At 44.0% G+C, this 72,089-nt stretch overlaps 1 long non-coding RNA gene and 2 other non-coding genes across 3 annotated transcripts; 1 reads left to right on the top strand and 2 right to left on the bottom strand.

Annotated features, from left to right (window-relative positions):
- Positions 1–21,160: 21,160 nt before the first annotated feature.
- LOC115384920 (uncharacterized) lies at positions 21,161–36,058 on the top strand. The gene is made up of 4 exons (XR_003931000.1): positions 21,161–21,199; positions 21,284–21,299; positions 33,743–34,014; positions 36,005–36,058. It is a non-coding gene; the product is annotated as an uncharacterized LOC115384920 (long non-coding RNA).
- Positions 36,059–41,256: 5,198 nt separating this feature from the next.
- trnap-cgg (transfer RNA proline (anticodon CGG)) lies at positions 41,257–41,328 on the bottom strand. Its single transcript has one exon. It is a non-coding gene; the product is annotated as a tRNA-Pro (tRNA).
- A 1,900-nt stretch (positions 41,329–43,228) lies between these two features.
- On the bottom strand, positions 43,229–43,301 carry trnak-uuu (transfer RNA lysine (anticodon UUU)). Its single transcript has one exon. It is a non-coding gene; the product is annotated as a tRNA-Lys (tRNA).
- Positions 43,302–72,089: the final 28,788 nt, after the last annotated feature.

The raw sequence follows: 72,089 nt of genomic DNA, 5'->3' as shown, positions 1-72,089 counted from the left end.
GCACTATGGTCTCACATTTCTGATGTTTCAGAGCATTTTTTCTCAGTGAACTTAAAGAGCCTTGATGAGCTTTCAGTCATACAGAACAATTCCCATCCTGGAAAACCAGACTCAAAGAGCTTCAAGTCCTCTTTCCATCAATGAAAGCAGGATTTTAGTGGAAAGCTTCACTCATGTTTCAGTGTGTCAAACAGAAGAGTGTTGAGAGAAGTGAGCGGAGATCCCTCCTCACCCTGTTCTTCCAGATGCAGTTCACTCATCCTGCATCAGAGCTACTAGATCCAGGAGCCTCTTCTTCTGGAGGAACTTTTGATTTAGTTCTCAGTCCAAACAAAGTGAGACATTTCAGCTGAGAAGCAGTTGAACAAAGGTAAATCCTTCAGCAGATCCTTTGCAGGTGATGATCAGCAGCTCTTTGGCTTTTACTCTACAGCTGTCTTGTAGTTTTCTTCTCTGGAAGGTTTTTCTTCCAAAAAGCAGCTGATCAACATGTTGAGGAGACAAAACTCTGCTCTGAAGGCACAGTGTCTCCTGGTGCTGAATCCAGGCTCAGAGGGTCCACTGGGACCAGGTTTAGCCAGGAGGGAGCCTCCAGCAGCCTCCCTCCAGGACCAGAGATGCTGAGCTGATAGACTTGGCAGCCTCAGTGTGGGCCAGCTCTCTGGAGGTCTGGACAGTCCGGCTGGGTCCACAGTGAAGGAGGACCAGAGATCCTCAAGGGCCGGAGACTTTTAGAAAGCAGGACATCATCTGACATGACAGAGAAGACAATGTTTTAATCTTTCAGAGGGAAATCTCTGGTTTGTTCACTCCTCACACTGATCAGCTGATTGTTCATGAACTCATTCACTGCTCTCTAACACTGAATCACACACTTCCCACAGAAGGGAAACACACACCTGGTCCAGGGTTTGAACCTGAGACGCCGTCACCAGGTCAGGCTGATCAGCAGCAGAGTGAAGAGCTGGTTCTCAAGCTGTGGCTCTGGGCCCTTCTGCAGGTCATTAAAACAAATGTCAGTATTTTAATCATAAAGCAGCAGCTGATCTGTTCTTCATGAACAACAGTATTTCTAGCAGCAATCCTGAAGCAGAATGTGATCTTAGTGTCTGGTCCCACAGCTCTCAGCCTCGTGTTGGACACTCTGGAAAGTTGATCTCTCTCCTCATCACTGAGGAACGGCAGCTTCTTGAAGCTGGTGTCTGAGGCAGAGGCTCTCTGCAGGACATATGGCTGCTGGAGCTCCTGGGACATGGTCTGCTTCATCTCTCTGACTGAACCGGAGTCTTCCTCTGAGATCATGCAGCGCTCCAATCACTGAGCTGTGAGAGGAGCAGTCATAGACACTGTGGCTGCTCTTCCTCACATGATGGTCGTGGCTCTTTCCACTGGTCCAGGAGTTGAACCGAGTCTTCAGCTGCTGATGTCTTCTTCACATCGTCTGTCTGGAGGGATTTTATCTGGCGGTCCAGAGGATGTAGCAGCTGGAGAAAGCCGTCATTCTGGACCACACTGTGAGCTCTCATATCTTTACAGATGGAATCTGAAACGGCGTCTGTTCTCCTCAGCGCTCTTTCTGAGGCTCTGCTCAGTGTTTGTGGAGAGAAACTGGTTAAAGCTGGCGTGACGTCGGAGCCAGCATGGGGGTGGAGTCCCTGCTGCTGCTTCAGTTTGTTGTTTCCCGAGTATTTGAACTCCCACTGGCTCTGTTTGCTGACGGCTGAGTTTTGTCTGTGAAGCGTCTTTCCTTCCAAATCCCAAATATTTCCTCACCGCCGCTTTCTCTCACATCCTCCTCATTGGTGTGGACTTGGGGTTGGAGCAGGGCCCCCAGACTGCAGCTGCTGCTCAGAGCCTTGTAGCAGAGCAGCACACTGCTCCACCGGGTCGCCACATGGTAGAGAGCTGCTGGTTCTTCAGCTTCTCTTTGAGGACACTGCTGGCTGTGGTCCTGATGCCATGTGCTTCACTCTCCCAGGAGGCGTGTGACCATCAGGAGCTTCAGACCGGCTGCTGAGGCCAGGTGGACCGTGTGTGTGAAGCAGCAGGTGTGTGTTGAGCTGCTCTGGATAATATAGATATGTGTATGAAAAAACACACTAACAGCTCAGCACTGTGTGTGTGTGGCTGGTTGGAAGCAGTGAAGGATAGGCAGATGAAGCAAAAACACCAAACCAGAAGTTAAAGGAAGATCATAATTTACTGAAACAATAAAGTAAACAGAAACCGAAATCCATCTGCTTTAGAGGGTTTAAAATAAAGTATGAGGGGCCCACTCCAAGACACACACACACACACCTGCCGGCTTACTGTCCTCAGTTGCAGGCCTGGGCGATGCTTGGGAGCGGTGAGGCCAGAAACTTACAGGCCACTTCGCTCTCAGAGCACAACAAAAAAAAGAAAGAGTACCTGGTCTGTAGCTCCAGTGTTGTGAATCCAGAGCCAGTGAATCCAGAAGTGTCCTGATGATGATGATGATGATGAAGATGATGGTGATGATCAGCAGAAGCGTCCAGGGAGCCCAGTCGGCCGTCCTGTGCCTCAGCGCCTTCCTTAGGGTCGTGGTCTTCACCTCCAGGCCGGATCGTGAAGCGTCTGCAGAGTTTGCCTGTGCAGCAAACTCTCCTCTGCCTCCGCTGTGCCAGCGAAGGCTACGGCGCTGATGGCCCAAACAGGATTGTAACCGGCCAGACCGGGTGGCTCCGGACTACCGCCGGTCCACAAAGCAGGACTCCGTGTCCCCTGACGACCGCTGGGCGAGCGATCTCAGGAAAAACCACTTCATTAGTCCGACGGCAGCGTCTCCTCTCCGTGGCTTCTGCCGTCAAGCATACGCATAGGACACACCTCCTCCTCCAGATTCAATCAAGCTAATATACACCAGGGCGCCAATAAGAAAACACAGACACAGAGCTTCCTGTGTGTCGCCCTTCAAAACAAAACAAAAATAAAATACAAGTCATACATGTCATTCCTCATCTCTGTCAGTCAGATGGTAAACATTTACTCAAACAAACATAAATTTCACTTCTTTGCAAAACTCATTCCATAATTCAATAATCTTCATATATTCTCTCACACTTGTCTGGGTTACACACATTTCTCAACATTCTTCATCATATTTCTGCAGTTTAAACATGAGCAGTAGTTTTCCAGCCCTTCCTGGTTGTTTCTCATGCAGCATGTGTTCCTGTGAGACTCCATGAGAGAAAGGCTGTTATTGGGGACCGAGCCCTCCGGGCATGGTGACCCAGGTCTCTGTTGCTCTTCGTTCGTTTATTGTCGTTCTATATTATACTAACGCCCAAATAAATGCCAGTTTGACCCCCTAAACATGCACGAAAACTCACCAAAATTAGCACGCACATCATGAGCGGCGACATTCTGGGCGACGGAGGCTCCCCCTGTATGTCGGAGCCAGCTGCTCTCATCACGCCGTGCAGGGAGCCAGGAAGAAATGTGGTGGCAGCCAGGTTTAACAGGCACCAGGCAAAGGCTCGTTCTGTCATCCAACGGGCCTTTGGCGTCATGAAAACACGGTGGCGCTCTGTATTTTTAAGGCACTTGAAGTGAACCGCGTGTTTGCAGTGAAGATCATTGCATGCTGTGACATTTTGCACATTTTCCTGAAAAATGGAGCCGATCTTGAGCCGATGGAAGAGGATCTGGAAGCACAGGATGGAGATGGTCCTCCTCAGGCAGACATGCAGTGTGGAGACCGGCTGCTGCTCTCTGCACCGACAGACGCTCCTCCTGCTCCTCATGACTGCTATTGAAGAAAAAAGTGTCAGTGTGAGTAGTTCCAGTGTTTCTGAATGCTATGAACCACTGTTTTGTTAAATGTGTTCCAAATGTTACATGAATGGTTGATACATGTCTTGTTGTGCTTTACAGAAGGGAGACAGTTTGCTGCAGATATTGTTAGTTACTGTAACTATTAGTTGTAATTGTTCCTAAAAAAGAGAAGTGAATCCATTCCATCCTCATCAGACACTTGTCTTCACGACTTTGTAGCTCTGAGGAACTGAAACTCTTCCACTGCATGATATGGACCTTTAATGAAAATCTCTCAAGTTTCCTAATTTGTATAAACATCAACACTCATAACTCTCTTTCTGCAAGATATTTATTCAACTCCTTTATTTTTTTTTTTCACATTTTTTCAACGATTTTCTCTCAGAGGCTCAACAGTCTCTCCTCCCTGGCCTCGTCTCTCCTCGCCCTCTCCCCAGCCCTCCTCTCCTCCCTCCCCAGCAGCTCCAGAATGGGGTCCGGGTCCCTCCTCTGCCTTTTAGAAGGCCCTGGCTCTGCATCGCCCTCTTCAGTGGACTCTGGCTCTGTGGGCACTGAATCAGGGGGGCTGATGCTGAGGCTGGAGGGTTCTCCCCCCAGGCTGAGGCATTAGGCAAGGAGGCGCAATGGATGGCCTGCTGCCTAATGCCTCATCCATGAGGGAGAACCACTCCCACCATGCTGCTGTGGCCTCCCCCGATTCAGAGCCCCTCCCTGATGGGGGTGTCCGGAGCTCCTGCACACATTTCAACAGTTTGTATGATATACTCTCTTCTACAGACAGGAGGAACTGATCTTATATCTGAGCTTTCCCTGTGTGGAATGACAGTTGAAAGCAATGAATACCTTATAGGTTTTTTCCAGGTTCTCCCATTTCTGGGCTGCTGGGGCAGGACCCACCACCCAGCCCAGCCCCTCTCCTTCAGGACAGCACTGAGACATGAAATAAACATATTGTAATGTGTGAACTGAAAACAAATGTATTTCTCAGTGCCGTTAACAACATTCATATATGGTCATTTAGTAAAAGGATGAAGAATAATTTCTCTTTTGTTCTGACATAACTCACTCCATCCTGCAGCAGCAGCAGATCTCCTGCCTGAGAACAGATCGTCCCTCTGTGTCCTCAGTTTGATCAGCTGTTCCACATCCTCGTCGGTCCCTGAAGAGATCACCTTACATGTATTCACATTTAATATTTATTTACTGCTTATGCGTCACTCTTACACTGGAGTGTTAAATAAGCACCACAATCATCAGAATAACTTGACACAGGAAGTGTCGGTGCAGTGGCAGAGAGCTGGGCCAGGTTTGGTCCAGGAGCTTCAGCTCATCAGTCAGAGGCCAGCTCCTGCTTTACCTCCAGCTGGGACTTCTCTACTGCTCAATGGAATAGCAACATTTGATAAAGCAGCATGAAATTAGCCAGCATAATATTAATATTCTAATATAGTACAAAATATGCTCACTATACTTGGACTTGTGGAGCCATCCGCTAAATTTAGGGTCAGCTGACCACTTTGGATTAAAGTTTGATGTTTAACATCGCGGCTTGCAGAAGGCTGCTCTAACGACGTGCTAACATCCGTGCTAACTCTCACCTCCCTTGGCCTGGGGGTGAACGAGCGGCCTCATCGTCTCCTCCTGTGCTCCTCCGACTTCAGAAAAATCGCTAGCTGATTTCGGAGACAGCATGCCGTTACATAAATTGTCAGTCAGATGGGAATTTACTCACATTTATAGCTGTTCTGCCGTCGCTGAGGCTCTTCCCTGCGTCCCTCTTCCATATGTTGTTGTGCGATGTGACGTCACGACTGCAGTGCATTATGGGATATATTGCTTCGTCGAGTGACCATCGGCTGTCCACTAGATTTCACAGTGAATTGTGGGATACATTGAGTGCACTTTGTGGGGAACATCGATGCTCACTCGGCATTCGGACGCCCCTACTAAATGGCGTATTCCTTATATAGTGCACTATGTAGGGAGCAGGGGGTGACTTCGGACACAGCCATTGTTCCATCCCTGTGCAGTACAGGTGCATTATGGGACATTGTTTTTGTACAAGTGCATTATGGGACATTTTTCCATTCCTGTGCAGGGACATTGTTTTTTCATTGCTGTGCGGTACAGGTGCATTATGGGACATTGTTTTTTCATTGCTGTACAGTACAGGTGCATTATGGGACATTGTTTTTTCATTGCTGTACAGTACAGGTGCATTATGGGACATTGTTTTTTCATTGTTGTGCGGTACAGGTGCATTATGGGACATTGTTTTTTCATTGCTGTACAGTACAGGTGCATTATGGGACATTGTTTTTGCATTATGAGGATTAGATTCATTTGAGGGTTGAAAATGTTCCAAATATCCTCTGGTGGAGATTTATGTTTTGATGATTTTCTGTGTTGTTACAAATTCACAAATTGTACGATTAATTGTGATTAACTATGGTGAGAGTTGTGATTAATTAGTTAAAAAAAAATGTAATTGATTGACAGCACTAATATATCCACATATTTACAGAGGGAAATGAACATCCTGCTTTGGCCTGCTTATGGCTCAGGCTGGAGTCTTTCACATCTTGGCTTAACGTGCCAACCTTCACACAGTGAGGCCATCTCCTGCCATCAGCTGTTCCCACATGTCAACACACCGCTGACGTCACACCACCCGGAAGCAGAACTCCATCGGTTAAATACAGTTTCCCTCTTTCATATAAATAGATAAATACAGGTATACCGTATTGGCCCGAATATAAGACGATATTTTTTTCCAGGAATGGTATTGTCAAAAATGGGGTCGTGTTATAATTGAGGACAAGATGCCGCCAAAGTCCCGGTGAGCTGTACTGCCTCTGCCTCATGCAGTGGCTCCACCACCCGTTAGGGGGAGCTAGTGAGCTGGACGGAGTGTCAGCCTGCAGCAGTGAGAGAAGAAGACTGAGCAGTGTGGCTGCTGGGGGTTTTTCTAAGCTTCATTTCAAACAGCGCATCGAAAATATCTGCTGTAAGTACTCGAGTATACTTAGTTGATGTTCAGGATGGAGGGGAAACTGATACTCCTGTGTTTGTCAGTTTGTTTTGAAGTTTCAACGCAGATGCTAATTCCGTTAGCATGTTAATGGCGTTTCCATTAATAGTTAGCATTGAGCTAGCGGTTTTGATTTTAAATACTGACTGGTTTAGTTTTCAGACAGTGATGTATGTTGTGATACATCTTGTGTATTTGTTCACTTCTGTGTATATCTGGTTTGTTTTAGTTTTACAGCCTTCAGGAGAAAGTAATAAAAGCTCAGAGCAGCTGAAACCTGCTGCTTTCTCTCTGAAGAACTGTTCTCTACAGGCCAGACTGAACCCAACAATCAGGAGGGCTGAATTATTAATGTTCATGAAGCTGAACAGAACTTGAATTTGATGGTTATAAAGTTATTTACATCATTATCTTTGAGGTTCTTAATTGTAGCTTATTGTTGCTTTTTTAAAAAAGAGAATATATTTTTATTTAATACTGCAGTAATATTATTTTTAATCTTAAATCACTTGAAATATTATCTCTGTTGTGAGTTTTTTACTTTAAATAATTGTACAATAAAAAGTTCTCTCATGAGTAACCTCATTGTCTTTAACATATTTTTATTTTCACAAAATGATATTTGAAAAATAGGGGTCGTGTTATATTCAGAGTCATCTTATATTCGGGCCGATACGGTAATTTTAAAGGGGCTGTATCATGCAAAATTCACTTTTTGTATGTTTTAACCTTGTTATATAGCTATGTTCTCACCAAAAACACCCCAAAGCGTTTTGTTCCTTGGTGCCTGCGTGTTTGAGCTTTCCTGGTGTTTGTGCTGCTCAGAGAGGCAGCCCCTCCCGCACCCGTGAAAACGCTCTGTTTCCCACATTCACGTCACACGGTGGAGACGGCTCCCCTGAGCCCCCCCCCCCCCCCCCCCCCCCCGCAGGCCCTCGGCAATCAGCGTTGCTGCTTTTTCTAACTCTGATTACAGAGATAAACTTTAACCATCGTCTGAAAGCAACAGTCAAGCAAAAGCAAGAGTCTGAAGGGTCTGGAGGGTCTGGAGGGTCTGAAGGGTCTGGAGGGTCTGGAGGGTCTGAAGGGTCTGGAGGGTCTGGAGGGTCTGGAGGGTCTGCGCTTGGTGAGTTTCTCACAGGAAAAGACGTTTTCGGGTGTCTTTGTGTAGAGAAGCGAGAGCTAAAGAGCTAAAGCTAGCTAGCGTATGTGTTTTGAAGCGCTGATTGGTTGAAGTAGCTGTCAGTCAAAGTCCACAGGGGGAGAGGCGGGATTTTCAGTCAAACGGAGCGTTTTCTCTTCCGGGTTTCAGAATTAGCCCCAGAAAATCCTTTATTTCACACAAAATGACTTTAACTTAGCACCAAAAATAAACTATTACCATGTTAGAGCCATTTCTAGGGTTTGGACTAGCTAAAAAAGCAGGATACAGCCCCTTTAATTCTACTACATTTATTCACAGATTTAAAATATAACGCACAAATGATAATCTATTTACAAATTGTGTGTGTGTGTGTGTGTGTGTGTGTGTGTGTGTGTGTGTGTGCGCGCGCGTGTGCGTGTGTGTGCGTGTGCGTGCGTGCGTGTGTGTCCCTCCTCAACACTACCTGTGTTTCATGTGGTAGTCCATGTAGCATTCTGTCCTGCCTGCAGGGGGCCACAGCAGGACCCGCACCAGAGTTTGGTCTCACTTCTTTGACCCTCCAGCACAGGTTGACACACGACCTCTGGTTGATTCAGGGACGTCAAAAATTGAAGTATACATAATTTCAGAAGAAAAGATGTTATTTTTTTCTCTCGTGTGTGTGTGTGTGTGTGTGTGTATATATATATATATATATATATATATATATATATATATATATATATATAGAGAGAGAGAGAGAGAGAGAGAGAGAGAGAGAGAGAGAGAGAGGGCTGTCACTTTAATGCATTAATTAGATTAATTACACTGCAAATTATCACATTAAAAAATTATTCTAAGATTAATTATCGCACACTTGAGTGGCAATTGTGTGAATGAATTGTCTTATTTAGAGGAATGTTATACTTGTAGTATTCATTTTGAATTTAGTTTCCTTCAGTGGCTTTTTGAGGCTCAGCCTTATTTTATTTCAGAATTTTTTTTAATCTATATTTTCACTGCATTTTTGAACAGAGCACCAGACCGAGTTGGTTTGCTGGGATGTCCTTAAACTTTTTCTTCTTTTGAATTTCATTAGTGAAACACACTGAAAGTGTTACTTGAGTTGCCTGATTGGTCTTAGAATTTATTTTGGACGAGACGTCCTGACTGAGCTTCATTCATCATCAATAAAAATGTGCATTTCAAATCTTCTCTTCTCAGTGTTTTCATGTGATGAGTCACGCACTAGAATCTGTAACGTCCTAGAATTCTAATTCTTCACTTGGGGACTGAAAGCAGATATGAGATTAAAATGTGATTAATTACATTATTTAATTACAAATCCTGTAATTAGATTAATTTTTTTGATTGCATGACAGCACTAATATATATATATATATATATATATATATATATATATATATATATATATATATATATATATATATATATACACATACACACCATGCTGAGTAAGAAGTGATTTCCTGAGAAACGGACTTGTATAATCAGATCTGTTAGGAGGCTGCTGTCATAAGTCAGGGTGGGGTTGTGTTTCCATGACAGAATTAGAGATATATAATTAGAGATATTCTCTCAGTTTAAAGCAGTCTGACTTAAATGAAGGGAAAAAAAAAGGTTTCGGTGTTGACGCATCTTCTGCAGGCTGAAAACTAATGCTCACAACAAACAGGATTTCACAAGCTGTGGTTCTGCCCTCAGCTTCCTTCCTGTCTTCACCTGTTAAGAGAACCAGTCACACCTTCATGTGGTCAGCACTGTGAAACTCACAGTTTAACAAATGCAGGTAAAAACATGTTCCTGTCAGTTTCATTTGACTGCATCTCACGTCTTCAAATTCAAAGTTAAATTCAGTTTTGTGATCAAATGTCTCCATCAGGTTTATTTCTCGAGCTCATTTAAAAACAGTCTGGCCTGTGGCCAGAATGCTTTATAGCACCATAAAACAAGACCAAACAAAGCAAAACAGACAAATAGAACAAGACCTCAACCAGATCTGATTATACAAGTCTGTTTCTCAGGAAATCCCTTCTTGCTCAATACGGCTAAAAAACTTTCTCAACCTGGTCAAACATCCAGAGTTAAAACTCCAACAAACATAAAAGTCCAAAAATAGACCTGTTAAAAAAAAAAAAAAAATCCTTATCTCAGATTATTGTTCAGTCTCTTTCACCCGGACATGTCCTCTTTCTACGTCCTGTCCGGGGCGTCCAGGCGGGTTTTTAAATTCAAGGAAATGTCCGGGGTTCAATGTTTCTCAGCACGTGAACGTAAACTGACCAGCGCTTTGCACACAGGACTATGACGGATGCATGGTACATGTGTCACATTCTGCTGCTGGTGAATAACTCCTGGTTCACACAGGACGCCAAGCGCTTGGCTGTTCACACAGGAAGCCATTTCTGCTGCGCTCTGCGCGCCGGTCAGACATCGACTGAGCCCGGCAGTGATCGGCTGTTTCCGCCTTCTTTCAGTTTTCCACATTTACGAATGCTTTAAACATGGGTAAATCAATATTTAAATGAAATATTGGCAGCATGTGCACGCATCCCAATAATGTTTTAGATTAGGGTCAAATCCAAATGAACTGTGGAGTCCGTTTACTCCATTGTTTGTGTCGCCTTCTCAAGGCTGTTGTCTCTATCGTAGTAAAGTGTATAAACGGACCAATTTCTTTGGGTTTGAGGGCGACTATTCGTTTTTTAAACACTAAACGTTTTATTTTGTCATTATTTTGCCCAGTGCGTGCGATTGTGGAGAGGAGGAGAGTCCTGGCTCTCTACCTGTTGCTGCACAGGCTCCGACTGTGGCTTCATCCAAGCAATAAAAGAAGGAAGCAGCACGGTGTTTTCCATCATCTTGTTGGTGAACTGCGCCTGGACAGCGGCCACCTTCTAAATGACCTGACGGGACTTTTGGTAACCTGTGGAGAGCCTGCCTCTCCCACCCCCTCCTGTGTCTCATCTCTCTCTCTCTCTCTCTCTCTCTCTCTCTCTCTCTCTCTCTCTCTCCCTCTGTGTGTTTATCTGAAAAGGAAAACCGAAAAGCAACATAATTTGTTATTTTACTTCATTTTAATTTGAAAATTGACCGGATTTTTAAACAAAAGAAACAAATTAACCAAGCAAACAATATGGGAGAATGTAACTATGACTGTGTGACTGACAGACTAACTTACTGACATACGAACACTGACGGTGACTGACTCTGAGAACGACCAGATGTTCAGTGTTTTATTGTTGTGTTCAATGTTTTTGCTGATTTTAATGGTTTTTCTTTCTTTCTTTTCTTAGTTTATCTTGATTGGACACATCGCGGCCACTGATTGTCTTTTTCCTTCCTGGTTGATCGGCCTGGACCAGGACTGATTGTTTGGCATGAAGGTATTTCCAGCTGTCACTGTCCCATCGTGCTGGTTTCTTTAAATTGTGCATCATGACTGAGAGCTGCTTGGTGTTTTTGTGACAGTGGATCAGTTGGAAATGGTCGTTGAAACATCGGTAACTGAGGACATATAAAATAAAAATGACGATGCACTTGGAGGAACTGATCTTATTGATGTTTATGGAGAACATTAATATTGACGTGTGATGCAAATGAAAAGTGGTTTTACTTTCTCTGGCTTTACTGTCTCTGGTAGTGAGTTAGATTTTTATTAAAATTCTAATTTATTTTGTGTCTGGTTTTGTTTAAATTGAAATTGAACAACAGGAGGGATTGATGTGGAATAATGCTTTGTTTTCAAAGTTCTCAGGAACTCAGTGTGAAGCCGCTCTGTTTGTCTGAAGTCACTTGGAAACAGCGTCTGCTAGTCTGGTGAGATCCAGCTATATGACCTGGCATGGCCGGAAGTCCTGCCAGAGTCAAAGATCATTTTGTGAAAAAAAAAATGCTGAAGACAGTAAGGTCACTCATTAAACAACTTTTTATTATACAATTATTATAAACTCAAAAACTCACCACTGAGATAACATTTCACGAGATATAAAATGAAACAATATTGCTACAGTATTGAATAAAAAACTATATTCTGTCTCTCAAAATAAGAAACAAACAAGAAGCCTCAAGGGGTCCAAACTGCATAAATGATGGAAATAACTTTCCAGGTCCTTCAGCTGAATCAGGCTCTGGTGGTGGACATTCTGTCTTTCAGAGACGTATTCACTCACCCTTCTATCAGTCTCTCTGAAGCGTCGCTCTCAGGACCACGGAAAGCTTTTCTCATAGCGTTAGCATCTGTAGTGTTTTTTCTGTGCTCTCCAATAAGAACGAGGCACTCTGCTCCACCAGATCTCCTGGCAGCTTGGCAGTAGTTTGATGACTCTGCTGCGTTGATCACCATCAGTTTAAAGTTGGCATCATAACTTGGCCTCTGTTGTTGAAACAATGGAGGAGCAGAGCTACAAGCTGCAGCCAGAAGAGGAGGAAACTGGTCCAGAGTGTCAGACCGACCTCACTGGCGTCCTGATCACTGGCATGCAGGATGCTGGAGTTCACATTCATGTAGAACGTGTGATAGGATGTGTGCGCCAGCGATAAAGAATCCTTGGTGGACCTCTACCTACAGGCTATCCACTGACCAAGGATGTCAATCATAAAACTCTAATGGACAAAACTGCACCTGTGCTGTGCACTGACAAACATCATGACACCGCTGTGCCCTTTGAACTGTAAATGTTTCTGTGCGTACCAATATATGTTGGTATGGATTTTGTCACAACCACTTCAGTAGATGTAAAATGTTTCAACAAGCTGAGTAGACATCCAAACACACCTCCAAAATTTTATTTAAAAACAAGCAAAAGGCCAGATAACTTCAAAATAGCACCTACAGATCAGTGACCACCACAACTGAGTCACACCAGACTTCAGCAACACCTCTCGCAGGTGTGAAGCAACACAGGAGGTGTCATGTCATGAGCTGCTTTTAGCCACTCTTTCACCCACTACCTCTGCATTCTGGACAGAAACATTTACCCTCTGGGGTTTCCTTGATGTTCATTCAGCCGAAATGGAACCGCTGCATCTCGCAGTTTCCGTTGTCACAGCGTGCAGAGGGTTTGGCGAGTCGACCAGGTAACGAACGAAGTAATGTCGAAGTAGCTGATGTCAGGCCATTTCTCCTCATTCCGGGTAAATTCTGTGCTTGCGCTCAAGTATGGATCAACATCCATCAACAACACTTCCCCTTGCACTTTCCGCAGTACAGAATCCTGTTTTGTTTTCGCTCAAAAGTCCGCAGTAATCCGCCACTGCCTCGATGTGTTTACAACTCTGCCACAACAGCAGCTCAGGAGAAATGAAGTGGAATGTTTAGCTTGTCAACATGGCGCCTATTCCCTCCCACCTTTACCAAAGCCACATCATGTACATACCTAAGTGATATGGAGGACTTCAGATCCTCTGGCTGTGTATGTGCTTGGTGTCATGTGAAAGGACATTTTATTAGCTTTCAGTTGGTTCCACCTGTTGTGCCATAACAATAATAGCTGTGTTTTTTAAGAAAAATAGAACCACATGTGCTAGTTTTTAAGCGATTTCACCAATACGTCAACATTACAACTTCATGGCTCCTGTGGCAGCAGAACCACGGTCCCAGCAACATGGAACTGGTAGATTTAGTCATTTTAGAGCTTGGAGGACGGGAATCAGGCCGTACTGAATAAAAATCTGAGATAAGGATTTTTTTTTTTAACAGGTCTAGTCCAACAAACTGATGCAAATGACAACAAATAGATGTAAAGCCTCCAGAAAGTGATGGAGGAAAAAGTAAATGTTTCCCATGTGAGTCTGTGACAACAAGACTCTTTAGCGTCTGGTGAAAGACCTGCAGACAGGATGTGGGTGAATGTGGAAGCTCCACCTCCAGCTCCAGCTCGTGGCTGATAAATGCTGGGGACAGTTGGTGGTGAGACTCAGAGAGACTCAGAGAGACTCAGAGAGACGTGGTCTGGCTGGACATGGAGCTGAAGCTGCTGCTGCTGCTGCTGTGGAGCTCAGGTAGGACTCTGCTGCTCTCTGCTGCTTCTCTCTCTGCTGGAATTCTCCTCCATCAGGGAGTTTTACTGCTCCACACTAGAAGGAAGACATCAGTGGTCTTGAAAGTCCAAACCTCCAGGCAGTGGTTCCAGTACGACAGTATCAGGGAACAGGATCTCATCTGGAGAGCTTTGCTGTTCAGGAAGGATTCTGCTTTGCTGAGGACTGAAGACTTGTGGATGTTTTGGATTCAGCATGTTTGATGGGAGGTTTCCAGCAGATCTTCTTGTTGATTTTCACCCTCAGAAACTTGATTTCTGGAGCTCTGTCTGCTTCTACACCTTCTGTCAGAACTTTAGAGTCTCTATATTCCCCTCATCACTTCCGCACTACAGAATTTACTGAGAGTTTGTTTGAATCAAAGCTCTTCTTGAATGTGTTCAGTTCTGAGTTGGTTTCCTCTGAGAGCTGCTCTAAATTCTCCCTGGACAGAAAATATCTGTGTCCTCAGAAAACTAGATAAACTACAGTATTATACAGGTTTTACCTCCTTCATGACAGCTTTTCTCAGTGGCTTTGGAGCATTTCTCTCAGGACTGTTTCCTGCTGCTCAGCAGTCAGTTCAGCCTCCTCAACATTCAGTCATTTGTTCTCATCACAGCAGCAGTTTCTCTTCCTTCTGACAAGTGTCCACTGCTTGTGGACAGTCCTCAGCTGCTTTCATTGTATTTTCTGAGCTGAAGAGCTCCGGTTCCACACGCTGTGGCTGGACTGCCATGTTTACTGCAGGCAGCTTGAAGCAGGCATGAAGCCCAGGGCAGTATGGGTAATGGAGTCTGCAGGGTGAAGCAGTGAAGGTGGCTGGGCCCTGTGAAGGCTGATGTGCTCTGATAAGCAGCAGGAAAACCTGCTTTTGAGGAATGAACTGTCCGTTTGGAGCAAGAAACACGTTTCTGCAGGTTTTCTACTCGGTTTAACTTTTTCTACTCGTTGTTTTGAGAAATGCATTAACTGCTGTGCAAAGTTAAAAAGTGATGTGAGGAATGAACCAGAGTGACTGAGAACAACTGTCATGTCTGGAATAAAGAGTTTTGGTCCCAATACTGACCCCTGGTGGACACCACAAGCAATGTCCAAGCATGAAGACTGAAAATCTCCCGTTGTGACAAACTGTCGTCTGTTGCTTCAGTAACTTTTCCTCCAGTGTGAAGCCACGCCCCCGACAGCAGAACTCCAGTTTATTGATGAATATCTCATGATTTATTGAGTCCAATGCTTTTTTAAGATCAGTGAACTCTCGGGTGACCAGATCCCAGTTTACCACATGTGGGACAGAGACGATATCTGAGTGGGACGATGTGGGACACCAAGATGTCGTGGTTGTCTTCAGTAATTCATTAAAAAAAAACCTAACTGTATTCTGCCCAAGTATATGATATGTATATGATTTAATGCAACTTTCCCAGGTTCATGTAAGATCACAACAAAACCTTCGCTCAACTCCAAACACCACAACATTAAAGTGTTTGTTCTGAACAATAATGAACCACATATTCCAGTACAAGATGAGGCTCCTGAAGAAGCTCCATTCACCTCCAGGCTCAACTAATCAAACCCAACAATCTGAACAAAACAATGCTGCAAGGAGCTCACCTCACTCCTGCAGTTCAGAACAGCAGACTGATTAGAGCTCTACCAAATGCTTTTTAAATGATGTATCAACCTGTTATTTACTGTGCAGCGCCACATTGTGGTAACCTTGCATAGCAGATGGGCCTGCCTGATTCAGTTCCTAAATCCTGCAGATCCCATCTTGTAGCGCTCCATAGACCAATGGTTTCACTCTGTTAAAATGTTGCCGGCCCAATCAGGGGAAAGAGGCGGGAGCAATGGGAGGAGCGGAAGTGACGAGAAGACATGACGACAGCGGGAAGCGCATGAAAGTTTGAAAACAATGGCAGCATGCGAAGCGATCTCCGTGGACACGGCAATATCTGCAGTTTTATAAGAAAGCGACTCAGTTTCTTCTTTGAAAGAGGAGCACAGAACATCACTTCAAGTCTTTTTGTCAGGAAACGATGTCCTCTGCTTCTCAGCAGCACAGAGCTCCGTCACACCGAGGCTTGATGTGGATTGGTCTGTGGTGAGTGTGTCGCGTGTCAATCAGAACGGTCGTTCAATCTGCTTCTTCTTTGGTTCGAACGGTCGTCCATTCGCCAGCTACGGATTGTTTTGAAGGTCCAGCTTCTGAAATCAAATCGGAAGAGCGGCTACCCAGATGGACTTGTGAAATATTTCCTGGCGGAAAGATGGAACAGTCCGTCTGGCGTGTCAGGTTAACATTGCAGTACTGCAGGCACAAAAAGATATAAAACACAAACACCACACTGGGGCTGCACGATTTTGACAAAAAACCTAATTGCGATTTTTCTGACCAATAATGTGATTGCAAATTGATTTGCGATTTTCACATTTTATTCTTTCAAATGCAGAAAAGAGCCAAAATTATGGCTGAAAAAAAATCTTGTTACTTTTACATGGTCTTGCTCAAGTTGACACTTAAAATAACCTAATGTAAACTAAACTGACAAAGCTTCAGGCAGCGGCAGCGAGACGCCACCCTGCTGTCTGCATCATGTTTGAAAAAAAAAAAAAAGAGTGCGTCGTTTTAGTGAAATAACAAAATAATCAAAACCCAATGCTGTCGAAATTGGAATTCAATACTGGTCTTGCTTGCATGGTTCACAGAAAATTACTTAGACAACAGTTTTCAACGTGAAATAAATGTAAATTAACAAAAAAAAAATAGAACAGCAAATAGGCACCACTGTGAAACCAACTTCAACGAAAAAAAAAAAAAAAAAAAAAGAACTCGCCAGCCTCTACAGATAAAGGGTAAAAAAATGAATCCTTATTGCTGTAATATTGTTAGATCACAATCAGTTTAGTAATCCTACTCGGGGTCATCTTCCCTCACATTCTTGGGCTGTGCTTCATGTTTTCATGGAGAAAGACAAGCACATCGACATGCGCTGGATGAAGGCTGAGCTGTCGGGTGATCGGGTGAGAGACGGAATAACCTACGACTTGTCGACATTTCTGTAATGTGTAGCGGTGAGTCTTCAGGTGTTGGTACAAATTAGACGTGTTTCCTCTGGATCTGGCTGCTGCACGGCGACACAATCTAGGACATTTGGCTCCACGTCATTTTTTTCAAACCCAAAGTCAGTCCAAACAACTCAACGATTCTTTTTTAATACCAGCTGCTCCGCTCCCTCTTCTGTTGTCATCTCAGCCATTTTCACACCGTGAACGAGTCGCACTGAAAACTTTTTGCTCCTCTCGACACCGCAGAGCACACTGCAGGGTTTGTTGTTAGCAACCTGACGCTAGTTAGCTGCAGCAGTGCAGTGCAGACATACTTGCTTCCTGTTGTCATTTCTGATTGGCCGGTGGCCCGGAACAAGAGACTCGAACGTTTTGATTGGCGGATGGGTCTGTCACTCAAATGCCTCGGAAAAACCTCAGCCCTGTGCGGTTTGGTTACCGCAGGAGTTAAAACCTCAATTTCGATGAGGTGTCGGTTAATCGTGCAGCCCTACACCACACTATTAAAGAGTTTGTTCTGATAGAACAATATTCAGATAAGACTTCCTGCAGCTCACTGCCAGTGTTCTGACCTGTATGAACAGAGTGTTGTACATCCTGTCAGACGCTCGTTAGTTCAGCTGCTGTCACTTTATCTGTTCCAGTTGTTTGGGTTTCAGCAGGAACGTATTCATGGAATGGGAACTGCTCTTTTGAGCCACACGTTTTTTGTGAGTCTCGGACTGTTGGTGTCGTCTCTCATCTTAATCACCTCCATGTGAAACGCAAAAATTGCTCTGATGAACATCACAGAAAACTGTGGTGCAGTGGCTCTGCACTGGTCTGACCAGGAGGACTGAATGGTTTCCCACTCTTTGTTGGAGCTGCATCATCTTTTTCCTCCATGTCTGCTGCTGCAGCCGAAGTGACGCTGTTGTTGTTTGTGGCGGGGCGGGGTCAGGCGGCGGGGTCGGGCGGCGGGGTCGGGCGGCGGGGTCGGGCGGTGGGGCGGGGTCGATCAGCGGGGCGGGGGCGGGCAGCAGGGCGGGGTTGGGCAGTGGGGCGGAGGCAGGTGGCGGGCGCTCCCCCGTGTCGGGCTTGATTGACAGATGACCCCAGAGCTAGCCCCGCCCCCTGAGGACGGCTCTGTCCCGACCACAGACCACAGCTGTTTGATCAGCGTCACATTATAGCCTCAGTGAGACTGCGTTTCAAAAAATCAAGTGCCGCTGTCAATGAGGGACATTATCTCAATATGCGGGACATGTGAAAAGTATTGTTTGTTTGTTTATTTTGTATCGAGCAGAATTTCATTGGAAGTGCTCAGCAGTAAACAAAAATTCATTACAATCCAAATCAACACAATACAAGAACAAAGCACATTTATATCAGCTGGAAAGGGAGTGGGATGAAGTAAAACTTATTGTCTCCCACCCCTCCTCACTTAAACTCTTTAAAGTTATTACAGCCTTCATTATAACAGTTATATTCTCAGTACAGTTAATAACACACTTCCTTTTTGATAAACTAAAATCATTCTCCTTAGTGTATTTTTCAAAAGTCATTTTTTTAGGTTGCTTTTTAAATAATTTCCTATTTGGACATTCCTTGAGGTGTCTTCCCAGTTTGTTCCACAATTTTACCCCTTGAACTGAAGGACAGAATCTTTTCCATTTATTATTTCCTCATCTAACTTTAAAAGTATGTGTATGTGGTAAATTATGCCCTACTCCTACTCTTTTAGAAAATAAAAGTTGTATATTTTTTGGAATATTGTCCTTACTTGCCCTTGATACAATTAGTATTTAAGTATTTAAAATGTGGGATTGTCTGGCACAAAGCGGGACATCTGGTCACCCTAATTCTGGAACTGCTTCATTCTCTGTGTGTGTGGAGCTGCTGGTTCTCTCCATGGACTCTGTTCATGCAGTGATGTGGATCTCTGTGATCTGGATCCATGGTGACTTCCACACAGCAGCTTGTGTTTGTCAGTAGATTCATCCAGTGAAAACTTTTTCTGGTGTTCTGGAAAACTGGGAGTAAAGAAACGGGCCTGTTTTATTGATCTGGTGTCTCCAGTTCTGTCCAGTGGAATGACTCCAGTTTTCATCTCTTCTTGGAATTTACCAGTTAGCAGAGACAGACAGCTGATCGTCATGTCGATACCATCCCAGTCCTGAGAAAAACCCCAAACCAGCACAAAACTAACCTGCTGTGACTCCAAAACCAGCCTGAGAGCTGAACCACGTCTTGGTTTCAGACGTATTCCCAGATTGAGTTTCTCTGGTCCCGTTTACACAACAAATAGTTCTGGAGTTTCTGTTTTGGAAAAGTTTTGCATTCATGAATAAAACACTAGTCTAGTTGTGTTTTGGGGTTTCTGTTTCCATGACAACGATGCTCAGAGTCTCTGAAAACAGCAGTTTTTGGAAATGGCTTCCAGGGTGGAAGTTGTTGAAAACACTGGGCTGTGTCTCCTGGTAGAGGACAGGAAAGGAGACAGCGTCTCCTGGTGGACTGGGGAAACTCTGCTGCTGCACATGCACAGCACGGCCGGGTGGACAGGGCTTCTGCTCTGCTCAGGAGACGGACGACAACAACAAACACAAACAACAACGATGAGTTTAGTCTTGAAAAGTGGTGAAAACGGAGCCTCAGTGTCAATTCCAAACTGAAATGTGGAGTTTTCTGTCCCACACTTTAAGACTTCAGGTCAGACTCACTTTGTTAGATTTGCTTTTAGAAATAATCTAATTCTCGACCTTTGACCTCTGCTGGTCCAGTCTGGATGCTCCTGACCTGAGCTGGACTCTTCATACTTTCAGCTCATCTTCAGATCAAACATATTTCACTGGAATGTTGACTCTGAACTCAAGCTGCATGATGGGAAGTGAGAATCACTGAAACCTGATGAGTCCTGAACTCTGTCTCTGTCTCCCCTCAGGAGTCCATCTGGAAGACAGAAACCGTCCAGCTGGTAAAGACAGTCCTCAGAGATGAAGACAGAAAGAGAACCTTTGTTCTTGCTGACTTTGTGCTCTTTGCTCAGAGGCTGATGGTGAGGTCAGGTTGGTGGGAGGAAGCTCTGGCTGTTCAGGTGGACTGGAGCTGAAACTCCTCGGAGAATGGAGTCCAGTGGAGGACCTCTTCTGGAACCTGAAGTTCTCAACTGCAGTCTGTGAACGTCTGGACTGTGGCTCTGCTGTTTCCATCAATACAACATCTGAGTCATCAGGCAGATCTGTGTGGAGGGTCAACCCTCGATGTTCAGAGCCTCTGTCAGATTTGAAGAATTGCTTCTGGCCCTCTGATTCTTCCTCTTCCATTAATCTCAGGTGCTCAGGTAAGACCAGTGAGGTTTCATTAACTGCATGTTCTCCACATGGTGAGTTCAGACAGAAAGCTTCTAACATGACATCAGGATGGATCAGTCAGGAAAGATTCAAGGCTTTTATTTTCCATCTGTTCACATGAACCAGCAGCTCAGACACAGGCTTTCATGTTTCTGTGGAGTCAAGTTAAAAAACAGATTCATTTATCAAAAGTAGAATTAAATAAAGACTCAGCAGGAGTGAAATAAAGAATAGACACAAAACAACAAGAGGACCAGATGAAAGTGTGTGTGTGTGTGTGTGTGTGTGTGTGTGTGTGTGTGTGTGTGTTTGTGTGTGATGTTTCCATCCCAGTTGTCCTCAGTTTCACTGTCAGGAAAAAACTGTTGTGAAAACATGTTTTGTGTTGTGATCCTGTCTTCTGTCCTGTGAGAGTGTAGCTACAGTGTTTCTGGTTGTAGGTACAATGTTTCTTGAGGCTGTAGCTGCAGTGACCTCCTGTCCTGTGTTCAGATGGGGTGCGGCTGCTGAATGGATCCAGTCATTGTTCAGGCAGACTGCAGGTGAAGACTAACCCGTCTGACCAGACCTGGTCCTCAGTGTGTGAAGCAGACCTGGACCTGCAGGATGCACAGGTGGTGTGTCGGGAGCTGGGCTGCGGGGCTCCTTCGGTCCTGCAGGGGGCGCTCTATGGAGACGTGCATACTCCCAGGTGGAGCCCAGAGTTCCAGTGTGGAGGCCATGAGTCTGCTCTGCTGGACTGTAGAAGCTCAGGCTCAGCTAGAAGCAGCTGCTCACCTGGTAAAGCTGCTGGACTCACCTGCTCAGGTAGAAGAGGAGCTGCAGCTTCCACTGCTCTTCTCTTCACTCTCACTCCATCCTCTCTCTCTTCTCTCTCTGCTCTGGGTTCAGGGGGCGATGAGGTCAGGTTGGTGGGAGGAGCCAGTCGCTGTGCAGGAAGTCTGGAGCTGAAAGTTCTTGGTGAACAGAGACCTGTGATGGACAATGGCTTCACCCTGGAGACAGCAGCTCTCATCTGTGAACATCTGAACTGTGGCTCTGCTGTTTCTGTACAACCAACTGATGTGTCATATCAATCTATGTGGATAATCAACTCAGACTGTGTTCAATCTGGATCTGATCTGTGGAGCTGTGTGGTATCATGGATCTCCTATCGCACCCTGAAACTCACCTGCTCAGGTATGTTTTGCTGACTTCAAAAAATGAATCTTTCCTTCCTGGTTTAACAGCAGATTAATTTCCTGCTGCTTCTCTGCTGCTTCAGTTTGTTCCTCAAACCAGAGATCAGCTGATTGGTCTCCAACAAAATCATGTTGTCAGAAAAAAAACTCAAATCCACAAAGATCTGAGGATGAAAATACCTCAACTGCTGGAGCTGAGCCGAGTTTCTACTGTTTCCTGAGTTTCTATCAATAACTCTGAGTTTCTATTGTCTTGTATGAGTTTCTACTCTTTCCTCTCAGTTTTGAATGTTTACTTCGAGCTTCTGCTGTTTCCTGTGAGGATCTATTGATTTCTCTGAGCTTCTATTTTTCCCCTGAGCTTTTCCTGATTCATCTGAGGTTCTACTGTTTCCCCTGGCTGACGTTCTGTTCTGTGTTCAGCAGGGTTTGGAGGGTTACGTTAAAAATGTAATCCGGTACAGTTACAAGTTACCTGTATAAAATGTAGTCAGTAACTTCCTCTAACTACTGAAACAGTGAAGACAAACAATGACTACAAAGGCAGAGCAAAAGTATAAAAAATATAAAAATAAATTAACTAACATTATGAGGACAAGTAAGAAAGAATATTATAATAAATTATTGGAGAGAAATAGAAACAATATTAAAGGCATGTGGAATGTTCTAAATGGCATTGTGAGAAGTAGATCTCAAACTATAAATTACCCAGAGTACTATATTGAAAATAACAAGACCATTAACAATATGGAGGATGTGGTGAATGGTTTTAACAGATTCTTTGTAAATGTGGGACCAGATTTAGCAGCAAAAATAAAGAAACCGGTGACGACAGAAAAGGGGGATATAGAAGACTACTACGGTATTAGGGGAGTTGGGTTGAGTTGGATATCGAGTTACTTAAGAAACAGGCAACAGTTTGTACAGATGGGGAATCATAAATCAAAACTGATGAATATTACATGTGGGGTACCGCAGGGGTCAGTATTAGGACCAAAATTATTCATAATGTATATTAATGACATATGTAGTGTATCTAAATTATTGAAATTTATTCTGTTTGCGGACGACACAAATATCTTTTGTTCCGGTGAGAATTTGCAGCAGATTTTGGAGACCATCACAACAGAAATGAATAAATTAAAACTATGGTTTGATAAAAATAAATTATCATTAAATCTAAGTAAAACAAAGATCATGCTGTTTGGGAGACACAGAATGGATTGTAATGTAGAACTTATAATTGATGATAACAAAATAGAGAGAGTAAGTGAAATTCAATTTCTTGGCGTGATTCTGGACAACAAAATCTGCTGGAAACCTCATGTGAGCTACATACGAGCAAAACTGGCAATATGCACATCAATCCTGTGGAAAACTAAACATATCCTGGACATTAAGTCACTGCACACCTTATATTGCGCACTTTTTTTGCCATATCTGTGTTATTGTGTTGAGGTCTGGGGAAACAGCTACAGAACCACTCTACAGCCGATATGCACCATACAGAAAAGAGCAATAAGGATAATAAACAATGCAGGATACACAGACCACACAAACCCACTATTCATAAAATCACACTTGTTGAAATTCATGGATCTGGTCGAATTCAAAACAGCACAAATAATGTTCAAAGCAAGAAATAATTTACTGCCAAAAAATATACAGGGGATGTTTGCGGAAAGGGAGGGTGGTTATAATCTAAGAGGAGACCTGAATTATAAAAAACCAAAAGTTCGAAGTACACTGAAAAGTATGTGCATGTCAAGCTGTGGAGTGGCTCTGTGGAACAGTCTGGACCCAGAAATAAAACAAAGTAGCAACATAAATCTGTTTAAAAAAAGGTACAAAAAAATATTTCTTAATAAGTATATGGAGGAGGAAGTCTGGAACTCTGGATGATGAGAACAAATGGTGTTGAGTATTATACATATAGTGGAAATTGATATATTGCTGTTATACTGTAGTTATATTATAATTATTCTGTTATATAGTATATATTTATGGGGATAACTATATGGTATGTGTGGGTATATATTATGTATTTATAGGGATATCTGCACGGTATATGTATAGATATATTATGTGATGTCCTATGATGTATGATTTTAAAACTAGTTAATAGTTAAAAAGGGGTAGGAATCTCTAAAAAGTGTTTACTTCTTCCTACTCCTTTTTTCGAACGATGCTGTTATGTTGTTTTTTTGTTTTGTTTGTTTTTGTTTGTTTTTTTTTCTTTTTTCTTTGATTCGCATTAACTTTCCTTTTTATCTTTTTTCTTTTTATACATGTTCGAAAAATAAATAATTCATTCATTCATTCATTCATTCATTCATTCATTCATTCAAAGTTACGTATCAGAGTAGTTTACATTAGTTTTAGACCAGTAAACAGAAATAAAGACAAGGACAAACACAGTGTGTCATCCACTCAGTGTTCTGACAACTCTCACTCTCCACAAACACAGAATCCTCTGAGTAATGTGATTACCTGCTGAGCTCTGAGCTCAGCCTCAGTTGCTCCCAGCAGCGGTTGTTGCTGTGGTCAGTGTGGACAAGCGTCCAGGAAGCAGTCCCTGAAGGAGGAGCTGTGCTCCATACAGGTGAACTGTCCAGGAGCTGATCAGCTGGAAGCAGCTGCTCTTCATACAGTCACTGCTGGGCTGCTTTGGTTTGCTGCGCCCCCTGGTGGCCACAAGGAAGAACAGTCAGTTCAAATGCAGTCCGGACCAACAGTCCACTCTTCATCAGTGTTGGGCAGGGTAGGTTTTTTTTTTTTTTGAACAATCAAGCACCACATCCTCATCAAACAGTGTGTACATTGTACAACAACACCCCACCAAAACAACAACCAGCACATTTTCAACTTGTACACCGAGCACAGGTCAGTCCTGCATTGTAAACTGGGATGTCAAATGGGCAAGTTACTTTTAAAAAGTCAGTAGTTATAGTGTTTTTTTTTTCAAACATGTTTTTATTATTTTTTTGTTATTTTAACAGAAAATACAAAAAACAGACAAAACAGCAAAAACAAAACAAAACAAACAAAACAAAAAAACGCGCACACACAGCGAGGCACCTCATTTCTAATAACCGGATGAAATAACAGTGATGACATTAGAAACTATAATGGAAGGACGTTGCTCATTTAGAACAGAAAAACCAATCAAAGAAAATCAGCAGTCATCCATCCAGCCATCAACAGATATGTTATTTTTCTCAAGAAATTTATAGAAAAGACTCCATATTTCCTGAAACTTGTCAAGTCTGTTCTTTGCTGTGTAGCTTATTTTTTCCAAAGTAAGATAGAAAGTCAGTCCCTTCAGCCACTGTGAAGCTGGACAAACAGTCTCTGATTTCCATGACAAAGCGATGCACCTTTTAGCCTCTAGTAAACATATACTGAGCAAAGATTTCACTTTTTTAGAAACTACAACTTCTTTTGGATAAATATTAATTCAACAGACACATTTTCAGGGTTGGGAGGGTTACTTTTAAATTGTAATCCAGTACAATTACAAGTTACTTGTCAAAAAATGTAATCAGTAACTTACTCTAATTACTTCAATTAAAAAGTAACGTACCAGATTACTTTTAGTTACTTTTAGATTACTTCACCAGCAAACATAAGAGATAAAGACAAATACAATGTGTCATCCTCACAGTGTATTGACAACTCTCCACAGAAAACACTAAATGCTCTGAGTGTTCTGAACTCTGCTGAACTCTGTGTTCAGCCCCAATTAATACCAACAACATGACCTTTAACCTCTAAACCTACTGAGAATCTGACTTCCTTTCTTTCTGACTCAGGATCAGAACCATCAGTTCAGGCTGTGTTCCTCTAGTAGCTCTACAGTCCAGCAGCACCAGGAGCCACATTGACAGTGTTAACACACATTTATATTCTATCCTCAGTCTGCTGTGTAGCTGTACTGCTGCAGTGAGGAGCAGGGTTTGTGTTCAGGTCGGCCATGCAAAGTAGTTTTTCAAGAGTTCAGAGTTGATTCATTCCTCAGTGACAGAAGGAAACATGCAGTCTCCAGTAAATCCTCCATCCAGGCTGAAGATATTATTGCCTCCATCAGATTCTTCTGAGTTCAGCCTGGTGAGGCTGAGGTTCTCAGCAGCAGGTTACTGACAGGTTAGCAGGTTCCTGACAGGTTAGCAGGTTACTGACAGGTTAGCAGGTTACTGACAGGTTAGCAGGCTAACAACACTTTAGCTTCACTGTGAGTTCAGGTGTGTTTCATACCTGTAGATGTGTCTTCAGGTTTGATGAGTTCCTGGATGTTGAGAGCATTTTCATGGCTGGGAGGCAGAATTTAATTTCTAAAGAGAAGTTCTGGCCTCATCTGACTTCGATACAAAATGTCTCCGTTTCCAGCCAAAGAATGAGTTTCTCTTTCTGGAGCAGCCATGACTCCAGCAGCAGGGGGTAAAATCCACGGCATCGCGGGATGTTTCATTCACGGTTAAACGTAGAAGAGCGCGTTAAAGGTAGTAGAGCGGGAGGTTGCTCCAAGACAGCGGTCGATGCGGCGTCTATCATTTATATATCTACGATGTTTATTGTTTATAGATCTACAATATGGCGGTTTGTGCCGTAAAGTGCTGTAAAGTCTCACAATGTCTGTATACGGCGCGGACGTCTGGTGTTGCTGGTATTTTCCGTCTGATTTTCAAAAGTAATCCCGCTCAGTAATCCGTGTTTTTATCAGAAGTAACTGTAACGAGATTACATATTTGTTGCGCCGACTGTAACGGATTACAGTTACAATTTTTTTGTATCCTGATTACGTAACGCCGTTACATGTAATCCGTTACTCCCCAACCCTGCACGTTTTAGGAAATAGAGGAATTTTCCTGCCTATAATTTCACTCACAAGATTTCACACGTTTCCCCAGAAAGATAAAACATGCTGACACTCCCACATGCAGTGAAAAAGTGTGCCTTTCTGATCCCCACATTTCACACAGAAATCGGGTATGCAGGGGTTAAATCGGTGTAGTTTAACAGGTGTAATGTATAACCTGCTCAACCATTTAAATTGTAACAATTTTGAATTTGTATTAATAGATTGGGTCTGAGCTAATAAGTAAGCTTGAGACCATTCTTCCCCCGTTACTCCTTCAGATAAATCCTGTCTCCATGCTTGAAGAGATTGAGTAGATGATTCTTTGGATTTGCTTACAAAGGTCCGATACAGAACTGAAACCTGGGCTTTAGAGCAGGGGTATGCAACTAAAATTCACAGAGGTCCGGTCAGGGATATTTTGTTAAAGCAAAGGTCTGGAACATCATAATGTCTAACTGAATTAGTGTGATATATGCTGATGTAACCTAGTAGTTCTATGAGCGTCTGCATGTCATCAATAGCTGACTATCAAATCAAATGAATTCATGCACTCCTTGACAACCTCCCATCACTAAATGGTTTTTTGTGGTGCCCCAAAATCCAAGCAACTCTGAGGGAACATTCATTTGCACATTGCTGGGCGGGCAGTGACTGTCAGGACTCTGGTGGACTGATCATACTGGGCTCCAGGCCCGCCGACAGCGGGGGACAAACGGGTCTGTTGTGCCGGGCCCAGGGTTGGGGGGGCCCAGAATTAAAGGCGGGGGTGGGGGGGGTGGGGGGGGGGGGGGGGGGGGCATCCAGCACCCCACTCACGGATCCCGACGCAGCATGCAGGCACCGCGCCTCCCCAACCCATAGGCTGGTCCATGCTTCACATGTACGCGTTTCCGCGTCCGCTTCGGAGTGTCCGCTTTGGAGTGTCTGCTTTGGAGTGTCCGCGCACCACCGATGCGCACGCGCTTTCTCCCATATTTCTCCCAGACTACATTTTGAGCTCAGCTGTGCACAACGTTCAATGCAGGAACACTGATCCACGCAGCCTCGAAGCTTTTCCGACACTACAGACTGTTTATCTGCGCCTTTATTACAGATTATTTAGAGAAAATTAAGCACTTACATTGTCAGTACATTATCATTAAGTATTAAAGTTTATTTAGCTTTTTTTTTTCCTGTTTCTGAATCGTGGGGGCGGCGCCGGAGCGATTAGTTACTTTTTCACTTCTGTCTGCAGACCTTCTCCTCCCTCCAGACAGAGTCTCTCTCTCTCTTTCCACCAGTTTTTCACTCTTTCGGTGTCTTTAAGTGGAGCCATCAGGCTGGAGCTCCGTCTGCTTTCACTTTTACCGTCATGTTTGGTTTGCTGTAACGCTCTGGCGCATGCGTACACCGCCACGAGCTGCGCGCAACGCGGTCTCAAAATCTGACTGCTGTGCGGACGTCCGTGGATCGCTCCGTGGGACCCTAGCGGACAGGAATTCATGACGATTTTTACGTCACGCGGACCAACGGATGGCGTCTGGGTCCGGATCCGGACCGCGGTCCGCCAGTTAGTGACTCCTGCTTTAGAGTGTAACCCCCTCAAAGCACAGTCTTCAAGAGTAGTTAAAGTTGGGAGTGTCAGATTGTTTTTCTGCCTGGAAAGAATGAAACTTCTAAGCTGCAGGTATTTAAATAATGTTTTATAGGAATATTGTATTTTGCTTTCAAGTGTTCAAAAGACATAAGGGTTTCGTTTTCATCATATAAGTCTGACATCTTTGCGATGCCCTGAGTGGCCCAAATTTTAAATCCCAAGTCTGCTCTGCCAGGAACAAAATCATCATTGCCATAGATTGAGGAGAACTGGGAAAGTTCAGCAACCTCTCCCAAATATGCCAGAGAAGTATGCCAAACTGACAACGCGCTTCTGAGAAATGGCTTTTTAGTGTTTTTAAGAAGTTTACGTTTATTAGCCGAATACATATAAAGGTTTGGAGGAATATTTAGGAGATGTGTTTCCATTAGAACCCAAGCTGGCAGATGATTCCTGTCAAAATAGAAAATTGAGGCTCGTATTTGAGCCGCCCAGTAGTACCACTGAAGATGTGGCAGATTCAAACCCAGTAGTTATAGTTACTAGTTACTTCTTCAATAAAGTAACCAAGTTATAATATTTTGAAAATAACTAATTACTTGGTAAAATAACTTTTGCATTACTTCAGAAAACAAATGTGTTTAAAGGTGCATTAAGGAGTTTGCATGTTTCATGCGAAACAGCGGCCCCTTCAGGCCTTGGGCGTAACTGCAGCTCAGTGAAACGCTGGTGCCTGTGGCTTGCGTCCATGTACGTGCACGGAAGAGGAGAAAAAACCTGCATTAGCAGCCTTGGCATGCAGAAGAGGTGATTGATTCACAAGAATGGCTTCAACTGAAGTAACTTTTGGTCAGCCTCCTTCCTCACTCTGTTAGCAGCGCTGCAGTAGCCTTTAAGGTTCTTCTGCCTGGTGGGTCTGTGCTGGAGCTGTGGCAGTGACAGAAGTCGGTATTTTCTTACTTTCTGGAAGATCCATCTTCAGTACTGCTCAGTTGTTGCTCGATAAGCATCTGGCAGAGTAATGGCGGACAAAACGAAAGCTAAGGAAGTCAGGCCAGCGGGAGGCGCATTACGTCACATCTTCTCAAATTCTCCCCAAGAAATACAAATTGCCGGACCGGCACTGCAACTATTCAAGTGACAAGTTAGCGCTGTTAGCGGTACTTGCAATGAATATGTCAGGGACATTCTACACATCACTGAATATTTGTGACATATTCATGGTGGAAAATAAATATTTTTATTGTTTTAAACTCTCTAATGCACCTTTAAATGTGTCAAAGAATCTGGGTCCCCACTTACTGGAACTGTAAGGTGCATGTTCAGTTATTTATTATAAAACTAAACATATGATTAATGAAATAAATGAATACTTGACCCAAAAAGTGACAAACAGGAAATGCTACATTAATCTGGTGTTGTGCTGAACTGTCAGACTGTTTTGCCAAATGATCTTAGAGGTTTGAAAAGGTCATTTCTGTTTGAAGAAATCAACCAAACCAGTGAAGACAAAATAACAGTTACTCCCATCACGGCTCGCTATATAGCTATAGTATCTTCTCTTTATATATCTATGGCCTCCACTCTTTATATATCTATGGCCTCTACTCTTTATATATCTATGATCTCTACTCTTATGTATCTATGGCTAGGGGTGGGCTAATCTGGGTCCCCCTCATAAGACATGTGGTTTTGTAGACCAAATACTCTCCTGATACAGAAACAATCAAGTAAAGTTGTCTCAGTTTGGCATTTCGGTTGGTTCTTTTCATTTGTTTAGGATATTGTCAAAAAGGGCCCTTTTCGCATACCCAGTCCATTATGCAATCCAACAATATATTTAGTTTTGACTTAAAAATTGATTGGTTGGGTTTTTTGGAGTGCTGATTCCATTTATATGTTAAAGTGAGTTGAAAGTCAAGGTCATATGATATTAGTCAAGGTAATGCAGCACCAACCCCAGTTTTTGGGGAAGGTCAAGATTTTGGTGCTTAGATTGACAAATAACAGACGCTGCAAGCATATCTACTCAATAAAATGACTCCAGACATAACACAACAGTGCCTAAGGAATGTATATAGTAGTATGTTTAATGTTTATAACTGTTCAACTTTTCTGTTTTGATCATTTCAGATATGAAACACTGCTTTGTTCAAATATGCTTTCTTTGCAGAATCATGTCAACAATGTTGAATACTAGAACTTCTGACCCAAAGATAAGTTGCCCAGGCAGCACAGTGGATAAGTGGTTAGTGCTCTTGCTTCACAGCAAGAGGGTCATGGGTTCAATCCCCAGACTGTGCGGGCCTCTCTGTGTGGAGTTAGCATGTTCCTCCCTGTGTCTGGATGGGTTTCCTCGACCATCAACCGATAACATGTATGATGACTGATGATGTACGATGACATCAGAGGAAAGAGAGATGTCCATCAGAAGCATCTAGAACAGGGGTCGGCAACCTTTTTGTCATGGAGTGCCAGTTTAAAATTTTCTCATCAATGTCAAATAAAACGCAAGTTAACACAAAATACAAAAAGATTTCCAACATACCTGGAAATGTATTCCTTTCAGATAAAGCAGATACTGTTGAGACTGAGTTTGAAATGAAAAAAGGATGCTTGAAACCTCTAAGTCTCAGCACAGATTCTTTTATTTGATTGAGGATGATCAGACAGCGAAGAAGGTCTCATGCTAGCAATAAAATCAAAATACGAGGCTCTCGGTCCATCAGCCCTGCGAGAATAGATCTCAGTCTGAACCCTAGGCTGAATGGCCCTGATTGTTGGTAGAGCGACACCTTTATCCTCGGTTTCCGCGTAATTAAGGGTGGCACATGGGACTTCTCGTCTCCAGGAGTTAACAATCATGCTTAAGGTTTGCGATCCTGCATACAGTCACAACAGTCTCTTCCTGCTAGCTTGGGGCCTTTTACAACAGTTCAGCTTATCTGAGCAGGCCACATACGACCGGTACAATAGACTGACACCTGGTTACCTCCTGTGGCTTCTGACCTGGCGTCAGCTCCTTATCCTGGCTGGTTCACACCTAAAGTCCCTTGGGCTGTGGCATTTACATTATCACAAAGAGATCAAAGGTTTAGTAATGGTGACCCCTCACCTACACAGTTGCAAGGCACAAAAGGCAGTCACAAGGCAGAGTAATAGAATCACAGTGTAACCATTTAAAATGAGATAAAAATATACAACAATACAAACATATCTTTAAAGATATTTTTTTCTGTTACTCCAAAAAGTGCTTTCATAAACTTTGTGTTTTGTGCTCTGCATGCTCATGTTTCGAATTAACTGGTGCCCGTGTTAACTTGTGACCAATAGATGACTGAGACTTGAAGTCGATCGAGCGAACGTCGGTTTTCTACAGTTACAGTGAATGTATAAGTTCAAAGTATTTTATGAGTCTTACTTTAACAGCTGCTGTTATCAGCATGTGTTTACACAGAAGTCCGCCGTAACTCGTTAACACGGGAACCAGTTAATCCATAACACCGGCGGAGCGATCACTCGTTTTTTGCTATGGAGCTCTTTAAACAACTCACTGTAGTGCGATTTGCTTCCATTTCTTCTCTCCAGTGTTTTTTCTCTCGGGGTTTTTATTAAAAAAATGTTTTTCTGCTTGTTTTTGACAGTCCTGTTTCCCGTTTACTGCGCACGTTGTCACGTCACTACGTACTGGGGCGCGCATGCGGAACAAATAATCCCCCGTTTTTTTCGCTCCGCTGTCAGGCAGCTTTTATATGAGACACGGAGCGGGTTATCGATCGGTCTACACCACCTCGTACAATCGGCTCCGAAATACAATCCGCTCAGAGTGAAGCAGATCCACTTGGACGTCTACATGACACATCCGCTCTGCCTTATAAGCCATTATATGGGTGGCATGTAAATGTGCCCAGTGTGGCACGCGTGCCAAGGGTTGCCGACCCCTGATCTAGAAATTGAGCATGATATTGTGATGAGAGTTGGAGACATCGCTTTCTATGAGGACAATTGTTGTGCCTGTACACTGCCACTTGTTCACAAACGGTACCAAAGAATTGGTCCAAGCAACACAAAAGGAAACATGAGCGAGAAGAAAGTTTTTCCAGGTGCAGAGTAAAAGTAGAAGGTAGAAAGGCAGGAGGACATGGTCCGTAAAAGAGCTTGCTACACTGAAGCCATCAGAGATGCATCCATGGAGATTGCAACAGATGATCCCGAGAATACTCCATCAGTAGTTGTGGGCATGTCCATCAAAAAAGTCTCAATCAGATCAAAGGCCTCGGCCACTGTAACTAGCTCAGAAGCTACTCCCTCTGATTTCCCCATGGTTCCAATCAGAACTGGGAGAAAGATGTTCAAAGAATCATTTATGAGATGCTCTGTCCAGTGTTTGGCCCAGTGCAAGGTCACAACTGATGATCTGAAGAAGATATTTGTGTCACTTGCCAATACTTGACACATCTGTTGGCGGCATCAGTCAGACCCCCCCAAAAAAGAAAAATATATCAAATCTTGAGAACCACTGGTACTACAGACTTCCAAATAGGCTCAAAGTGTTCAGAAGGTAAAGGTTTATATTCAGCTTTCATAGTAACTATAGGTCTAACTTGTCTAGTTTTTGTGTTATTTCAAGAAAACTGTTTTTTATGCGAATTTAGTCACATCATTTCAAATATGGTCAAAGAACCAACTGAAATACAATATCTTGGCCAAAACACCAGCCGTATTCTGAATCAGTGGACCATTTCGCCTATGAAACCACATGTCTTCTAGAGATTTTGTGAATAAAGTTCATATTGGCCCACATCTACTATGGCCTCTACTCTTTATATATCTATGACCTCTACTCTTTATTTATCTATGACCTCTACTCTTTATATATGTATGATCTCTACTCTTTATATATCCTTGGCCTGTACTCTTTATATATCTATGGCCTCTACTTTATATATGTATGGCCTCTACTCTTTATATATCTATGTCCTCTACTCCTTATATATCTATGGCTTCTACTCTTTATATATATCTATGATCTCTACTCTTTATACATCTATGGTCTACCATTTAATCTATGGCCTCTACTCTTTATATATCTATGGTAGTGTCATGGTTTGTGCTGTAAAGTCTGGACAGCTCACATGTCTGGAATATTCAATCTGATTTTACAGTGTAATCCTGATCAGTAATCCATGGTTTTAACAGATATACCTGTAATGAGATTACAAATGTTTAATGTACAGTAAAGGATTACAGTTACACTGCTTTTGTATCCTATTTTTGCAACTGTGTCACATATCCTGCGTTCCTCCCCAACCCTGGTGTTCAGACGGGGTGCGGCTGCTGAATGGATCCAGTCGCTGTTCAGGCAGACTGCAGGTGAAGACTAACCCGTCTGACCAGACCTGGTCCTCAGTGTGTGAAGCAGACCTGGACCTGCAGGATGCACAGGTGGTGTGTCGGGAGCTGGGCTGCGGGACTCCTTCAGTCCTGCAGGGGGCGCTCTATGGAGACGTGCAGACTCCCAGGTGGAGCCCAGAGTTCCAGTGTGGAGGCCATGAGTCTGCTCTGCTGGACTGTAGAAGCTCAGGCTCAGCTAGAAGCAGCTGCTCACCTGGTAAAGCTGCTGGACTCACCTGCTCAGGTAGAAGAGGAGCTGCAGCTTCCACTGCTCTTCTTTTCACTCTCACTCCATCCTCTCTCTCTTCTCTCTCTGCTCTGGGTTCAGGGGATGAGTTCAGGTTGGTGGGAGGAGCCAGTCGCTGTGCAGGAAGACCGGAGCTGAAAGTTCTTGGTGAACAGAGACCTGTGGTGGGCGTTGGCTTCTCCATGAAGACAGCAGCTCTCATCTGTGAACATCTGAACTGTGGCTCTGCTGTTTCTGTACAACCAACTGATGTGTCAATTCAATCTATGTGGATAATCAACTCAGACTGTGTTCAATCTGGATCTGATCTGTGGAGCTGTGTGGCATCACGGAGATCCTCTCTCACCCTGAAACTCACCTGCTCAGGTATGTTTTGCTGACTTTAAAAATGTATCTTTCCTTCCTGGTTTAACAGCAGATTAATTTCCTGCTGCTTCTCTGCTGCTTCAGTTTGTTCCTCAAACCAGAGATCATCTGATTGGTCTCCAACAAAATCATGTTGTCAGAAATAAACCTCAAATCCACAAAGATCTGAGGATGAAAATACCTCAACTGCTGGAGCTGAGCTGAGTTTCTACTGTTTCCTGAGTTTCTATCAATTCCTCTGAGTTTCTATCATCTTGTATGAGTTTCTACTCTTTCCTCTCAGTTTTGAATGTTTACTTCGAGCTTTTACTGTTTCCTCTGAGGTTCTATTGATTCCTCTGAGGTTTTATTTTTCCCCTGAGCTTTTCCTGATTAATCTGAGGTTCTACTGTTTCCCCTGGTTGACGTTCTGTTCTGTGTTCAGCAGGGTTTGGAGGGTTACATTAAAAATGTAATCCGGTACAGTTACAAGTTACCTGTATAAAATGTAGTCAGTAACTTCCTCTAAGTGAAGACAAAGTTATGTAGCAGAGTAATTTACATTAGTTTTAGACCAGTAAACAGAAATAAAGACAAGGACAAACACAGTGTGTCATCCACTCAGTGTTCTGGCAACTCTCACTCTCCACAAACACTCAATACTCTGAGTAATGTGATTACCTGCTGAGCTCTGTGCTCAGCCTCAGTTGCTCCCAGCAGCGGTTGTTGCTGTGGTCAGTGTGGACAAGCGTCCAGGAAGCAGTCCCTGAAGGAGGAGCTGTGCTCCATACAGGTGAACTGTCCAGGAGCTGGATCAGCTGGAAGCAGCTGATCTTCATACATTCACTGCTGGGCTGCTTTGGTTTGCTGCGCCCCCTGGTGGCCACGAGGAAGAACAGTCAGTTCTAATGCAGTCCGGACCAGGAGTCCACTCTTCATCAGTGTTGGGAGGGTTAGTTTTAAAAAGTAGTTATAGTTACTAGTAACTCCTTCAAGAAAGTAACTAAGTTATGATATTTTTAATTCCCAGGCAAAATCACTCTTGTGTTACTTTTACAAGATAAAATCGTTTAAATCCTTCACAGAATCTGGATCCCTCTGAATGGAACTTTAAGATGCATGTTCAGTTATTTATTATAAAACTGAACATCTGCTTCATGAAATAAATGGACACTTGACAGACTAAACTACAAACAGGAAGAACTCCATTAATCTAAATGATTCAGATGTTGTTGTGTGATAATTTGAGACACCATCAAATCTGATTTGTCTCTGTAGATCGCATTTCCACAGCTACTGACATGGATATTTGTCAGTAGAGGTCTGAACTTCCATTGAGTTTAAAAGCCTTTGAATGATCAGGGCTCTCTGTGGCTGTAGCTCTGTCATGTCACGTGACGCACTTTGGACCAATCAGGTTCCTTCTTTCTCTAAACATACTCCACTGGACTGTGGACGAGGAAGAACCAGGTGAAAATGTGAATTATAGGAACAGAAACACAGAATTTCATTGTCAGTAATGGTAACGGTGTAACGCTGGGAAAAGTCAGTAATTAGATTACTTTTGACTTAAAATAGCAACGTCACTGCTCTTCTATGGTATATCTCTGGTAGTGTCAGGGTATGTGCTGTAAAGTCTGGACAGCTCTGCAGATCAGAAGTTCTGGAGTTTGGAGACCAGCAATTATCGCTCAGTGGTCTTTGGAGAAAGCAGCTGTTGTTTGTTCACATCTTCACTGCGGCTCTGCCGTGTCTGCAGATTGGACACGTTCAGTCAACTCCACACTTACAGTGGTGATCAGAGATGACTGCTTTCAGTCTGGGTCTGATTTCATGAAGTGTTCAGTTTTCTCTGAATATCACTCCAGCAGTAATCTCTCCTGCTCAGGTAAGTTCATCAGTGGTGTGTTCCTCACTCACCACAGTCAGAGTTAAAGTTCTGTCAATGACCTGTGTGTGTGTGTGTGTGTGTGTGTGTGTGTGTGTGTGTGTGTGTGTGTGTGTGTTCCAGACCTGCTGCTCCATCCAGTCCTCTCCGTGTCCTCCTCCTCCTCCATGCTCGGGGTCTCTGAGGCCCAGCAGCAGGGGCTCCAGGTGATCTGGGGCTCCACCTTCACCATCAGCTGCTCCATCCAGCCACAGTACCCAGGAGGCTCCTTCCAGCTCACCTTCACCTCCTCCAACACCTCCTACAACTCCACCCAGCCGGCCGTCAATCACTCTGCACACTTCCTGTTTCCTGCCGCAGAGCCCGCCCACCGGGGAAACTACAGCTGTGTTTATCACCTCCATGTTTTTGGACACAACTTCTCCTCAGAGAGCCGCCTGCTGTCTCTGTCTGTGTTCGGTAAGAAGAAGCTGACTCCTCCTTTACTCCACCCTTCAGAGAACATGTGTGGGTTTTCCCCCCTTTAGAGGTCCAGCAGGAGGTCCCACTGGGAGGAGGCCCCGAGGGGGTCCAGGACTCTCTGCTTTGGTCTGGGAGAGACTTGGAGTCCAGCCAGCAGAGCTGGAGGAAGATGGAAGGGACAGACATGTCTGGAGGGGTTTGGTCTCTGTAGCACCACCCAGACCTGATCCAGACCAAGAGGGAGCCCAGATGGAGGACTCTGATGGTCTCACTCCCAGCAGTCCTCAGACAGACGCTGATTGTTCTCTGTGTGTTCAGATCCAACAGCTGTGATCGTCAGATGGGTGGTGGTGCCGCTGTCTCTGCTGCTGCTGCAGGGGGCGCTGTGGCTGTACTGTAAGGTACTGTTCTCCTCTCTGCTGATGCTCTGGAGCTCTGGGTGGAGCCAGACTCTCCTCACTCCTGTGTTGTCATGTCTCTGCAGGCCAGCAGGGGGCAGACCGGCAGACCGGGCGGACGCTGAGCGGAGTGCAGTGGAGGGATGAAGTCGGTCCTCTGAACCTTCCTGCTGTGAAGACAAGAAGTTTTTATGAGCTTTTTCCAGAAATGATGAATCTGATCATGTTCCTACAGACAGTGGAACAAGGTTCCTTTTCCTTCTGAGGACTGTCGTGAATAAGCGGAGCATTCTTTTGCCGAATACTGGACCACAGTGGATGTCTTTTTAATCTCCCCTTTTTCCCCTTTGTACTCCTTTTTCATTTATTTTTTAAGTCATATCATGTGTGCTCATTGAATCATATATTATCATCTGCTCCCTCTCAGGAAGATATAACTGAGGAGATATTTTTGTGATTGTAATCCAACTTATTAGCTTTTGCAAAAAGTTAGCTTTTTCAGCACCAAGGTGAGGCAGGATGTGGTTTCAGCAGGAGTTGAACCGTATGTAACCTCACCAGTTTGTATTTCATCCTGAGTGGTTGATCTGGACCTGAAGAACTCACTTGCATATTTCATGTGCACATTTTTTTTTCTTCTCACTTCTCTTGTCTTCCTCTTTTTTTTTTTTTTTTTTTTTTTAGAACTGAGGCTGTGGTTGGTCTCCTTGGTAACGAAACAGCATCAGAGGACATGTCCATGGGACCGGAACATATGAGTAGACCCTGTTTTCTGGTGGGTGGCGCTCTCGCTCTTGCTCAGAGCCCCCCCTCCAGAACTCTTGGGTTATATGCTGTCAATTTTTTCTGAATTGAAAGAGAAAAGATCTTTGAAAGTTTTCTGAAATCTGAAGAGAGTAGACCTCCGAGGTCGATGTCATCCAGACACCAAATTTAGACTAAAAACAGATTATTATGAGTGGCAACGTCTAAAAAATTGCTCACGTAAATTCACCATATTCAAATATTCAAATAATACATGTCTGAAGTTTGAGACAGTAAGAACCAATCCAAAATCAGTTCTCTATGATTTCTTCATTTTTTTGCTGTTTTGCCTTTTTATCAATTTTGAATTATAACCTGTAATCCTTTGAGTGAATAAAAATCCTGTGAAAATTTAAACACTCTGGTGAAGTGAAGTTATTTCTCTTAGTGAGACCAAAAAAGGCTCTTGGAATGAAGTTTGTTCTTCAGAAGTGAGAGACGTTTCTTCATCCCTGAGAGGTGAGCCTTGGACTGCAGAGAACAGAGGGGACCCTGAACAGGACTGTCATTAATCAGTGAACCCAGGTCTCCTGCATGGGAGGCAGGAATTCCACCAGTTCTGATTGCAGTAATGTTGACAGAAGGTCAGCTTGGTTGACACACACGAGTTAATTCAGGAAGCAGATTGTATAAAATGTGTTCCTACAGAGACTCTTGTTCAGATAAACGGCTCTAAACCGTTCCTCCTCCATTCTCTCTGGCCACCATGTCTCTTTCTGTCTACTGCTGCTTGTTGGTTCTGCTCTCAGCTGTGAAAAGCTGGACGTCGTTTCTTTTGGACATTTGAAGACATTGGTCAGTGAGACGAGTCAGAGACACACTGCACCCTTCACACACTTCCTGCTCAGTGATCAGAGCTCAGGCAGGTCTTCAGTGATCGATGTGACGCTGCAGGAGGAACCTGGAGTCACTTCACTGCTCTCTGACTGAGTGTTGTGAGGGAGCTGCAGGCTTCTCTCTGACTGTTAGAAGGACAGAAAAGACTTGATTCAGTGGCTGTGATCAGAACCATTTCAGCCCAAATGATCAATGAACACAGTCAGACTGAGTGATGAGGGTGTGTGTGTTACTCTGTGGTTCTGCTGTGACTCTGCAGGGTTTAACTGACTGTAAATGAAATCATCGGAGCTCTGAAGTCTGACTCCAGATGATACAGATGTGTTTTCACTGCATTCCCATTCCTCTCTTCCTCAAAGAGGCTTTTTAAATCCCTCCTCTGTTCCCTGTTCACACCTTCAGAGCTGCAGACACCGTCACACTGACTCAGACCTTTCCAGGTGAGGAACTCTTCACATCCCAGAGAGACAGAAAGCAGCAGCTCCTGTGTCTCCGTCCCCTGAGAGACAGTCTCTCCTGTCCAACCCCCTCTGCAGGCTTTCCTCTGCCTCTGGAGCAGCAGCTGTCAGCCAGAGAGCAGATAAACCCCTACAGATAAATGATCTCGTTTTCGAGGGGATCCTCAGATTCATAACAACATAAGGAGCAGAGAAGCAAAACAAAATAAAAGATAGCAAAATTACATGTACATGTGAAAAAATAAAGTGTATACACATCAATAATAAGAACAAAACAAACAAAACCAAATAAAAAATAAAAAAACAATAAGAGACATTAAACAAAAACAAAACAGCACACGCACACACACACACACACACACACACACACACACACACACACACACACACACACACACACACAAACCAGCTCTGAATGCTCACCTCTCTCCACCCATCACAGTCAGCACAACATAGCCAAACATAGTCAAACACAACATCACAACAAAAATTTAAATCAACAGAAATGGACGTACAGAGCAAAGTAATTACAACAAAATAACAAAATCACATGGCCAAGTTTGTTTATGGTCGTACAAAGCAAAGTATTTACAACACAACTTAAAGATCAATACAAGTCATTTCTGGCCATTCGAGCAAACTAGAAACAATGGGAAGTATTTTGAAGATGTGTTAATAGAGCACTATGGAATGAAGTCAATGAAGTTACAGAACGGATAGATACTGAGCTGATTCACTTCTGTCAGAACCAGCAGAACATGAGCAGGAAGCAGGGGATGTAGATCAGTGGTAGAGCGTCTGCGTTGCATTTAGGAGGTCCTGTGTTCAATCCCCAGCATCTCCAGGTTCTGAGTCTTACATCCGGGTTCCTCAATTAGTGGACTGCTGTGGACCCAGGGCAAATGAATGGAAAAAGAACAAAAATCTTTCTTAAACGGTCCGTGTTCTGTGTGAGAACCGTTCTGCACCGCCTTGCTCTGAAGCACGCTCCCCCACTCCCACAGGGCGCTGAAGCCTGGACCCATGCTTGATTGTAAAAAACAAATGTGGACCTTCAAGATTTGTTTTTGAGGACCCCTGTCTTACATCAATATCATCAAGCTCATGAACAGAGGCTGAGTGTCTCTTGGTGGTTGTGAGATAAAATCCATCTCAAAACAAAGAGCTCTGGACATCCTCATGTTGTTGACATAAAGAATCTCTGAGAAATCCACAAGTGTCTAAAGTGGTTTGTATAGATCCTCTCTCACTGACGTTCCTTGATGTTGTTCTGTATTGTCCGTGCCTGCAGCTGTGATTGCCTCATTTATATACAGGAGAGACGGGTGGACTTGCTGGCAGCGTCTGAGTCTACTCCATTCACATGCCTTTTCAGATAAAAAAAGCTTGTTTGTCACCTTATGGGTCAAATCACTCCTCTGCTGTCTGATACATGGAAAGGGACAAATGACCCCTCTCTCGTCCTCCTAGTTTAAAAAGGATTCTCTCAGAGAGGGAAGAACAGACGAGAAAGCTGTCGCTCACAGACCTTCTCTGAGTCTCTTCCTCCCAGTCGGGGTTCAGACCAGATACTGACACAAAGCCCTGATAACAGATGGAGTCAGCCAGTCCAAGTTAAACACAACAAAAACACTTAACAATGTCTGAAAAAACCTGCAGATGACTCCAGAAGCCACAAGGCTGGTCGAGGCAACCAGAAAGAGAGAGAAATAGTAGCTGTAAAATGTTGGAATAAAAAGCAAGAAAATCATCTGGTAAAATCATATTTCCCTCAACAAGTCAATGTAGAAGTTGTTGAAACTCCTTCTCCTGGTCTTCTCTGCCATGATTGAGAGTAAAACTCCAGCGATCAGCAGCTTATTGAGATCAAATCTTCCTGAGGTACTGTGACCATTCCTGGTAGAAAGTGTGTGTGTGGAGGGTGATATGAGGTGAATCCACCTGCACAGCCTTCCAGCTGGACTGGATTTATAAAGGGAAAGAGCTGCATGCTTTATAAACCAGAGGATGTTTCTGCTTTTGGTGCTGCTAGACTTTTAGTGTGGATCCTCCACAGTGTGTGATCAGCGAGGCCCCTGGTCTGCAGAGTCCAACATCTGGTTCTTCCTCCTCTGAGTGAGCAGCATGGAGCCGGAGCTCCTTCAGCAGCTGTGTCACGTTGGTAAATCCAGGTGTGGCTTCGTTCAGCAGTCTGAACCTGTGCTGACGCTACGGGGTTTCCCTCCACGTCACTGGGGGCCGGTCGCTCCTCCACCAAGCAGATCATCACTCTGAATCTGAGGAGGGTTTCCACACTCGTTCCCCTCACTTTTAACTGGAATATATCAAACTAATCACATTATTTTCCTCTGGTGGACAGACTTCTTCTTTACACAAACCTGAAAACCATTGGTAGGAGAGAGCAAAGACAACTGAAGGGCTCGTCCGCGAATTGAACCTGGGACCTCTCACACCCGAAGTGAGAATCATACCCCTAGACCAACGAGCCAACACGTAGGTTATCATAAACCAGGCAGGTGCTGAAGCCTCCTGACAGCCTGGACAGTCTTCAGGTGGTTGTCCTGAGTGTGTTTCCTCAGCTGGTCCTCGCTGAGCGTCCTCAGGTCCTCCTTTGTCCTCTCTCTGTCTCGTCCAATCAGGAGGGAGGCTTTCCTCTCATTGTGCACAGCTCTTTCAAACATCTGGTCCGTGGGCCAAACCAGGGACTCCAGAGGCTCCAGTCCGGCCGGTGAGATGACTGTGCAGAGAGTTGAGTCGTTGTTCCATTTTCAGCTGCAGCAGGATTGAAAGAGACGTTTCACTGGACGCTGATCCAGGATACAAAGTTTAAAACTGACATGATGTTGAAGCTGAACTGATTTTGAAGATATTACATTTTCATGCTGCTCTTCTATTTATTCACACTAAAACATTTGGATTTGTGGATGTTTGCTCATTATTCTGTTGTCATTTCTCTGCTCTGACCTCCTCCAGTTTCTCTCTCAACTAAAATCACTTTGACAGCTGATTAAACTCTGCAAACACATTTTTATTGCATCCCACTTTTTTCCACCATTTTTCTGGAGAATTCACATGTTGATTTTGTGCAGCTGGTGGTTAATAAAAGTGCCTGTGTTGCAGTTTGTCAGTGACTTTGATCCAGACGGGTATTTATGGTAAAACTTTATATATCAGATTTGGATTGTATTTATTCATTTTGAGAAAAAATCTTTATATAAGATTTTTGGGATATAAGACTCAGACCTACTGGGTATTTAAATGATAACTTCAGGGAATTTAAATAGAATATGATGGATTCTGAAGCTAAAATCTAAATGACAAAGTCCAAACTGCTCCCTGATCAAAGAGTGAGTGCAGAAAAGAGTTTCCTCCAGTGGTGCAGCGTCTCACAGCCATGACTCCTGCTGGGCCGCTGTGCTGCTGAGTCCCTCACATCCTAAATGAAACCACTGGAGGACTCAGCTCTGCTTCTCTCCAGGAACCATGTCCTCCAGCTCTTCTGTCTGACAACACTGTTTTGGTCTGCTGCCTGAAAATAAGGCCGTTCACACTGCAGAGGCTTCAAGAGGAAACACTAAACTCTCACTGTGTTCTGGTGTCTGTTTACACCACAACAGAGCTGGAGACACTGAAAACACTACTTTTTAGAAACTGCTCCCAAGATGGAACTTCTCCAGAGCTCTCAGGCTCCGTCTCCTTGTTGACAGTGGAAATGCTGCTGCTGGTCATGAACATGAGATCAGACAAACCTCCAACACAAAGACAGAGAAGATTCTGAAATTTAACTCAAAGGGATCCTGGTTGAGGACCACAGCTGAAAGCTTTGGTGGAGAGTGCAATCATAAAGCTAAGGGCTCGTCCGGGAATTGCACCCGGGACCTCTCTCACCCTAAGTGAGAATCATATTCCTAGACCAACGAGCCGACTTACTCCTGAATTAAAAAGATTCAGCTGATCGTCATGAATCAGTCAGGTGATCAAGACTCCTGACGACATCCTGGCGAAAGGAAACGAAAAAGTCATTAATGACTTGAATGATGGTCAGTTTGAAACAATTAACAATTTCAAACAATCCTCCTGGACATAAACGGGCCCTAAGTGAGCCCAACGGCATGCTGGGAGAGCTGAAGAAACCACAGTCCTGGGGACTGAGCTCCAGCAGGGGACTAGTTCACTTTCACTCAGCCACGTCTCTGTCAGGAACATCACAGCTCATGGCATTCAGAGAAGTCACAGAGGAAGACTCTCTCAATGTCAACAGAACCTCAGAGACTTCTCATACTTGACAACATCAAGATGAAGCACAGCATTTCACCAGGACATGAGTTTTGGCCACAGATACCTCAAAGCATCATGATTTGGACTCAGTCAAGGATCTGCCCTTGTAGCATCTGAACAGGGATTTGAACCCTGGACCCTCAGTTTAAAAGTCTGATGCTCTACCATCTGAGCCATCCAGGCCTGACAGCAGGGTCTTTTGTGTCTCTATACCTCTCACTTATGAGTGAGACAGAGCAGACAGCTGAGAAAGAGGAGCCTTGTCTGACTGACTGACTTTTTTGACCAGAAATGTTTCAGGTTTCTGCCGTAAGTTTAATAAGATGATGTACAAGACGCACTGTCATGGAGAAAAATATTCCTCAATATCTCAGTTTTTATTTACATTGAACAAAAAGTGGCATGTCCAGAACGATTCACACACAAGTTGATACGTCAGCACCATGGACAGCTCTATCAGTCCTGTTCCTCTGGTTCCTTCTCAGTCTGACTCCACTCGGTTCTCTCTGGCCGGCCTTGGCCCCGGTCGCTTTCCATCATGCAGAGTACCGACTTGGTGTGGGTGGAGTCGTCATAGCAACGTGACACAATGGACATATGGAGACATACTGCAGACAATCAGCCATAAACATGAATAATATCTGTGTTATGACATGCTCTGTCTTCAGTTAGGGTCAAACACCAATGTAAGAAAAAGACAACTATGATGCTAATTTGTTGACATGATGGCAGTTTCGAACATTGAGCTTCAGCAGTAAACCACTTGTTAGAGTCACTTCCTGTATGTGGTGAACTTCTCTTTCTTTCTTTCAAAGCTACAGGACTCCACATGTTAGGTTAACCTACTTTAGCACAGAAATTTATGAGAGTCAATAAAAATCATTGAATTGACATCAGTCTCCTATCAAACTTTTAGAAAACGACATTTCATGAGCTCCAATTTTACCCCTGTCAAAATGAATATGGCCACAAGAGGGCGCTGCTGACATGTGGAGCAGTGGCAGCAGATGATCCAGAATACTTTATTTTATTATCATGTAAAATAGAGCAACTCCTGGAAACTCTGTTTGAGGAAGAGACTTTGAGGAGCAGCATCAGTTTCTTCATCATCTGATCATCTCTGTGCAGCTCCAGAAGGATTTTTACAGATGTTACAGATGTTTGATTCTCAGTGGACCACACTGAGTGCTAGAGGAGTCTCAATGTTGATGTTACTGTAACTTAAAACTGTGAGTGGGCCAAGTCCTGATCCTCCAGACAGAGTCGTGACACTGTGTGCCAGTTGGTGTTAGTGGGGAAGAAACAGCATAACGCCTTCAGTCTGGACACTGGGGGACAGTCCACCCACAGCCTTCAGTCTGGACACTGGGGGACAGTCCACCCACAGCCTTCAGTCTGGACACTGGGGGACAGTCCACCCACAGCCTTCAGTCTGGACACTGGGGGACAGTCCCCCCACAGCCTTCAGTCTGGACACTGGGGGACAGTCCACCCACAGCCTTCAGTCTGGACACTGGGGGACAGTCCCCCCACAGCCAGTCTTCACCCAGCAGCAAATAGTTAATGATCTCTGGAGCTCTGCAGATACAGAGGCCTGACAGCACTGACAACATAGAAATAAAAAGCAGAACGCCAATCAAGCCGTTCTTCTAACATGGAGGCAGCTGTTCTCCTCAGAAATGTGGGGAGTTTCCCAGCCAGCAGGTGGCGCTACAGGCTAAAGAGAAGCTTGTGGAAGTGAGTGGTGGCAGTGAAATGTGTCCTCTGCCAGGTTTTCCCCTGAACTCCATCCAGTTGTCTAAAGTGTGTGTGTCAGTCTGGAGCAGAGAGTTTGGAGTGAATCCAGCCCCGGCTGAGCTTCTAGTGCTTCTAGAGGAAAGCAGCAGCTTTGTTCAGGGCCAGAGTCCTGGTGGAAATGAAGTCTGGCTGCTCAGCTGCTGTGAAGTCAAAGCTTTGAAATGAGGTTCAAGTCAGGGCAGTGTATCCTGGAGATGTTTGAAGACTATTGGAGCAGATCTCAGCAGATCAAAACACACTGCAGGCACTGAGGACTGCTGGCTGCACAGCTAAACACTCCCTCAGAGGAAATAGAGCCATTAAAGCTTTAACTTTCTGTCAGCTGAAAACACTCCTGACGGGAATAAAAGGCCTTTTTACTGCTCTGAAATCAGCTGCTTGGTTTTTCACAATAAATCAAGGTTGAGAAGGAACTAAACTCAAAACTCAGACAGATCAAAGCAGTGAAGTGATGATTTCAGTCCAGATCAGCTCAGAGAGGGAGGAAGGGGCTTTTTTTCTGAATCCCAGCTTTATATTGACATTAGGGGAGTAAATCCCAGCTTCATCAGCAGATGATATGATGTCCATATTTCTGGATCACCACACCATTTTTGCCCAGATCACAAAGTCTGTCACCAGACGAATTCCACTGGATTCTCCAGCCTGCAGTCGATACGATGCTCATCTCACCATCATTTACATTGATATGAACTCACTGAAAACACTGAAATACCATTGAACCATTTTATTTCTAAGGTCTTTATGGTGTCAGGAGTTAAACAGAGCAAACAGGATTCTTCTGGAGTTAAAAAGAAATGAATCAAATGAAAATAGAGCACTATGGTCTCACATTTCTGATGTTTCAGAGCATTTTTTCTCAGTGAGCTTAAAGAGCCTTGATGAGCTTTCAGTCATACAGAACAATTCCCATCCTGGAAAACCAGACTCAAAGAGCTTCAAGTCCTCTTTCCATCAATGAAAGCAGGGTTTTAGTGGAAAGCTTCACTCATGTTTTAGTGTGTCAAACAGAAGAGTGTTGAGAGAAGTGAGCGGAGATCCCTCCTCACCCTGTTCTTCCAGATGCAGTTCACTCATCCTGCATCAGAGCTACTAGATCCAGGAGCCTCTTCTTCTGGAGGAACTTTTGATTTAGTTCTCAGTCCAAACAAAGTGAGACATTTCAGCTGAGAACCAGTTGAACAAAGGTAAATCCTTCAGCAGATCCTTTGCAGGTGATGATCAGCAGCTCTTTGGCTTTTACTCTACAGCTGTCTTGTAGTTTTCTTCTCTGGAAGGTTTTTCTTCCAAAAAGCAGCTGATCAACATGTTGAGGAGACAAAACTCTGCTCTGAAGGCACAGTGTCTCCTGGTGCTGAATCCAGGCTCAGAGGGTCCACTGGGACCAGGTTTAGCCAGGAGGGAGCCTCCAGCAGCCTCCCTCCAGGACCAGAGATGCTGAGCTGATAGACTTGGCAGCCTCAGTGTGGGCCAGCTCTCTGGAGGTCTGGACAGTCCGGCTGGGTCCACAGTGAAGGAGGACCAGAGATCCTCAAGGGCCGGAGACTTTTAGAAAGCAGGACATCATCTGACATGACAGAGAAGACAATATTTTAATCTTTCAGAGGGAAATCTCTGGTTTGTTCACTCCTCACACTGATCAGCTGATTGTTCATGAACTCATTCACTGCTCTCTAACACTGAATCACACACTTCCCACAGAAGGGAAACACACACCTGGTCCAGGGTTTGAACCTGAGACGCCGTCACCAGGTCAGGCTGATCAGCAGCAGAGTGAAGAGCTGGTTCTCAAGCTGTGGCTCTGGGCCCTTCTGCAGGTCATTAAAACAAAAGTCAGTATTTTAATCATAAAGCAGCAGCTGATCTGTTCTTCATGAACAACAGTATTTCTAGCAGCAATCCTGAAGCAGAATGTGATCTTAGTGTCTGGTCCCACAGCTCTCAGCCTCGTGTTGGACACTCTGGAAAGTTGATCTCTCTCCTCATCGCTGAGGAACGGCAGCTTCTTGAAGCTGGTGTCTGAGGCAGAGGCTCTCTGCAGGACATATGGCTGCTGGAGCTCCTGGGACATGGTCTGCTTCATCTCTCTGACTGAACCGGAGTCTTCCTCTGAGATCATGCAGCGCTCCAATCACTGAGCTGTGAGAGGAGCAGTCATAGACACTGTGGCTGCTCTTCCTCACATGATGGTCGTGGCTCTTTCCACTGGTCCAGGAGTTGAACCAAGTCTTCAGCTGCTGATGTCTTCTTCACATCGTCTGTCTGGAGGGATTTTATCTGGCGGTCCAGAGGATGTAGCAGCTGGAGAAAGCCGTCATTCTGGACCACACTGTGAGCTCTCATATCTTTACAGATGGAATCTGAAACGGCGTCTGTTCTCCTCAGCACTCTTTCTGAGGCTCTGCTCAGTGTTTGTGGAGAGAAACTGGTTAAAGCTGGCGTGACGTCGGAGCCAGCATGGGGGTGGAGTCCCTGCTGCTGCTTCAGTTTGTTGTTTCCCGAGTATTTGAACTCCCACTGGCTCTGTTTGCTGACGGCTGAGTTTTGTCTGTGAAGCGTCTTTCCTTCCAAATCCCAAATATTTCCTCACCGCCGCTTTCTCTCACATCCTCCTCATTTGTGTGGACTTGGGGTTGGAGCAGGGCCCCCAGACTGCAGCTGCTGCTCAGAGCCTTGTAGCAGAGCAGCACACTGCTCCACCGGGTCGCCACATGGTAGAGAGCTGCTGGTTCTTCAGCTTCTCTTTGAGGACACTGCTGGCTGTGGTCCTGATGCCATGTGCTTCACTCTCCCAGGAGGCGTGTGACCATCAGGAGCTTCAGACCGGCTGCTGAGGCCAGGTGGACCGTGTGTGTGAAGCAGCAGGTGTGTGTTGAGCTGCTCTCGATAATATAGATGTGTGTGTGTGTGTGTGTGTGTGTGTGTGACAAAACACACTAACAGCTCAGCAGTGTGTGTGTGTGGCTGGTTGAAGCAGTGGAGGATAGGCTCCGCCCCTCTGACCCCGTGTTGTGTGTGAGCAGGTTCAGAGTGAAAGGCCGGTGTTTCCCACAGTTCCTGTCTCAGACTGGAGGACTTGTGTAGGTGTGTGTCCTGCTGAGGAGGTTGTTTCCTGCTCTGCTGACTGGCTGAGGGCTGTTAGTCCATTGGGAACCATCTTCCTGCAGGTTCCAGCAATGAGGGCCACTAATGTCCACATGGAGCCTTTTGTTGTTTCAGTCAGTTGTTTTTGTGCAGCAGGTGGTTGGAGCTGTTGCTCGGGGGCACTCCAGAACTGTCCAGGTGGCTGCTAGCTGGCTAAGAGTCAACCGGGTTCCTGGGCTCGGTGCTTCATCCATCCCGCCACCAGCCTGTATGAAGACCAGGCTGAGTGTGATGTGCTGCGGGCACATGGTGGTTTTTTTTGTACGGACAGTTTCTCGTTTCCTTTCCTTTCAGATATTTAGGGAATATTTATCCTGTTTTGTGTTTTGTTACTTTTATGAAGTAATTATCTTTTTCTTTTTTTCCGGTTTTGATTGGAGCGAGTCGCGCCGCCGCGCTATAAATAGCAGCGTGGAGGCGGCGCTCCTGGTCGGGTCGTTCGGTCTCTCTCTCTCGCTCGCTCGCTCACCCACCTCGTTACACCTGTCGCCAGGTGCGCTCGCCGGCGCGCCTTGGACTCCGGCTCCGACAGGCTGGCATGTTGCTGCAGGGCATGCTAGCCCACCAGCCGGCTTTGTGTTCCCTTTTTTCCGGTTTTTTCCTTCTTTTGGATCGCTGTCTTTTTCCGTCCAGGTGTGACCAGCCGTCCCGTTTTCGCCTTTCTTTGATCGGGTTTAGTTGGGGTTTTGTCTTTAGTTTGGACGAGGGATCAGCTTCGACGGCTGCATAGCAGCTGGGCTGTGAACTCGTCTTTTTCTTCAGTTTGGCTGGCGCATCTGGGCCTCCTTTGTTTGATACTTTGTTTCATTTTGATGTAACTTTCGGGGCACGGGTGATGAGGGTTCCTTTTCCCCCAGAGCTCCGTCAACTCACCACACGAAGACGCCGACTCTGTGGAGAATATTCAATAAATAATTGAACCCTGATCATTGTTTTGTCCTGTGTCCCTGAAGAATATGTTTGACTCCTCGGGTCGTAACACTGAGAGAGTCAGAGAGTGTTGGTTCAGCAGGCAGCAGAGGATTATGGGCCATATTAAAGCAGCTCTCATGTGGTGGGCAGAGTGGAAAACCTCTTGGTCTTTGTCTCTGGTTGTTGGTCTCCAGCTAGAGAACAGGTTCATGTCTGTAAATCCCTTTTTCATTGAAGTGCCTGAAGTAAGAAGTGAAAATTGCTTCCATTGACGATGTTGTTAAATCTCCCAGTGTGAAGAATTCCTGCAGTCTGCGATGTGCGTACGCATTTCCTCATCAAATTTGACAATCTGAGAAAATGTTTCAGTCTGTTAAACTGACATGACTGCTCCATGCTCCACTGACCAGACCGTCTTCATCGTCCTCGTTCTTCCTCATGACTGCAGAACAGTTATGTTCTGAGACAAACACAAACTCTTTGGGAAAGACGTGTTGTCCACATTACTGTGACGTCCTCCATCACTTCAGCTTCCTGTCACGTCTGAAGCCTCGTTGTCACTTCCTGTGCTCCTGCAGTTCTCCAGCTGGTTGTGACAGAGCTCACACCTTCTCTCCTGCTTCTCAACTCTGTCTCCTCAGCGTAATGTCCCTGCTGTCCTCATGAATAACATTTAAAGTCAGGACCTTCAGGGAGGATGTGACCTGGCTGAACACATTCTACAGTCCTTCATCTGCCTGTCATGGAACACACACACACACACACACACACACACACACACACACACACACACACACACACACACTCTGGCCCTGCAGTCGTCACAAGCTTGGCTGAATACAGCAGTGACTGGATTAGGCTGGTAAATTTAACTTTCACATATCTGGTTCCATCATAAATGTTGGTGCCTGGACACACCCTCTGCTGGATGGTGAGACTGCCGTCACACCCACCACAACAATTTATCCGAAACCTGCAGATTTTTTAAAGGGGCTGTATCCTGCTTTTTTAGCTAGTCCAAACCCTAGAAATGTCATTAACATGGTAATAGTTTATTTTTGGCGCTAAGGAAAAGTCATTTTGTGTGAAATAAAAGATTTTCTGGGGCTAATTCTGAAACCCGGAAGAGAAAACACTCTGTTTCACTGAAGTCCCGCCTCTCCCCCTGTGGACTTTGACTGACAGCTACTTCAACCAATCAGAGCTTCAAAACAAATACGCGAGCTAGCTTTCGCTCTTTAGCTCTAGCTTCTCTACACGCAAAGACACGCAAAAACGTCTTTTCCTGTGAGAAACTCACCAAGCGCAGACCCTCCAGACCCTCCAGACCCTCCAGACCCTCCAGACCCTCCAGACCCTTCAGACCCTCCAGACTCTTGCTCTTGCTTGACTGTTGCTTTCAGACGATGCTTAAAGTTTATCTCCGTAATCAGAGTTAGAAAAAGCAGCAACGCTGATTGTCGAGGGCCTGGGGGGGGGGGGGGGGGCTCAGGGGAGCCATCTTCTCCGTGTGACGTGAACGTGGGAAACAGAGCGTTTTCACGGGTGCGGGAGGGGCTTCCTCTCTGAGCAGCACAAACACCAGGAAAGCTCAAAAACGCAGGCATGAATGGGAAAAAAAACGCTTTGGGGTGTTTTTGGTGAGTATATAACTATATAACAAGGTTAAAACATACCAAAAGTGAATTTTGCATGATGCAGCCCCTTTAATGTACTGTGGCACTTTGAGAAAAGACACCAGTTGATCATCGAAGCTTCTCGGCCGTCACAGCCGTCGTCCCAATCCTAAATCCATCCAGCAGCCGTTTCAGCCCGGCGTCACTCATCAGTGTTATTTCATACTTTACTGCTGGAAGCTGTCGGATCGCCAACAGCCCACCACACAGCTCCCACACATTCCATCAGTTCCACCAGTTCCTGTTTCCTCACACATCAGCTCAGTTTGACACATCAGCTGCTCGTCGTCGTCCCGCTCTTCTTTTTTTCCCTCATCCTGCTGCGATGGTTCTGCTGCTGCAGCCGGCGCTTCTTCCTCCTTTCCCCCTCCTCGATCCCTCATCTGGACCTTCCTCCTCTCCTGGTCCTGGTCTGGTGTCTTTTCCTGTTCCATAGTGTGTCCATGCTCCTGTGCCATGTGGTCCGTCCTGCCCGCCCCCTTTTAGCCCCAAAAGTCTTTAAAGTCCCCAAAAATAAATTCACCAGAACTCAGAAACGGAACGCCCAGACAGTGTTCCCACACAGGTGGTGAAAAAACACAAATAGCTCTTCAAAAGGCAAGAAGAAAGGTCTCAATCAGTCTCAGCTAGGGCTGAACGATATATCGTTATCATATCGATATCGGGATATGAACATTCAGGACATTAGTTTCTCAAAATCGACGATATCAAGATTTCCCTGCATGTAAGCTTGCCGGTGCACAGGTCAGGCCAGCCAACCACAAACCTCGTTTACTGGTTGACAGCTGATGGCAGCCAATGAGAAACATCAGAGGGAGGCAGGAGGGAGACGGAGACGCACACTCACATGTGCTACAGGCGGTGGAGAGAAAGCAAAACAACAACATGAGAGCTGAAGAGAGGGCGGCTACAGAATCTGCACAAACGAATTTGGTGGTAGTGGCAGTGAGTTCTCATAAAAAAAAAAAAAAAAAAAAAAAAAACTGCATTTTTTTTACATCCTTTTGTATTATCGGGGCGCGAAATTCCCTATAAAATGGCGGCGGGGACCAATTGAGATGGAATCTCTGCCGGTTTAGGTGCCATATAAGTAGGTCCTTACCGCCTGTTGGCTTTTTTTAATCATGAAATTGCGTTGCTTCTCTTTTAATGAATCAATAAAAACCAACACGCCTCGTAACTCTGGGATTCCATGTTTGCATTCTTCTTCTCTGTGCTTCACCCTGCACCATGCATCAACAATCACAATGCGCCCTCTGCTGGATTGAAGGAGGTACTGCTGGATTCAGGCGCTGCTGTGAACTCCAAACAACAAATACTTCAGAACACAGTGACAGCAATGGGTGTAAACAGTAGTAACTGTAAATATGCAAATCTGCCAAAACAGTTATTGATTTACTGCGATACTACAGTTCTCCACCCCTGAATGAGGCAATCACAGCTGCAGGCATGGGCGCAAATACAGAACGACATCCATGAACATCAGTGAGAGAGGTCCTCCAGGGTCTGATGCATACAGAGACAAACCTTAAGAACTGAATAGAATCAGAATCTACACTAACATTCACAGCCATCAGCAGGATCTCAGCTAAAATACTTTGTTTCAATTGGGAGCAACTACATTATATGAAATGTGATTTGTGCTGGTATGGATTCTAGGGTTAATGTGCCACCACCACCAAAGGAACTTGTCAAAGCTGGGATGCTTCAATCAGCAATTAGCAACATGCATACCTGCACCAAAATAAAAATCGTTTTATAAATTTGCAACTTAGAGTGGGCCATATAGTATAAGAAGATCTACCATCCCAGACACAGTGCAGCAAATAGATATAAACAGAACTAAACAAGCACAACAAAATACAACAGTTAATTAAAAAATTATTGTTGGATCCTGTTTTTGATCAGCATTTTACGAAATTGAAAATTAAGGACCTGTTAAAACTTTTGAGGAATTGTTAAAATTGTCTGAGGACCTGCTGAAAAAATTTGGAGGGCCTGTTAAAATTTTGACGAATTTCATGCCCTGTTTGTTTTTATTTTTCTGAAAAATGCTTAACTTTCACTGAATCCATTGTAATATATCGTATCGATATCGAGATATCTGGCATGGATATCGAGACATGAAATTTTGCCCATATCGTTCAGCCCGAGTCTCAGCAAACAGTAGTGATGCACCGAAAATTCGGCCACCGAAAATTTTCGGCCGAAAATGTCTCAAAAGTGTATTTTCAGCTTTCGGCCGAAAGAAAAAAATCACCAAAACACTGCCGAAAAAAATGGCGATGACGTGGCGGTAATGCTAAAGCAAACCTTTTAATGCCTCATGTCTGCTTTATTAATGCCTCAAATCAGGTTTTAAACTTTTTACAGTGCACATTTGCGCAGCGTCACCTCTCACACTCCACACACTCATTTCCCTGACAAACACGCACACACACACCGACACACATACAAAATGTATGTATTACTAACCGTCAAGAATAATCAATAACATACTAAAATGAGTAAAATAAGTCTCCCCGGCTGCGCACCAGGACGGACCCCCCACCCTCCCCACACGGTCCGTCCACCCTGCTCATTTGACTCTGGAACTGCAGGCTCCACAGGACAAAGGTATTTATTCAGAAAATATGTTCGTTCTGAAATTAATTTTTGGAAACGAAAAACACATGGTTTGCTGTACTTTGATGGAGGATATAATATTTTACCTGAATCTGTAAATTTGTGATTTATATTTGTGTACAGCAAGTGCTGTGTACAGCACTTTGGCCGGCTGTAAAGTTTTTAAAGTGCTTTATAAATAAAGCTGGTATGGTATGGTAAATGGCACCTCTGGAGACGCTGCAGTGCTCCTGCTGTCAACTACCGTGTTCACTGTTGTGTTGTGATTTATTACATTAGTTTATTTATTTTTTACACCATTTTATGTCATTATTATTTAATTGTAAACTGACAGCAGCCTACAGTAATTCTCTATACCTGGAGGTGACGCGTGAGCGCTTCATGCTCCACTGCAGGTTCTGCTGGACTGTACAGCAGCTGGAGGTCTGTCAGGTATTTTTGGGGCAGCAGGATTATATTTTTTTCGCTGTTTGGCCCACGGCTGTTCTGACTCTGATTCAGAACTTTCCTCCTCTTCACTCCAGTCAAGATCGCTGATGTCCGACACGTCTCCGCCATCCGACTCCCCCTCACTGACCTCCTGAATCACTGCTAAAGCTTCTTCCACCTTATATCTCTTCATTATGCCTCTTTTCATTGTCTTTCTTTTGGGATTTGGTTGATATTTTTGGCCGTCTGTCTGATTGTCTGCTGTCAGAGCTAGCTCCCTGTTCAGATGCGCCATATAAAACAAATCAATCGCAGAAAAAAAGCCCTGCAAGGAGAGTCTTTTTTTTTTTTTTTATCATCAGTCTGTGAGACGCTGTTGGCCTTTGGAGGTATAAATGCTTTGTAATATTATGTGTGTCATTGTTAGAGCCTTATTTGCTTCAGAAAAACAGTTTCCTCATTTTTTGGTTTCGGTTTCGCCAAGAATGTTCATTTCGGTGCGTCCCTAATTGTTGCATTAATTAAAAAATTGCAACAAAAAAAACGGCAATATTATCGTTTATCACAATAAATTCTGGGACAATTAATCATCCAGCAAAATTTGTTATTGTGACAGGCCGACCCGCCGCGCTCCTATAACAACAAAAAATTATGGATATTAGAAATGATAGAAATTACATTACAAATTCCTTTTTTTTTTTTTTAAAAAATGGTATTATTATTTACCTTATATTTCTTTTTGAGGTTCTCTCACTTTTTTGAAGCTTGCTGGGCTGTAACTTCCCCTTCCAAGCTATTTTCTTTTATGAATTTCCTGAAGTAATACAGATATATTTATATAAACACATTTTATTACTAACATATTAGAGCTCAGACGAATAATATAATTTACTCCCACTGTGTTTTGGCGCTGTATTTTGATTTCAAAAACTTTTCTTCATTTTCACGTCTAAACTGAGTCAGAAGTCGGGTTTCATCGGGGTCCCTGTGTCAAACATATTACGTTAAAAACATGATAAAAGATGACGTTAATACAGTGATTAGTGCTCTTCAGAAGTTACACATTTACGATCGGAAACGGAGCTACGCAGCGCTAAAACGTTAATCCATGACTGGGACACTGTCACGCTAGTATATCTAGAAATTCAGTGAAGCAAATACACTTTTTTATAGCTTTTTAAATAGTATACAGAAAGCAGTCTTACATTTGTGCGACTCCGTGGTGGGCGCCATGTTGTTTTTTTCTGGCCAATGTGGAACTCCGCCTCCCCCTATAGAGAATAGGGAGCATCGATGCAGACTTCGCTGAAAGGGGTGAAATAGCCCTCCCCCTCTCCCCTACCCCTATTCAAAAGTAGAATTGGGATAGCCCTGAAGCCTCGTGAACGCGCATATCATAGGGGGAGGGCTGAGGGGGAAGGGGCAGAATTGGGATTGGCCCAAAATCTTCTTCTTCTTCTTCTTCTTCTTCATTAGTAGTTGTACGGCAGACGCGGACTATAAAAGCGCATTACCGCCACCCTCCACATGACAGAATGAACCACTCGGGGTGACTATGAGGTTTTGGTACACGTTTTGGGACAAGAATCCCTGGGTATTACCCTTTTTGTTTAAAGCAATGTTGGTTTCATGTGATTTCACTCTTCTATTTCGGGAACAAGTGGTGTATAAAAGCTTAACTCAGGGCCATCTGGTGGCTAAACAGAAACACTTTTTCTCCTAGAAAGTTCTTTAACATTAAGTGAAGACATCATCACTGCATGTTGAAACAGTGCATGCATGTAGAACACATCAGCAGTGATGCTATTTAATCTGGATCTGAGAGTTAACACCAACTTCATCATCACAAACTACATCTCGAGTCTTCAAAACTTCAGTTTTCTTGTAGCCGATGTGCGATTTAAAGTGTGCATTTGGTTGTACAAATAGTCTTTGACATTTTCCCATGACCTCTCACGCAGGGCTTCCTCGGCTTGTATCGCCAGCCCACACTCCTCTTTGCCAGGAACTCTCTGCTCTGTCCTACATTTTCCCAGGTGCCTTTTCACTGCCATCCTTTCTGCGTCCCTCCATGGTCTTCTCGCTGTGGTTTTGGGTGGCTCTACAAATGACAAAGAAGACAATGTGGGTTTTGTACTGTTCAGAAAATAGACCACTATACAGATTCCTTGACTTAGCTCATGCACAGCTCACACACAGTCATGTTGAAACCAGGCGCCAACCTCTGCTCATAAAACATGAAGAGAATGCTGAAGTGCAAAAAAACTGTAAATCTGGAGAAATTCCAGCAGGGGGCGATGATGCTGCTTTCAAAAAGAGCCCCGGTCTCACTGGAACCATTCAAAAATGCAGATTTTCAGAGTGAAAATAAGCAAATAAAGCACCTGGTCTCACAACATGTTTTGGTCTCTATCACTGGTTTCTATAACCGTGCTGCTTCACCAGACTCTGACTTTCACATAAATCATCTGTTGATTTTAAAATTTTGCATAAATTGCCCGATCACAGCACCTCTTCTAAATCACATCAAATCAAACTATTTGTAAAGCACTTTTCATATTTATAAAAACAACGCAAAGTGATGAACAGTAAAAACAGTCATAAAAACAGGAAAAAAAAGAATCAAAACCGCACCGTCAATCAATATACACCACACACACGCACGCACGCGCACACACACACACACACACACACACACACACACCTGAAATGGCAGTAATAATATTTAGCTGGTTAAAGAGACTCACAGAGAGACACAGATACATTACACAGATAGAAAAATACGCAGAGAGATTTTCTGTTAGTCCAGGACTAACAGAGGAACTAAAAGTGTTTCTCTCTCACTTTGTGTAATATCTAAAGGGTTAAAAGAAGTATCAGTATGAGAGATAATATTTCACAAATAGTATTGTATTTAGGAATATCTTGGTCTTATTGTGCAGACTGGCTGAGGCAGTCTGTGCTTGACATGTTTTACAGTCCAGGGGCAGAGAAGGGAGGCAGTGGACAGCTGGACAGACTGGACACACACACACACACACACACACACACACACACACACACTGAACACAGACAAAAGACCCACAAACAGACAGATGGACACTTTACCCGGATCGAGAAGAGCGACGATGCAGTCCAGTGGGTTTTTCCCCGTCATTAAAACGCCTCCTGATTGCTGCAGAGCCCCCTTCAGTGCTTTAATGCCGTGGTCCTCGTCCGTTTCCTTGGTCAGAAGTCTCATCAGCCCACAGCAGGAGGAACATCGGATGCAAATGCATCACCTGAGCTCACTTTTCATGTTGGCTGAGAAGACGCCGGAATCCCCATCATCTATCTCGGACAGAGGCTGGTCATCCACAGCAGTACACTCAGCAAGAGCATTTGTGATTTTGACCTCACGTGGGTTGTCTCTGGACATTTTCTCCCGCTCAGCCAGTCTGCTGCACAGGTGATTGTGTGTTGTCGGTGCTGTGGGCGAACTCCTTATTCCGCGTCGTGCTGGGATTCTAAATGTTTAATTAAGCTCCTCGTGTTGTAAGCAGCGGGTTTTGTCCCTCTGGAAAGTTTTGTTGAGCACAACTTGCATTCGGCTTTGTTTTTATCAGTGTCAGTCACCCGTAAGTAGCTCCACACAGCTGACATGATTCCTCGTTGCTCGTCTTGCCATCAAGCGCCGTAAAACCGCGGACTGCCGTAGTGGTATCAGTGTCGGGGCATCGAAGGCATTTTTACGAGTACGAGTACTCATGCTTGGTATTGGCCCGATACCAGATACTGGTATTGGTATTGGTGCATCCCTACTTTTTTTGGATTAATGAGATCTTCCATATTTTTCAAGGTCGTCGTTCTCCTAGCACCTAGAATCAACCTCACCAACTCTTGCATCTTCTCTCACACTTGACTTTCATTCTTGGGTGATGTCCGTCTTTGATTTGACAAGTGAAACCAATAATGACTGGGTCATCTTTTATTAAGCGTGAGATCGGGTCAGGGTTCATGGAAGTAATTATTCCCCACAACTGTTCACTCTGGTTGTTGGCACAGGCCTGTGTATGCTCACAAGGACTGAACACGGTTCTGTCCTGGCTTGGGGAAAACTGATCCAGGTTTGAGTTGACAATCGTGCACGTGTCGCCACAGAGCTTTGTGTAAGTAAAGTCCTTGACAGTGCTCAGTGCATAAAGCCTTCTCCCTGTGCCTCTTTTTTAAATGGCACTGATTGTCCTTCCCTGACTGCATAACAGAAACATTGTGTGCATAGTTTCCTTTATTTCTAAGTAATCAGTTTTTTTTCGTTCCATCGAGCCCTTTGGAAATCTTAGTGTGTGAGCCACATCAGATTATCATCATGTGCTTTTTCTAAACGCCTTGCCATCTTAGCGTAAGGCTTAGAACAAAACAAGCAATAGTGTCTCTTATCGGACACTCTTTGTCCATCTTTTTTTGCATGGACCCACAACGACAGTGCCGACGCTTTGACTTGAACAGGGTTGTTCTGGTTCAGTGGAACAGGGTTCCTCTTCTGCTCTGACTTTAGATGTGTGGTTCTGTCGGGTACAATCCATGTTGTCTGGTGTCGTAGAGTCACAGATGGCAGGTTCGTCATCAAAAAGATGTTTTGTGGTTGAGGTTGGTTTAAGTTTGAGGCTGGCCTCACTGTCAGGATCACTGATGGAGGAGGGATCGGGGTGGAATCATCTCCACTCGATGGCTTGGAGTCAGAAAGTTCATCTGAATCTTCAGGAATGATGTCCTTCATCTGAAGTAAATTGAAGTACTGTTACAATTGGGTGATTACAATGAAATTGAAAAGAAAAAGATGTTTTGGAAATCATGTAGTCTCAATTTCTTTTTCATGAAGTAAAAAGTATAAGTGCTGCATACATCAAAATGAAAAAAAAACACCAACAATTGAAGTACTCTTGCTGATGAATTTGTGTATTTTTTGCAAAATGAAGTGTATTTTTGCAGTCCCTATTGGAGTTGATGCAGAGCAAACATTTCAGCTGTCAGCCAGCCTTCCTTATGAATAGTGTGTGTTTTGCTGAAAGGTGTCATTTAAGGCACAAGCTGACTGAAACATAATTATACAGGTTAGCATGTATTTGTCAGACAATCATTTGAGCGAAACTACAACATAAAATCTTACACCTTAAACACACCAACTGGCAATACACACACTGTCATGGAAAAAAAAACGATGGTTGAAAGTGTTTTTGTTCAGATTAAGAGTGCATCAGTGGCTTTTTTTTTTTTTTTGAATGCTGGACGTACATCAACCTGATCTGCGTTGTGCTTTCTGCAGGGCTTTAGCCCCGCCTCTTCCGTGACAATATAAATACCTCTCACACACACAGTGTGCGCTCTCATTCAGTCCAGTGTCAGCTCACACACTGACTTGTTCAACCTCTCATTCGTACTACTGTGAGTTCACACACACACACATGTATAACCTCTCACACACAACACTTCATCGCTCATTCAAATGTGTATGAGACGTCTTGTTTGTGTGTGTGCGAGGTTTTAGTAGTGTGTGTGTGTGTGTGTGTGAATTTATACTAGTTTATATGCAAGAAGTTGCTTTTGTGTGTAAGTGAGAGCTGATTTGATGTGTATGTGCGAGTGATTACAGCAGTGTATGCATGGTTTCACAGGTGTGTGTGAGAGTCAGAGTGAGTGTTGTCCTGTACGGCACCTCATATTTCTGAGGGGGGGTCTGCGGAGGGGGACGCTGCTCCAACCTTTTAGCACAACATGGGCGCCAGGATGTGAAGAGAGAGAGGAGGATTGTCAGAAGTCTCTGGTTTGTGTCCCATGTGGGGCTGAAGCTGCCACATGAGGAAATGCTTACGTCCTGGACCCCCCCCCCCCCCCCCGTCAGGAGTCCAGGGTGCTCCTGACACTGGGACAGGGCGGTCTCAGGGGACGGAGGACGCAGCAGGGCTTTGGCTTCCTCCACAACCGCACTGCCCGGCGTCAGGGGCACAGTCGAGAAGAACTTGGTGCCCTCACCTACGAGGATATTGCGTGGGGGAGCCCCCCCGCTGAGGGTTCACCCCTCATGATGTAGGTCTCCCCCTCCTTTATTTTCCCTGCATATCTTTCGTAAAGGGCGACTTTTGCTACGACTCGCCGTCTGTGATCGCGGCGACTACGTTCTCTCTCTGAATTCTTGGGAGAATCTCTTGTTTTGAGGTTTCCCAAGTGAGGCTCACCACCCTCCTCTCCGCTGCCACCACTAAAATCTTCAGTGGTGGGGGGGCGGCCAGTCTGCCGAAAAGCACTTTTTCCATGGACATCCTGCAGTGATGGAATGAAGACAGATTAGTGGACGCTCTAATATTAGATCTACTGTTGTCCAGTTTACTCCTCACTCTGAAATGATCATTAAAGAAAACTTCATTTCCAACACTGCAGAACCACCGACCGTTTTCTGAACTGTCATTTCATATCATATCTTCACACACATCCCTTTTCCCATAACTGCTGCCGTGAGCCACAAAAAGTCCTGCATAGATTTTCAAACCTCGTTCTAACAGCTCCATGAGAGCAGGATTTATTTGGAAACAGCAAAACATCAGGAAGAACAGCTAATAAACCAGTTCATTTGACTTATTTTAATCTAAAAAGAGGGAAAAAAAACTTACCTTGCGCTCTGAATTGTCAGCGAACAATGGCGCTGAGGGTCCTGTGTTGCTATGGCAACTCGCTTCCCTAATCCTCACGAGTTCGGGCTTGGCACTTTGCCCGCGAATATGATCGTAAGAGAAGGGGGGGGGGGGGGGGGGGTGACGTCACAGGACTCAACATGCCAGAGTTTTCATTGATGGGTTTAGTTTAGTTTAGTTCTTAAGCTAGCATTAGCAGTCTCATACTTTCACACACACTCCGAAAACCATTAAACCGAGAATTCAGAACCACAGACAGCACTGTGTGTGTGTGTATGAGAGAGAGACAGAGAGAGAGAGAGAGAGAGAGAGAGAGAGAGAGCGCTGCTTCGGGTGTCTGCTCCCGGTGAGACACCCGCTCCGTCCCGGACTCAACTGGAGCAGAGACATTTTTATTACAACTTTATTACAGCAGAGCGCTGCGTCCTGACTCACTGGGAGCAGAGACACCTGCAGCGGCAGATATGTCTGTCTGTCTGTCTGTCTGTCTGTCTGTCTGTCTGGTCTAAGATCAGTAAACAAAATATTCAGTCAAGAGGATCAGCAAACCTTTTAATGTCTCATCATGTCTGCTTTATTAATGGCCCCTTTAAGCCCGAGCGCCCCCCAATTGGGGGCCTGGCAGCAAAAATTTCAGAGATTGTGTAATAATATGCATTATTTCTGACAGAATGTCATGATGCTTACCCTCAAATTAATCAGCAGAACCTGGGCTAACCGAATATATCAGCCATTATTACACACCCCAAACACAGCTCAAACACGAACTAAATGAATTATGGACCATATTCGTGACCGTGTCAACCCACTCGCAGAAATATTGATTGTAGCGCTGTGAAAAATGATGCAATTCACACAAACAGCCTCTCAGACGAGAGCTGAGACTCCGCTGATTACAACCATACCGCTCAAAGCCTCTAAAACCACAGAATCTGCCAGAAAATGCCACTAAAACAGCCAACAGCAAGATCGCGTTTTCAGACTGCGGTAAAAAAATCGCCTCTTACCTGGACTTTTGTCCATATAGAGTCCGAATTATGCGTTTATTGTCCATCGGGATCGTGTAGCTTAGCCACTTAGCCCCCTCTGACGTCAATCGGGGCGTAAAACTGACCCCTAGTTAGCCTCAAGGAGCTCTGTGATTGGTCAGTGCCATACATGTTTGTGTCCGCCATGACGGTGTTTTGCTTGTTTTGATTGGCTAACAGAGCTGTCAATCACATGTTGGTGACCCCCGCTGCATTCTATTCACCTTATTCAGCCCCGCCCATTTTCCAAGGGGCGGGACTTCCTGTTTTGAGTAGCACTTCCGGTAACACGCTACTGGCGTTGTTTACAGCTGAGAAAATGATGTAGGAAGAAACGAAAACCTCTTTAAAAATCACAAATGGATCGAGTCTGCCTCATCCGCGACTTATTACAGAGTTGGGGGATGACATGAGAAAAGTGGCCACAGGTCATGTGTGGCGATATTTTCAACTATTTCGTGTCGTTTCTTGGCACGGCTGGCTCGGCTATGAGGCTATAAGAGCACTGAAGCCTATCAATATTTGCACACACAGCGGTAAAGTCGGCGCTATTTCGTCACATCAACAACGGGAATATACATACATTTCTGTTTTGCCAGGTGGAGATGATTTTCTTTCATGGCTCCTCCTCCCAAAGTTTTGGATATAAGCCGTTTCAGCTGATGGTATGATTAAGAGTGAGTGTGTTCTCCACAGTTAATAATAAATACTCCCATAGATTGGATTAATTTAATCAGTTGTTTCAGTCCCTTTTACAAATGGAAGGTACTTGGGCTTGAAATTGTTTATAGTTTAATGAAGTTTTATTTAAAAAATATAGTACTTCAAATGAAGGCCTTTTTATGAGTCTGCTTCTTTTTCTGAAATTTAAAGCTAAGCTATTGATTTAAATGTGCTCCATTCCTTGTTGTCAATTGTTTCCTGTCATAATCTAGTGTTTTAATGAATGATTGAAAGATGACAATTCTTGAACAGTCCTAGATGGTGCAGTTTAAATATCAAAGGTCATATACAGCATGACAGAAACATTTTGTTAACAAAAGTTCTACATGACAAATAAAATTAATTTTCCTTATTTTACAATCCACACAGTGTAAAATGGAATGTCTTGTAAAGTGTGTTTGAGTTGATGAGTTACTGCTAAATAAAGACAGTGTGGCTGAACACGATCCACAATCTAAATCTGGTGTGCCACATTATGATGCTGCAGTGTCGGGCGAGTTACTTCAAAATTGTAATGTGTCATTTTTCCTAGGTACTCCATAAAAATTTTATTCATTTGTATTACATACTATTGCCTGAAACATTTAACTGAAGTATACCACTTTTGCATAGCTGATTAAAGTGTTGGTATATTTTTTTACTTTAAGTAGAAGGAAAACAAAAAAGCATGTGACAGTTCATGAGTACTATCACTGATCAGGTCATATAAAATTTTATCAATCATCCTGAAAATATGAGCAAAAAAATTGCAGTGCCCAACATTCTAAGCAGAATGAAATTCAAATGAAGATTTGTGAAGGAAAAACACAAAAAGTGCATAAAATGATAAACTGCTCAGCTAAAATAAACTCCAGTCATATAAAATGGGAGCAAAACCAGAGAAAAAATTAAAGAAAACCAAAGATTACTATCCAAATGGATCAAAAAAGAGGCAGAAAGAAAAAGACTGAAGCAATGATCAGCTCCAGGATCATCACAGACACTCTGGATTAACTTTTGATTCTGTGACAATTAGAAAAGCCTGTGTGAAGTTAAAGTATGGACGAGAAGAACCTGCAAAGTCCCACTGTTGAAAAACAGACGTTTGCAAAAGAGAATACAGTTTATTTAAAAACACATCAACTGGACTATTGAGAAATCTAGGAACTACTTTGTGAACTAGTGAAATCAAAACTGTCCTTTTTGGGTCAAAAGGTTGTGGACAGTTTGTCAGACAATCCAAACACAGAATTCAAACCACAGTCACTCTGAAGACGGTGAAGCAGGTGGTGCAGCATCATGATAGTAAAATAAAATGCTACAGCTCAAACACGACAATCTTTCTTCAGAGGGAGACCAGTGCAGACGAGGGAGAGATGGTCGGAGAGTCAGAGTGTTGGATGCAGCTGGGATGCTGCTGAACACTGTGTTGCTGGATGACCCTGGAATGACTGGTAGAGAACAGGACTTCCAGCTCGGTCCTGGTCTGACAGAGGAAGGCAGGAGGCAGGAGGTTCAGCCTGGAGCTCATCGTCTGGCTGCAGGACTTTCACCCCCAGCTGGTTGATGCATCTGAGGAAAAAGAATGATGGGTATATTTCAGGTATGATGTTACAAAAACATTGTATCAGACAAGTCCCCAAATAATATGAAATATATTTTTTTTTTCCCACTTAAATATTTTGCAAACGTTCTGTCAATGATCACGTGTTTCCTACCTGCTGGGATGGAAACAACATATGTAGATGTAAAAGGTGTGTTAAAAGGTTGAGTGTATCTTCTAAAGTGATGTGTGGACGCTTCCACAAAACAGTACGTCTGTAATCCAGTTACTCTTGGGATGGACAATAATGAAATTTTATGTCACAATAAAATTGCAGTTCAAGTTTTATCTTTTTACTTTAGTAAGATAACTTTCACTAAAAGCCAACAGAAGTCCACTTCATTTAATTTGAAAGAAATGAGGAAATATTAATATATTTGACTATAATTATTATCATTGCTGTTGGATGTTTTTTTTTTTTTTTTTTTTTTTTTTTTTTTTTTTACATAGATCGGTCTAGTTATCCAACATGCAAACGGAGGTTGTTGTCATTTCTGAAACAGCTCCTGTGGTTTACTGTGTTATTCACCCTGTCACAAGCTAATGCTGATTCCTGGAGCAATAAAAAACGGATTCTGACCAAACCGCAGTCAGAACAACGCTTCAAAACAGAGAGAGGATCTTTTTACCTCACTGATGGCAGAGCTTGGTCTTTAGAGGAAACAGAACTTTGGTAGAATCGCTGTGTGTTTACTTTATTCAATGTCTGTGGTGTTTCCATCGCCATGAGGAGCCCTGATGTTTTTGACAATTATCTACACAAACTAAGGATAATCATTACGCCGTCATTTACAGTGTTTATTATCCCAACTCTAACAGCAGCAGCTGTTATTTAACATATGATTAGTTACCTGTGTGTCTCTCCAGCTTCCGTCGTGGCTTCTTTAACTCAGCCTTGCAGCCCAGCCGTTTCTCTGGAGAGGGATGAAGTGGTGAGGGATGAAGTGGTGAGGGATGCAGGTCCACAAAATGACAGGAGAAAACATCCGGACGCTTTGGGAGCTTTATTAAATGGAGCGCCTTGAGCCAGCAGCGGAGCTCTTCTTCTTTAGACGAGGAGGGTGGAGTTTAAAAGCTGGTCCGCAGCGTTCAGATCCAGCCTTTCCGTGCTCCAAACAATACCGAGAGAGAGAGAGCTTCATCTTTCCCCAGTTGTTGTGGCTCCCACGGACAGCGCAATTGATGCCTAACATGTTAAAATCGCCAAAAAGAACAGTTAAAAGTAGCGAAAGTAGCGAGAGGACTCAATGTTGTTGCAGCGCAAAGACGGCCAACCGGAAGTTGCTCTCAAAAATGGCGCCGCCCAGCAGCACTTCCTGAATAAGGTGAATTGGCTCAGACGAGTCTAGCGACGTACGGGGTGTCTGTATTCATGAAGCTGCTGCGGAGCTGGGAGCCTGTATACAGAGGAGGCTTTACGCACGGAGCGTCCAGCTGAGCGTAAACAGACGCTCTGTGTGAATTTCCACTGCAGTCACGCCAGAGACTGCTCTGTTTGGATGTATTGAACCTTAGCAGTGATATAAAAGTGAAAAATATAATTAGAACATTAGAAAATTCAGATTTCACAAATGGCACCATAGTGTGCCAAAGTGTGCCATCGCCTGACCTGTCTGTACTAAAACCTATCAAATGTTGTTCTGCTTCACTTTCACAGAGTCAACCTTTGCAGAGAGAGTGTTCACATATTTGTCTATGATCTGATGGAGGTTTAGAGCTGCAGCTGGACTTTTCCAAAGAGATGATCACATTGAAAGTGCTTTTTTTTTTAGGCGAGACTGAAAATTTTTCCTTTTTGCTGTTCCATCTTCAGCCACACTTAACCAGTAACATATATACTGATATTTACACATCTGGACAAATCTTACAAGTGTTCACTTTATGAGGAGACAGTAACCACTCAAATAGGCCCAGTTATTGCAGTGCTATACTCTTTTTATTTTGGTATGTCATTTTCGAGAAGAGGCTCTGAAAAACAGCCTTAGGGCTTAAAGGGTTAATGGCTCAAACCAGATTTTAAAATTAATTTTAGTGCACATTTGCGCAGCGTCACCTCTCACTCACACTCCGTGCACTCCTTTCCCCGATAAACGTGCGCACACACACACCAACACACACAAAAGAGTTGTATTTTCACTAGGGCTGGTTAATCTGTCCGATTTCCCGATTCGATTCGATTATGATTATTGAAGTCCCGATTCGATTACAAACCGATTTTCGATTATTAACGATTCTCGATTATTGATTTTCCATTTGACAGCAGTAACCCAAATACACCACAAAGATATTGCAGCATTAAAACAGTTGGCTGCTGAATTACTTAACTTCTCTTTTATTGAACAACAGTTCAAAGAGCTTTCTGTCACTTCAACATTATCTGTTACTTAACACATGTAAAAAAAAAAAAGAATAAAAAACAAAACATTGAAAATGTTTGTAAATAACCATAATTTAATTTAAATGTTCGATTTCCATGATTGCTGTCTTTTATTTTATTGAGCTGTACTACCAGTATTTGTTTGCTGTAAGCGGAAATGAACTTCCGGTTTTGACATGTGATGCTTTTATTTTGATAGCACTGTTTCCTGTAAAGACGTTTTTTGGTGAGGTTGCCTGAAGACGGTTGAATGAATGGAGCGGAGTTTGAAACAGAACGGAGAAACCAGTTTAGTATTTTTGTTATCTCATTGTATTTTGTAGTCAGCAGCCCCCTAGTGAGGCACAAGCTCTTACTGTGAAGATGAAGATTTGCTGCCATTAAATCCGAAGTTTTCATCAGTCAAAGTGTCTTCCTTCAGTGGGGGGCAGGTTACGTTTTTCCTTTGGAGGTCTTGAATTTGTGTTTAGGCAGTTCTGATAAAATAAAGGGAAAAAAAGGCAGTAACTAGCAGCCTATACTATGAATTGCATTTTCTTATTTTAGTAATGAAATTGAAGTCGTTTGCGTACGGAGCAGAGCTTGCCTTTGCTCCAACATGACTGGCGGTGGTGCTGCGGTGATCCGTCTGACTCCCAGCAGCCGGCCGACAGCAGCAGCTTCAGCGCTCGCTGGGTGTGAGCGTAACATCGGATATGCAGAAAGTCGCCGAGCCCTGCAGCCAGGTTAATGTGTGAGACGTTGTCGGTGACGAGAGCGAGGTCGTGTGTCTCCGTCCCCCGTTCGTCTGCCACAGCTTGGATAAACTCCCACATGCAGGTGTTTGCGCCTGTGTGGAGAGGCTCAGCTTGCTTGCTAGTGGCTGCTTTCTCCTCCATTTCACCGCTCCCTCGCTCTGGCCGCCGCAGCGCCTGAGGAACTCGGTCCGCGCTCTACGCGCGATCTAATTTTTACAAAATAAAATAATGGCAAATGAATCGACTTTTGAAAATTTAATAATCGATTCGTACTCGTCCATAACATATTCGTGATTAATCAATAATCGATTTTTTTTTCACCACCCCTAATTTTTACCCGTCAATAATAATCAAGAACACATTAAAATGAGTAAAATAAGTCTCCCCGGGTGGACAGGACGGACTCCTCCCCACACGGTCCGTCCACCCTGCTCATTTGATTGTGGGACTGCAGGCTCCACAGGACAAAGGGATTTATTCAGAAAATATGTTCCTTCTAAAATGAATTTTTGAAAACGAGAAATACATGGTTTGCTGTACTTTGATGGAGGATATAATATTTTACCTGAATCTGTAATTGGAACCTCTGGAGACGCTGGGCCTGTTTAACTTCTTCTGGCTTTCTCAATGTTTAGACTTTTAAAATACTCTAAAGGGAGTTTTAGGTTTTTTCAGGGTTTATTGAGTTATTCGAATTATAATTTGAACTTTGGAGCCTTTTTTTAACTTAATATTGTCTTCAACTTTTTATATTTTTTAACTTTTTTGCTCTTTTCAGCTTTTTCATCAACATTTAAGCCATGTTCTTGGTGTTTAACAAAAACATTTCTAGTTTCCTAACTTTCTAGAGTTTGTCTTTTATTTACTTGTTGCAACTTTTTAAAGAACTTAGTTTGTCTTGGTTTCAACTCTGTCACACTTTTCAAGCTTTTTATGTCTTTTTTCATGTTTTAAATATGGTTTCAGATTTCCATGGATAATTGAAAGTTTTAATTCGGACTTTTATTCCAGCGGAGTGATCCATCCAGGCTCAGCGGGAGCAGAGCGCTCTGTCCGGCTGCCCTGGAGCCAACAGGAAGAAAGCCATGTCCAGATTCCTCCAGAGTGTGATCCGGGTCTCTCAGGTCTGCAGAGCAGCGTCGGGGTGTTTACAGCCCAGTGATTCCACTGAAAGCTGCTCATAGGGAGGGGGGGGGATGCGAATCAGCTGCTGCTGGTCAGAGGAGAGTGGGGGTGTTGTCTGTGCGGGGGTGGGGTGGGAGCAGAGCGGTGGGGAGGAGTTCAACTTTTGTGACGTACTTAGGTCTGAAGAGTTTCAAACGAGCAGTTTTCTCCCTGAAGGGAGGGGCTGGTTTGGTTTGGGTGGTTTTAAAGGGAAATCAACTTTGTGGCATGCTGAAAACCTTAAAGTGGATTTTGCATGCTACAGGTCCTCTAAGTGTGCTGAATGTGGCTGGATGTGGGACATTCTCTCAGAGTTTGTGGTAGACTATGTAGGGATGTCTGGCATGAATCGCTGTCTGGAGGTCTTGCTTCAGCATCTCAGTGGGGTTCAAGTCTGGTCTTTGACTTGGCCGCTCCAGAAGGTGGATTTGTTCTTCTGAAACCATTCTGAAGTAGATTTACTTCTGTGTTTTGGATCATTGTCTTGTTGCAGCATCCATCCTCTTTTTAGCTTCAGCTGTCTGACAGACGGCCTCAGGTTCTCCTGCAAAACGTCCTGATAAACTTTTGAATTCATTTCTCCATTAATGATTGCAAGTTGTCCAGAACAGCCCCCAACCATGATGCTGCCTCCGCCATGCCTCACGGTGGGGACGAGGTGTTGATGTTGGTGAGCTGTAACATTTCTCCTCCACACATGACGTTGTGTGTTCCTCCCAAACAATTCAACTTTGGTTTCATCAGTCCACAGAATATTTTTCCAGAACCTCTGTGGAGTGTCCAAGTGCCTTTTGAACATTAAACGAGCAGCAGTGTTTTTTTAGACAGCAGAGGCTTTCTCCGTGCTCCAAGACCTCATGAACACATTTTCTCAAGCCTGCAAAGACTTGGGGCTCACCATCAGCCTGAAAAGACCAATATGTTGGCCCAGGGCGGGGTCGGCAACCCGCGGCTCCGGAGCCGCATGCGGCTCTTTAGCGCCCCCCAGTGGCTCCTGGAGCCTCTTCAAAAATGTATGAAAATGGAAAAATATGGGGGATATATTTTTTGGATATATATTTATGGATTCTGTAGGAGGACAAACATGAAAAACATTCTTAGCGTTTTACAAAGCTGTAAAGGCGTGCATAATAAATACTAAATTTCAACTTTTCTGTCAACCAAGATTTGCGTCACATCCTGCGACGGCGCTGCAGCGCGGCGCGGCGCCAGGAAGGTGGCTGCTGGAAACAAACCGGCGGTCTGTCATGGCCATGGATCCAAAGGTAAAAAGAGAAAGATGGATATTCAAGGAGGAACGGACTGAATTAAAGACATTTTCAGGGAAGGCATGATAAATTAACCCAGTTCACAGTGAGAGAAAAAGTGCTTCTGAAGAAATTAGAGGAGCGCAAAGATGGATTTAAGAAGTGGATTTCATCTCCAAACTCCACTACTGCTGCAAGTTTTGTTGCAACCCGAGAGATAATAGAGGAAAACCACCTCTTTCCGCAAAGACGGTGAGAGAAAGGTCAGGTCAAACACCTCAGAGGAGAGCTGCAGTCCTGAGTGGAGACTGAAGTTTCATCTTACATGTCCGATGTTGAGGAGCTGTCCAGTGATGTCTGAAAACAGAAGTCACATTAAACAGGTGAGAACACAGTCCTGTCATAGACACATATTGATCATCAAAGTGCCTGTTTTTAAAAAGAGATTTCCGGTTGTTGTCAGTGTTTTGAACGACATGCAGGGATGTTATTGTGTTTTATTGCTCAGGTCTGAGGATTGCTGCTGGTGTTGTGCTTCTGTTGCTGAGAGAGGAGGAGGAACAGAGAAGAGGATGCTGCCTCATCTTAACTTTATGCTTTACATTTTCAGAAAGCTGTTCTACTGTGGTTTACTTTTTTAAGCAAGTTGTAGGGCTGCACAATTAATCGAATTTTGATCATGATCACGATTTTGGCTGCTGCGATTAAATTTAGATGATCGTTGCGATTTTTAAATGGAAAAAACGGGCTCTGTTGCGTCAAATCAAGCACTTTTTTAATCCAACAATCAGCCAACCACCAGGGGGCGACCTGAGCCGTGTAGCTCCTGCTGCCTTCAGGGACACTCCGTAAAAGTAGCTGCTGATGGACGCCACTGGTGTCTCAGTCAGCTGTTAGCTTAGCTGTTAGCCACCGATGAACTAGCTGGCTTTGAACGATTCCTTCATGCTCAAACTACAGTCGATGGAACGCATCTCAACTTCTGTACCGGTGGAAAGAAGATGTAAACGCTGAGCGTCTGGGACGGAACGGGAAAAGCTGTTATTGACGGACAGTTCAGGATGTGAGCGGCGTAGCAGCGGCTTGGAGAGAACGAGGGAATCATTGTTCTGGTAGGCTTCCTTTCTGGGTTTAGCGTGGCTGTTTACTGTTCTCTTGTTGTTTTATCTTCATCTTGTTGTTCAGTGATGATCGTGTTGCTCTCAGGGGTTAGAATGCAGCAGGTGACGGTCGCTCAGCTGTGAGGCGTTCAGGTTCCAAAGTCATAATCCGGCTCTTTTCAGAACAGAGGTCTGGTCAAACGTTTGTAAAAACTCACAGTCGGCGCGTCTATATGTTCGTTTCTAAGGGAAAGCGATCGTTCACAACATTGACATGGTTCTAAATAGTTGTTTAGATTCTAATTAAAACATCTTCGATTATGTGCGCATGCACACCAGACTTCACTGAAGTGCTGAAGACGCACATCTTCAATTTGACACTTGTTTGTTTAAAAAAAAAAGTGCAATAAAAAGGTATGTTTTACATAACATAATGAATAATCGTGATTACAATATTGACAAAAATAATCGTGATTATCATTTTGGCCATAATCGTGCAGCCCTAGCAAGTTGCCTTTTAATTGCAGGCTGTTTTATTACTTGTTTGCAGTTGTGGCCTGTTCATTTGTGCCTGTTGCTGCCATCAGTGGGAAAATAGAAAAGGATTGTTCTGCATTTTATTCCTTTGCACTGACTTCAGGCTGCCTAACTTTGCATTTGCAGAATGCACAGAAATGCACTGAAATCAAAATTAAACAGCTTATTTTCATTTTATATAACCTATTTACCTTTCCAAAAGGCTGCTGTTCTATTTGTACAGTTGCAGACTGTGTTTTAACTGCAGGTGTTTTATTGCACTGTTACCCAGATAATGGAAAAAGAAGAGGATTGTATTATTGAAGTTTGACGAGGATTGCACTTTATTTCCGTGGGAAGGTCTGACAGGAGGCCTTTTAATAATAGGCATGTTCCATTTTTTTGTTTTTTTTTCAAATCCTCAAAATAAAAGTGACACCAACAATTTGATTTCTTTACTGTATTTCTATAATTTCATCAATGTGACAAAACATAATACATTAACATTGTAATGGAAGTTAAACTTAAAGCACCAAGTCTGGTACAGCAGGGTCATGTGGTTTTTCATTCTCTCCAGGACGCTGCAGGGAAAATAAACAGTCATGATGCTCATTATGTATTTGCAGCTAACTTACTCATCCTGATAGGAGGCTAATATAGCTAATATACACCTGCAGCTGTGTTGCCTTCATATAAGGCTTATATAAAACTTTTAATTTTTTGTGGCTCCAGACAGATTTGTTTTTTGTTTTTTTGGTCCAATATGGCTCTTTGAACACTTTGGGTTGCTGACCCCTGGCCCAGGGCGTGGAAACGCCACCTGTCACCACCATCGACAACTATGAACTCGGCGTTGTGCACCAGTTCACCTGCCTTGGGTCCACAGTTGGTGACAACCTGTCCCTCGATGCAGAAGTCAACCAGCACATCGGGAAGGCTGCAACTACACTTGGCCGGCTCACTACAGGTGTCTGGGAAAACCCCAAGCTGACAGCCATGACCAAGATGGCGGTGTACAACGCCTCCATCATCAGCACTCGACTGTATGGCAGTGAGGCATGGACCACATACGCAAAGCAGGAGCATAAGTTGAACGGTTAAAACATGCGCTGCCTCCGCCGTATCCTCAACATCAAGTGGAGCGACAAGGTGCCAAACGTAGAGGTCCTCACATGCACTGGCCTCCCCACAGTGTACACGCTGCTCAGACAGCGAAGGCTGCGCCGGCTCGGCCATGTTCCCCGAA

This window comes from Salarias fasciatus, unplaced genomic scaffold, assembly GCF_902148845.1.
Source record: "Salarias fasciatus unplaced genomic scaffold, fSalaFa1.1, whole genome shotgun sequence".
NCBI lineage: Eukaryota > Metazoa > Chordata > Actinopteri > Blenniiformes > Blenniidae > Salarias > Salarias fasciatus.
Note: the sequence above shows the minus strand (reverse complement) of the source record. Positions and strands in the feature narration are given on the sequence as shown.